At 40.8% G+C, this 62,800-nt stretch overlaps 2 protein-coding genes across 2 annotated transcripts in view; one reads left to right on the top strand and one right to left on the bottom strand.

Moving 5' to 3' along the window:
• The first annotated feature begins 2,795 nt into the window (after positions 1-2,795).
• Positions 2,796-29,725, top strand: SMYD2 (SET and MYND domain containing 2). The gene is made up of 11 exons (XM_010576392.1): positions 2,796-2,855; positions 10,317-10,427; positions 12,061-12,121; positions 14,577-14,701; positions 18,276-18,343; positions 20,235-20,337; positions 22,700-22,810; positions 24,562-24,682; positions 25,512-25,686; positions 27,123-27,231; positions 29,312-29,725. Exons 2-11 carry the CDS (start codon positions 10,332-10,334, stop codon positions 29,390-29,392), a joined length of 1,050 nt encoding a protein of 349 aa, XP_010574694.1. The 5' UTR covers positions 2,796-2,855; positions 10,317-10,331; the 3' UTR covers positions 29,393-29,725.
• Positions 29,726-37,464: 7,739 nt separating this feature from the next.
• Positions 37,465-62,800, bottom strand: part of PTPN14 (protein tyrosine phosphatase, non-receptor type 14) — a 72,869-nt gene continuing 47,533 nt past the window's right edge. The window contains exons 10-18 of the mRNA XM_010576391.1: positions 61,063-61,120; positions 57,588-57,666; positions 54,446-55,935; positions 51,681-51,824; positions 50,436-50,654; positions 46,339-46,467; positions 45,167-45,401; positions 42,803-42,966; positions 37,465-37,944 (exon numbers count right to left, since the gene is read on the bottom strand). Coding sequence (XP_010574693.1) covers positions 37,816-37,944; positions 42,803-42,966; positions 45,167-45,401; positions 46,339-46,467; positions 50,436-50,654; positions 51,681-51,824; positions 54,446-55,935; positions 57,588-57,666; positions 61,063-61,120 — 2,647 coding nt within the window. The 3' untranslated portion in view covers positions 37,465-37,815. The remainder of the gene's footprint in view (positions 37,945-42,802; positions 42,967-45,166; positions 45,402-46,338; positions 46,468-50,435; positions 50,655-51,680; positions 51,825-54,445; positions 55,936-57,587; positions 57,667-61,062; positions 61,121-62,800) is intronic.

The raw sequence follows: 62,800 nt of genomic DNA, 5'->3' as shown, positions 1-62,800 counted from the left end.
TGTGGCGGAAAGCGAAAGGGGGGGGGGGGGGAAACAAGTTTTGCTCTTCACGTGCTCTGGCAGTTACGTAGGCACGTGCGTAACCTTGCTCTGTTGGGAAGTTTCATCAGTCCGTCTAGTTACGTGGTAACGTAATACTCACCGATTTTAATGAGTAAGTTTTGACAAGGGAGGAAGGGTCTGCAGTTGCCTCACTCGTGCTTTGCATTTCCGTGGTGCGAATGGAATAGATATGAATAGAATATATATGTATCTGTAATGAAATGTGCAGAGATACATCTGTATATTTCTGCTTCTCTGTCCGAAACCTTAGCTTTCTGGCAAACTACTTTTACTAGGGCACAGCGCAGGCAGCGCGAGAGGTTCGTTTTTTGTGTGGCTGTGAGCGTTTAAACTCGAGTGCCGCCTGCGCTGATGGCAGGTCTGCTGCTGCTGCGCCTTGCGTGGCTCCCGGCTCTGGCAGGCTGGGAGGTGCTCGAGTTTTCTGGGGGCTCAGCAGCTGCTCTTCTTGCCTGTGTGGAGGGGTGGTTTGACCTGCTGTGGGGATTCCGGTGGTTGCCGTAAACCTCTCAATGTCAGCTGCTGTAGCAAAAAAAAAAAAAAAAAAAAAAGCTGTTTAGGGTTATCGTTAGAAAATTAGGCATGGATGTGACACTGTGGCATGTCACACCACGTTTTTAAAAGGTATAGTACTTTCCTGATTTCTGGCAGATTACTGAAGAATTGCAGTGCTTACCTGTTTAGGAGCAAATGTTAGCATTTGCCTCCGTAAAGGAAAACAACTGTTGTACTCTTGCTATTTTTATCAATACGTAAGTATTGCTTGCATATGTAGGCTGAGAGGCGGAGTGAAGAATATAGTTATTACACTCTAGTAGGTCTTTTCATCTCTTGTCCTGTCATCTTAACTCACTTATGCTTTTCATTTTCTTTTCTTTTCTCTTGACCTTGTCCTTTTCCTTTCCTCATTACATTATCTGACTCACTTTATTCACCCCTCTCTTTGCATATGAGCACCTAATATAGTTCCTAATGAAGTCAGTGAAGTGAGTCTCATTAATTTGAAGAACTGTAGAACTGAGGTAATCTTCGTCTCCTTCTTCACACCAGTGGCTTTTCCTAGCCCCTAAGTTTTGGGGTTTTGTTTGGTGGTTTGTTTTTTTTTTCTTCTCTTGTGCCTCACCACAAATTCCCTTGTGCCAAAGAAACTGGCTGGTTTTGTTTATCACATCCAGAAGATTTCTCTCTGTAAAAGGACCAAGGAATACTTTCCATGCTTCATTGGTATGAAGTAATATTGTAGAGATTATAATTATCTCATGGAATAGCTTTTAAAGATCATCTCCAGGAGCAGCCTATATAAATGCTGCTTGTTCTCCTTGCAAGCTTCTCCCATGGAGCTCTGGAGCAGCACAGTGATCAAGGAATGTACTGAATGCAGTACCATAGCAGTTACAGTGGGGTAGTCTGAAACCTATTTCACACCAGGGTGATGAGGTTCCACTGAGAGGAAAGATATCTCAGTGATGTAGCTTAATCTGCCAGTGCTCAGAAATGTGTTTTATGTCTGTGGCCCGTTGCATTAGTGCTGAACTAGCACATTCTAGATTCTGAGCTGTGCTTGTTGAACTTCCAAAGAGTGTTAGGAGGAAGGTTGTGGGCTCAGCACTAGTCTTAGGAAGAGAAACTTTGCTAAGTGGTCATAAAACTGTTACAGTAAAATGGGCAAAATGAGACTAGAACATTGTATTTGCGTCTGATAGTATTCGTTACTTTAAATACACAGCTGTGCTTGAGGTACATGATGTCAGCAAGCAGTCATGATGTTAGCCTGACTCATGTTGCACCTTCTACTTTGCAAAAACTGTCAGAGGATGTCAAGACTTGCTACACTTCATGGACTCCAAATGCCAGTGACCTCTGAAGCGTTGCACGCTATCATATTGTACGAGGACACTCAGCCTTGTTTTACTCCAGTGAACTTACCTCAGTTTCAGGCAATTTTGTTGCTGCTTATACTGGGGAGGGTGTGTAGACATTTTAAAGTATTCAATACAGCTGAGAAGTCCCTATTGCTGTCACACCAAAATGTCACATGTGGGGTAACACATGCTCTGTTTTTGATGGGATCTGTTGCAACACATGCACCTTGAAGCAGAAAAGGACCTTCCTTTCCGCAGTTCCCCGTGTTGGGATATAAACAAATATAAAAAACAGGAGAGCGTGAGCCTTAGGTCACCTTAAAATACACAGATATTGGAGCAGAAGTTAGCGGGACAGTAAGAGGCTATGTGGTAACAGCAGTGTATTTAGTAATGCAGCATGTTTTCTTGGTGTTGGGAGGTGGCTACTCGCAGAACAATGGTCAAGCTTTCTGTAACCAGACAGAGAAGCAATGGAACTGGCAGAGCAGAAGCAACGGGCTAATACTGGTGAGCAAGTATACAGAGCAACTGGGAAGTTTGGAAATATCAGTATGTGTCATATATGTAGTGGCAAAAAATGGTGCTGTATGTCAAACAACATAGAATAACGTGTCCAAACGCAGCAATTTATCAGGACAGCAGAGTGCTTTTGCATAATAGCAGTTGTTAGGAAAAACTTGCTTTTGAAACTCTAAACAAATAAAAATAGTGTCTGCTATCAGAAGATGGGGTTCAAGTGGTAGTTGTAGTGTTCTGAAGAAAATACAGTTTTCATTGTGAAATGTAAAATACTGTGCAGTGATACAGGATACATTCATATTTCATTTAGATTTATAGAATAGAATAACTTCTGTTTTCTTTTTAAGGAAAGAAGGATTGTCCAAGTGTGGAAGATGTAAACAGGCCTTTTACTGCAATGTGGAATGTCAGGTATGGTAATGCAGTTTCTGAGGATGAGGGGGGAAGGAGGGCAGGGGTTGCTGAACTCCGTTTTTTTGTTTGTGTGGCATTGATAGTCTCTAATTGTAGCTATGGTTAATAGTAGTCCAGTCAGTTTCAGCATCCCGCAGATGCTGACCATGGAGTTGTGCATTGGACAATTACAGGATTTGGACATGGTCTGCATGAGTCTTTCAAGATCAGTAGCTCCAGGGCTTGGTACCACTGAGGCTTTGATTAGAGCTGCCTGTCAGCCCACTAATTATGTCTGTATTACTTCTTTCTTTAAGCACAAACCAGATAATTTAACATTAGCTTGCTAGACTGGTAAGAGAGCCTGTATCTAATGGAAAAATTAAATCCCTAAATAGCTATCTTAAGGGTTTTTTGTTGGGGTTTTTTTGTAGAATCTTTGCAAATATTTTGGGTCACCACAGCTGACAGTAGTCATAACCATTTGAAACCTACCATGCTTTCTCCCTAACTCACTCATTCTGGCAACTCTTATTCTTTTTGTATACTTTGGTTTTCAAAAGCCCCTGAAAATAGAATATAAGTGTACACTAAAGTAGAGCAGTATAAAGACATCTGAAACATTTGCATGCAGTTTTAATTCCACTTTTACTTCAAACTAGAATAAGCACCTTTCAAAAAAACCCCTTTTTTTGCCAGAACTAGTATCTAGGCTTTGTGGGCTGTCAACTTGGTATGGAAGAATAATCCAGTTTACATGTGAAAAACTCAACTGGATTGCTAGCTAAACGATGTAAGCTATGTAAGGTCTGTTGTGCTGGGCACAGAGTATGGAAGAGTGCTCATGAAGGATTTGAGTCACCAAAGGTTTGGCCTACGACTATGTGTTAGCTATAAATAATCCAGACCTTCTCCTACATAGTAGTGCACTGTTGAATGCATGGGTTGCATGCAAAGTATTCTCCATTGTCATTATCTGGATGGAGATGTTGCTGTTTGTGCTGTTCGGTTCCCAAGCACTTTGGAGATGACTACTGCTTTTATTTCAAGGATGTATCTTATTCTCCTATTGTGCAAGTTGCAAAGCAAGCCTTAGTTTTCCTTCTGTTGCCTCCCCTGATTCCTGCTTTCCCACAGTGTCTTAGTGAATTGTGGATTAATCAAATGGCCTTTTGGTTTTGAAGCACCAGGAGGACTCAAAATGCTTAAAAGAAATAAGTTATTTACAAACTTTGCAATAGTTCACAGAATATTGAAAGACTGACAGCCAGCAGTTGCTGGGAAGAAAGAGAGCGCTTACTGTATGAGCATCCTTAAGGCTCTTGAGAGAAATCTGGGTGAGTTTTAAAGACAGTGTGGAGAAACCCCATGATTCATTCATGAGAAATGCTTATTTGTAAGAAACGTTTCCATATGACATTATTTCTTAGGAAACTTTTAACTAGATGAGGGAAGGAAATACTTCAACAAAGCAATTTATTGGCTGTTTAGTGCTTTTTATCTGAGATTGTGAGTTTTTTTCTTACCATACAAAATTCACAATGGTTTATGAAGCAGGTAAGCAAGATTTACTGAAGTAGGAGAGCTTAGTGATTTGTGCCAGGAAAAAATAGCAGTAGGTATCATGGTGGAAGTAGTAGAAATTTCTGCTGATCCACAGTCCTTTGCTTTTACCTCCAAGTCCCTTTTTCAGTCCATCCATCAGTGTCCTGTCTTCTAGCCTTGAAAAAGTTTATACTTTTATATTTAAGAACGAGGAGGGTTTTTTTCTCTCTTTCCCCTGGGTAAAGTTTTGTAGATGTATTGCTTTCTTAATTTGATTTTTTTCCTTAAATTTTTTTTTTTTTGTGGTGGTGGTGGTGGTGGTCAGAATACTCTTTCTCTAGTGGGCCATATTCCAAGAATAAAATACCAAACTACTCTGAGTGTCTTTAAGACTGTGGAGATGATGCTTAGCAAATACCTGTCTGTCTGATAAGTTAATGAATTAAAATCTTTTCCACCTGTTGGTGTGTAGGATGATGCTTTAGATATAAAGGCATTTTTTAGATGTTGTGATGTCTAGACAATAGTATAAGCACTGGTACTAGCACACGCTTTTACTGGTGATACGCGTATGGTTTTTGACTCCCTAGTTGATACAACATGACCTTCCATGTTTTGGGCCCTTCTGAGTCAGTCTGATGAAATTTATGAATGTTGCTGAGATTGAATTCTTTGACATTCTTTCAAAGTTACCTTCAAGCATAATATTCTCTAGAAACTAGTCTCCACTGACTGTACGTGCTGCACAGACAATCTGCACTGCATCTTCATCCCTGTCTTGTTCAAAGGCACTTTTCAGCAGCTCAGCAATTCTTTGTCAAAGCCAAAAAGGACATCTGTGCCTTGATACTGAACTTGTAACACTGGGATGTACAGTAAATCTGTCCCTTTTGCCTCCATGGATGTGAGGCTTCTTCATGCAATGCTGATAAAAGGGCAGGGCTGTACTTGACAATTGTGATGGCATTGTTCATTTGATTTTTATTTTTTTAAGTTAATTTTCTTTGTAAATCCATGTTTTCTTTGCTCAGTTCAGCTAAAAATGACATGTACCCAACAAGGACATGGTATGATTTCATATGTTGGTTAATACCTTGTTACTTAATATAATTCAGTTTGACAGCTGTTTATCACATGAAGTATACTGTGAAAACCAAATTTTCTGAGCTTGCTCTTTTCTTACTTAAAGACCTGCTATACCACAGTTCACAGGAATTCTTTCTAGGGATAGAGAGAGATGGATCAGAAGGAGACAAGAGAAAGGTGCTAATGTGTGTAGCAGGAAACACATTTTTTTGATGTCTTTTTTAGAATATGGATTTTAAAACTGCAGACATCTTCTTCTCTCTAGTGCCTTTCTGTTGAGATTTTTTTTTCTCTTTCAGAATAACGTTGTTACTGAACATAAAGTTAGTGACACTGCATGTATTTCCTGCTCTGTTGAGCCATATAGTATCCTTGTTTTGAGGTTCTTAAAATACTTTCCAAGCATTAATGAATGAAGCCTGGCAGCAGCCTTTGTGACATTTCTGTTTTTGCAAAGGGGTTATAGGTACACAAAGCTACATTGACTTGCTGAAGATCCCCCAAGTGGTAAAAGAATGCATCTCCTGCCATGTGGCCAGTGTTTGATACATTGACCAAGTCCTGCTTTGCAGTATAATTCCTTTGCCCTGGTTGCTGGAAGGGTAATGTCACATTGTAGTGAGGGGCTGAACCCAGGGGAAGACAAGTCTTGCAGTGATATAGTGGTTGATTTGCTTAGGGCTCTCTATACACACACATATGCATGCATGCTGGCCCTGGCATAGTTCCCTTAGTGCTAATTTGTCTTTTGCCTGTTTTGGTCTATTATTTTGCTTTTACAATAGATAACCTTAAGTTTGACCTATATTAAGCTGGATGTTTGCACAGGCGTAGATTCAGTCTCAGATGCGGGGCATGTGAGAGTGGAAGTTGTCTTCACTGCCTGTCCTTGCTGCCTTGAATGTTTTGTGAGTTGGTAGGATCTAGCCTGGGTTTGCTGCGTCTTTCTTTTCCCATCCCCTAAGCTAGTTCTCCTTTTAAAAGGGTTTGTGATTTCCAGCTGATTCATACTGTTCTGCTCTCCACTGTTGCCTCCTCGAAGCACAGGCCTGTTATTGCATAGTGGCTTTCAGACCCCATCTGCAGCTGTTCGGGTCTTGACTTCTTAAATTATAATAATTTTAGTCAAACAGCAGGAGACCTGCGCTCATTTTTTCTTCTCAGAAATTAGCTGCTGAAACACTCCAAAGAGAAATGTTTTAAGAGGGTTATGTGGTTGCAATTGTGGAACTGGTGAACTTGAACCAGCTACTGGAGCTCCTCTTTCTGTTACTACACAAAGCTATTATTTATCCCAGACAGAGTGGAGATCAGCTAGCCAAAGTGCAGAAAGATGTTTTTGTCCTGACTTTCCATATTTGAAATACATTTTGAACAAAATATTTACGTGTTTTTCTTAACATGTCATGTTAAAGAGTGCAGTAGTTGGTATTTCTGGAGTAAGGGAAACCTGTATTTTTAACCAGCTAGTAAGCCTCAAGATGTAGTTGTAGACCTGGAATTAGCATCAAGCAGATGTGTTTTAAATGGGACCTTGTAGAAATTGCCACTCCTTTTTGGTGAGCTGTAGAAAAAATATGAAATTCTTGCTGTAATGATGCCGCACAAGAGGAATCTGACACTGCATGATCCTGCTTAAGATTGCCTTGGGGAGGTGTCTGTCCCCCTATCCAAAAACTTTCTCCATGTAGTTTTCTTTGACAAATGTCTCCTGTGAGCCTTTCGACCATTAACCCACGGAAGTCAAATACCATTTGTGGCCCAGCATTTGGTAAACGATGGTAGGGAAAGATGACTGTGAAGACATGTGAAACTCTTACCTTCACTGCTTGGTGAGGGACTGTATCAGAGAACTTTACCGGATAACATCAGACATTGGAAGTTGCCTCACTGAAATTCAATTAAAGAGTTGGATGCCATTTGAGCATACTTGGGCCTTAAGCTTTTGAAGGAGTGGGCTTTATCCCTACACTGGCTTGCCCAGCATTTCTGTCTGGTCTTTGTGTGTGTTTGTTTTTGATCAAGTGAAAAACAGAAATTTTACATCCTATTGAAAAAGTCCTTGTGAGGAAGGAGCTGCGAGGACATTTGTTTGAACTTGAGTCTTATTTTTTTTGAGTGTCAAGTTCTGTTGTTTGGTTTGGTTTTGTTTTGTTTTTCTGAGCTATATGACAGTGTTCTGGGAAGTGATCCAGTAGTCTTGGATGGTGGAATCATTTTGAAGAACTTGGTGGAGAAGATTGTTTCCATGCTTTGATGTGAAAAGCATAAGCTTTAAAGAACTTCCCTTCCAAAAATGTTGTCACTCACTCCTAAATGAAGGGAAAAATACTGCGGATGTAATGAAAATAGGAAGAAAATATCATTAATGTAGCATTAGGGATTCAACTAGAACAATGCTACCTGTTATAATTCAAGCTACCTAGAGAAAAACGTGGAAAAGAATGCAAAATACAGTCCTGCTGTGATTGCAGGGAAAGCTACTGTCACAGTGTTTCCATCCCAGGCATTACTCAGTCATCAGTACTTTCTTTTCTTGTGGTGTTTCAGGCTTTTATCTCATTTCACACAATTCAGCCATATCTTGTCCCTTTAACCTCCCTACTAGTTCATATAACTCAGTATGATTCTGCCTGGGGAAAGATTTTAATTAACAATGTGTAAAGAATAAAGGGAACAAACGGATTTTTAAAAACAATGCTTTGAGACAGGCACGTGATTTTGCATTTTGCTTTTTTCTTTTATTGGGTAGTCTCTCCTGTTTATTTAACTGGTGCGTATGGATGCAGGTCCTACAAAACTTCAGGTTCTGTGCCTTCGCATCTTGCACACCCATCAATCACGCTGAAGTTGGTGGGTGTGCAAGAAGGGGTGAGAGATGAGGTCTCCCTCTGTCTCTCTTCTTAGCCTTTAGCCTGTGGATTCCTAAGCGAAGGCTATCAGGGAATTTTCCAGAAAAAGGTCTTGGGGCATACATAGGAAACAGGCCTCTCTGGGGATGCATTTTGTAGTGTGACAGCTGTAGGAGAGTTGAGAGTGTAATTTCACATGACATGATTAGAGTGTAATATACTATTTTGGTTCTCCTGGTCTGTGTTGCCACATCCTCTTAGAACATTTACACTGGAGCTTATTTCAAGCAGCCTGTATATAGGTTTTTTTGGAAGTACCATACTGAGATATCAAGGACAATGAAGTTGACATTGTGAGTGGTTGAATACCCTTGCAGTGTTGCACTGCTTCAAATCATACATGAGGCTGGGGTGGGTGTTCACCTTTCTTTTCCTAATAAAAGAAATTCCTAAAGCTGTGCATGTGCAGGGCAATTAAAATGGCCATTTTCAATGGAAGAATTTTTGGTGTACTAACTGAAATTAGTGATGTCAGCTTTTGTTTTGATCTGCAAAGCCTGTAAATAAGTGGACCACCCAAGGCAGGAGACACTGAGGGTCCTGATTCAGGTGGCTGTTTAAGGTGCCTTGGGTTGTCCTATCTGGCCTCCAGCTGTAGGTCCTACAAAGAATGCATCTCCCAGTAGACCTGTATCATATCTATTGGTCCTACGTGGATGTTTTAGATAGCCTAGGGTGTCTCAAATGGCTCTTGCCATCAGTGGTTAGGCAGCTGAGGGAAACCATGTTTATTCTGTTCCTGCCACTCAGTCACTCTGATGGGCTATATATTTTTTTGTTTTAATAATTTTTAGATTTTTTTTTTTTTTTGAGTAGGCTAACACAAGGTCTGTGATACTGGGTGAATCACACTAGGGGGAATTAAGAACTTTCTGAAGGCTGCAAAAAGTTTTTCGAGTTTTCACTTTCAATCAATTTATAAATTAGTGGGATTTGTTGTGATTTCTTTCCTCTGCTACCATTTTCCACCAGTTTAAATCTGGTCTGAAAACAAAACTTGATGCTCCCTATATAGGCAGAACACTATAGGTCTGTTCTAACACAGTGCTATAAATATGTGTCTGGGATGAGATATAGAAATAAATAACTGCATATTGCTTGAATATAGAAATAAGAATATTTCCATGTTTGAATAAATAAATACAATGAAATTTGATGCAGTCTGAGGACAGCCCGTGCCAGGTTCTGTGTGCCAGTGCAGAGTGTTAATCTGCGAATCTGTGCTCATCTTTGAAAGATTCTGTTGCTTTGGAGGAAATCTGTAGACTGCCAAAAGCCAGTGGCTTGTGCCATCGCTCCAAGTGTTATTGCATGTTGAGCTAGGAATATGCTATACATTCTTAACTAAAATGTGTTTGTCTTTATTAGTGTGTTTTCATTACCTAGCTGTACTCTTACTCTACAAGGCTCAAGGAAAAAATCTGATTATTCTATTCAGTGGGTCTGGTTTTGACCTTACATATACCGATTCTTACAGTGATTGTGAATCCATTGACTTCAGACACATTACTCCTGATTACACCAGGGTTGTCTCATAATGAAGGGCCAAGATATTAAATGGAAATGAACCCAATAAAGCCATCAAGCTCAGACCTACTCTGTCCTCACGTGCTTGATCTGAACAATAAGAACTGGTGATTTATAAATCATGTTGTCTGTTTGCTTCTTCGTCATTTAATTCTTTTTTTCCATTGAATAAATGAAGATGTTCTGACCTTAACTAATCCCTTGTGAATTTGTTTGAAAAAAGCAGGATAGCTGTACCCCTTAAATGTGACTCAAGCTTTTGTTCAGATTTAGTGAGTGTCATCTTACTTTTTTAAAGGAAACACGTTTCACTTGACCTCTAGGATCTGGCAGGACTTGCTGCATCCTCTTTTTCATCACTTTATCTTCATGGCTTTTTTTTTTTTTAAATATTTTTCTACATTTTCAGAAGGAAGACTGGCCAATGCACAAGCTAGAGTGTTCTGCCATGTGTGCTTTTGGGCAGAACTGGAATCCCTCGGAGACTGTGAGACTAACGGCGAGGATCCTTGCCAAACAGGTGAGCAGGAGGCTAGACTTGGGAGGTATGTTGCTACTCTGGGTGCCAGGGAAGGCAGGAAAACGAAAATTGACCGACAGTAACTGTCCCTGCAAAGCACATACATACTAGCTTCCTGTGTACAGATGGGTGTAATACAGAGCATGAGCAGCTGAATGAACTGACCATCAGACCACTGCAGCAGCATCAGGGCCACTATAGTCCAGCTGGAGACTTTTGGGAGAAGATGGCAAAAGGCTAGTGAGGTTTTAAGCTGTATAGCTGTAACTTATGGCCAAGGTACTGTTGAACAGAGTCCGGGAAAGTTTAACTGATAGTTTCAAAATGTGTGTGGTGTTTCAGGCACCATTCTCTTAGATTGAAGCTCTTGGTTACCTGTGTGAGCTCGTACCAAGGCCACATTGGTGAAGAGAAAGAAGAACAAGACTTGGTGTATGTGGTTAAATTCTGAGGAATGCTTCTAGTGTTTTCTGTCGGCAGGCACTGACGTCTTTAAGAAGCAGTTGCCTGTTGTACTATTTTTCAGCTATAACTGTGTAGCATTGTGTAGTATATAACTCCTAGGACATTTGTGAGTCAAGAACACTTCTGAGTTATTCAGGTATAGATGTTTACAATTACTGGACTTAACTGGTGAAAAACAGATTGAGAGAGAAATCTCAGGCTCTTGGTCTGCGGAGAAAAAGAATGTTATTAGTAAGGAAATAAGATCACAATGTCGACCTCCATTTTGGTGTTCCCTAACTATGTGGATACTGAGGAGAACACAAGTGCTTACAGGGAGGGGACGGAATTCATGAATTTCAAGGTTATTATGCTGTGTATCTTTGTAGAGCTCTAAACTCTCTCCACAAAAACAAATCCTCTTTGAAGCATATTTGTGTGATTGAGGTCTGCTTATGTGACAAGGGCAACCTGGATACTGTATGTAGTGAGGATTTTGGTAGCCTGCTGGGAAGGTAGCTGCATACTAGCTGTGTGTGTAGATGTGTGTGTGTGAGTGTATGTGTGTGTGACTTAATTAAAGTGTGGTTTAGTGGTCTACAAACAAAATCAAATGTTTAATGACAAAAAGTCATTGGAATAAATTTGTGCTTTTATCGCTTACAGGGAGGGGGGAGAACCCTACATGTCATATAAAAGCTAAATATGCAAACCATAGTCCCTGAACCTCAGCTGCTGGGCCACCTGCAAAGCCATATTTAATGGCCAAGATTACAAAGAAGTGGCCTTAGGCCAACAATGGAGCATTGCTTTTGAACTCTGTCAACAGTCAGTTTATTCACTTTCCTCAAAGCGAAGCCTGTCTCCTGCCTGCTTGCTATTGTTAGCAGCTTTCTGGGTGTCTAGAACAAAGCAAATAACATGTTTAAAATACTGTTCAGTTTATGTATATAAATTTGATAGGAGTTAATCTTTGGCCGCCTAATTTGGTGTGGAGAGAATATTTCTATGGCTTTACTAATGGCAATTGATTTAACTCATTGCTGTTTGTCAACTTCCTTAAATTGCATACAACGTGTATTTGGGTTTGTTTTACAGGTAGGAGTTCCCAGCTTATGAATGATTAGACAAAACTGCCAACTTAAAACATTAAAGTATTTTCTTGTTGATTTTTTCCCCTTGTTGCTAGAGAACTCACCCTGAAAGAACACAGTCGGAGAAGCTGCTTGCTGTAAAAGAGTTTGAATCACGTAAGTAAAAAAGGCTTGCAGGTAAACAGAGGCAGTTATCTATATTCATGATTTGCTTCCCCCGGCCCCCCCTTCATCAAAACCTTTCAGAGCATCCCACTCCTTTTGGAGGAAGGGAGTAAACAAAGAGAATTGTTCCTTGTTTTTTGTGAGTGCAATGCTCTTTATTTCTTTCTTTTTTTTCTTGGTCACTTCTGGGGGCTGTGAAACAAGGGTAAAAACCTAGACAGAATTAATTATGTAGCATACATCCATCTCATGGCTTTTCTGATACTCTAGTGTCTTTTGAGAATTGTAATGTTGTAAAATGAAAATAGCTGGTATTTGTTACCAGGAGGCATAAAATCAGAGACAGCACAGTTGCTTGATGGTGACAGTGACTAAGGGGCTAATTGCAGAACCCTCTGGACTGTGCTTCAGTATCTGTCACTGCCAGTCAAGTCTGACATGTTATATATGATTGTGTTGAAATTCCATGTCCTAAATGCTCCAAAATGATCCAAGGAAGGAGATGAGGCAATGGCTTGCTTTTAACTGGAAGGCTACTGTTTATGTCCGGTGAGGCAGAGTTAGAAATTGAGCAACTAGGGGACTAGTAACCATCCTGGCATAGTTTTCACTCATCTGTTGTTTCTCTTTCTTGGTGCTGGGGGTAATGTACAAGGAGACAATAGGTTTGTATATTCACATTTCTCACTCTGATGGCTTCCGAAACCCCTTATAAAATGCTGAATAAATGCAGTCATTGCTAGGACTTGAGGTAGCAGAGTAACCAAGTACAGCAAGATTACAGTCTTATTTGCTTCCTGAACAAAAGCTCATGTCACAGCTGTTGGGACAGCTGGGGGAATAAGGGGGAAAAATGCCAATATTTGCCTTTGGCTAAGGCAAGGATAATTTTTACAGGTAGATTAGTAGGATTGAGGCTGAGGAGGATGGGTAAGTGCTGAAGTAATTTGTGTATATTCTTCAGCATTGCAGCTTGTCTTCAATAATTTATTAAATTGGGAGCTAAGAGGCTGAAATGTTGGTTTTGTTTTTTTTTTCTGTTGCAATGTCCCCCTTGTCCTCTAGGAGCCCTTGTTTTGTTTCTGGTTTTGTTAGTAAGAACCCCTGTTCCTTCTGCCTTGTTGACTCTCCTCATCTCTTAGCACACCTTTGCCATGTTCAGCAGTTGCTTTGCAACACCCTGCACAGGAGAGGAAAAGGCACCTGGCTGTCAGTTGGAAGCTCAAAATTTCTTATTTGTCCTAATTCTCATCAAATTGTCCCATTTCATTTTCCTCAGTATTTTTTTGTGACTCTCCTGTCATTCACATCTGCTCTTACAAATAATTTCCCTCTTCTTCCACTGTTGTGTAGCCTTTTCTTTTCCTGCAAGTCTTTCTCTCCGCTACTATTTTGAGTTGGAGAGAGGAAACTGATGAGTTGCTGGCTCTCTTAGAGCAGGAGCAGGCTGGTGACCCTGCCACTGTAAGAGAGAGGATGAGCTAAAAACTCTCCAACACTCTGTTCTTGATGAGAGAGGAGGGACCAGGAGTATATCATCAATCATCAATTGCTCTGTGTGGACCAGGCAGGAAAAGGTTCAGTGGCCACAGTTTTGGCTAGAACCTGTCATAGTCCTGAGGGTAAATCTGAACAAACTCATAAGGGAATACATGCAGCATGTGTGCCAGGACTTTTCCACTAATGTTCCTGCTGTCTCCTATTATCCTCAGGTATCTGCAGGTTAAACACACCTCTGTTGATTGTCACCGCCCAGGTAGATCGGCACTCCTGGGCACCTTCTTGCTGCAAAGGGAACCCCTGGTGGCTAGCCTCAGCATTGTTGTCAAGCTTTGTTAGGTCCCTATCACACGTTGCCAGAAATAGTTAGGCTCTCTGTGCTGGGAAAGACCATGTCTTTTAAAAGCAGGGATAAGCAGCATTCCTTAGCAGGAGTCTGGGCTGGCTTGTACTGATAAAGATTAGGTCTGTATGAGGAAGTTTCACTATGTAAAGCATGTTTTAAGAAGTGTGATGCTGAGTGTGACTTCATACCGCAGTAAATGGGACCAGGTAGCTCATAAGGTCGTGTTAGACAGCTGAGGATAGCTACCCACAGTTGATAGGCTTCTAGAGGGTCAGGGCTGACTGGTCTGTTTGCTAGCGTTAACAAATGCACTTTAAACACTCACCCTTCTCCCAGGAAAAGGAAATTTGTGTCCAGTTACCTGCTAATGTAAAGACGTTAGAAAATGCTTTTTAATCCTGCATGTTCTTGTAGCGCACGTATGGCTTTGGCAGAAGCAGCATTATGTTTATGGAAGAACAGACACTTCTTGCAGTACTTCCAAGTAGCTGTTCCTTGAGGGGTTTCTGTTTAACTCTGGGCCTGTTCTAACCTAAGTCTAGCTGCAGTTCACAGGGTAGTGTTCCTGTTACTGAAATGGAATGTATTCTTTGTCCACAGACCTTGACAAACTAGACAATGAAAAGAGAGAGCTGATTCAGAACGACATTGCTGCTCTTCATCACTTTTACTCAAAGCACTTGGAGTACCCTGACAATGCTGCCCTTGTAGTTCTCTTTGCACAAGTAAGTTGGCTAGAACGCAGCCTGCTTAGGTGGATGGTGCTGTAGGATTTTAGCCTTTGTGAAAGGGGAAAAATGTTAATGGCAATGGAAATAGTAGCTCTTTGCTTATCTTAGGGACAGCTGAGGGTGCTTGATGAAGAAGATTCACTTCCTTCAGCAGAAGTGGCTGGACATGCCCCATTTCAGTAGCGAGGGGAGAGACTCTTGTCTGCACACTTTCTATGAGGTGTTTCTCAAGCACTGAAGAAAAGGGGAAACAGCCTGTATTAGATCCTGTCAGAATTAGGCTTCTTGTGGACCAAGCATAGTGCAGCTGTTGTTGGACTTACACAGAAGGCTGCTGGTCTGAGACCCTGCAGAGGCAAAATCCTTCATTCAGGCTTCAAACTTGTGGAAATCCTTGCTGGTCAGGTCATCATTGTGTTTGACCTTCACAGGGAGTAAACTTCAGAGAAGTAGAAAGACCAGTCTGAAACTTTTATCTGGTGTGGCTTTTAAATGCAGTCAGGTAGTTTGGTGATCTGAAGAGATGAAGGAAAGGCGGGATGTCTTGTCAGATAACTTCTGAAATGTGTCCCCTCTTTTTTCTCACCTGCTTTTCAAATGCATCTAAACTGAATGTATTGTAGTAGATGGAATAACACACTAGTGGAATACTGAAAGATCCATTTTCTTCTTTTTCCTCCTGTACTTCAAAATAAGCTAGTTTTAAACTTAAACATCTGAATAAAAAGTTGACTTTTTTTGAGAGGGAGGCAAATGTTGACTGCTGTGATGAAAGCTGAGATGGCAATACCCTGGTTAGTAGAGCTGGGCATCTACCAACAAGGAGGCACAGTTGCTATTTCCTTAATTCAGAGATACTGTTATTCTGTAGCAGAATGATTCTTTTGCGTGTTTAACGTCTGCTTGTCATCCATTGTGTTGTTTCTAATTATACATTTCCCTTCAGTGAAAAGTTTTTTCTGTTTTGAAGACTTTACAATTTATATTTGTCAGAGGGATACTTTGAAGACATCAGTATATCCAGTTTCTTCTGCCATTTCTGAATGTTTTTGTTAGAATGTAGCCAGAATCCCCAAAGATTACATTATTTTGGCTATAATGACTTTTACTTCATGTCCTGTCCTGGACCAGCTCCATTGATCATGGTACTTTAATTGACTTCTGTGAACTGCTCAGTCCCAGATCTGATACTCCATCTGATCTTCTCTGTAGCTGTCTGATGTCACCCTTAGGTGTCACCTTAAGCTCATCCAGATCATCAGGCAACTATCTGCCACTGTGGACATCGCAATTTTTTGAACTAAAATCTCCAAAGGTCATCTGGATGCTCCTCAGAAGTGTTTTACTGGACACAGCCTTTTGAGGTTTTAGCCCCAGCATAAATCTTTCTAGAAGAAGGGGAGGCATGTCTTTACTTGATACATACAAACATGTTTCCTAATAATTAGTTAACTTGCCCTAAAACCATTAGTATGGATATGCTGCTGCTCCTTTGTTTTGCTTCAAAACTTTCTCTGGCCTCATGCTGTCTACTTTGCTCCTCCATTTGGCATTCTTACTCCCTGTGGCTCAGGGCAGTCGTTTGGGACTTGGATACCTCTGATTCCTTGCTCACTGCTTTTTGTGGGCTTTGTCTGACGTTGTTTCTCATTCAGCACGGCTAAGGTGTAGTTGGTCCTTTTGAGTGGAGCAAAGATTTTTGTTCAAACCATCCCTGCCTTTCACCGCTCTCTTCCCCAGCTGTTGGTATCATTCTACTCTCTTTTGTCCCTGTGGAACATAGCTCTTGAGACTGGTGCTCTTCCTCTTCAGTCTCACCTTGTCATATTCTTCAAACAGTTTCTCTCTTGTCTTAAGTTCCAGTGTCTCATCCTTTCCTTGAAGACCTTGCATAATTTTGTGCCTCCCTTTGCATGTTCTCTTTTCCACCATTGGGAACAACCTCAAGCTCTAGTTTTTTTGCTGTTTTCTCTTTACGCCCTCCACATTGCCTTTTTTAGTCATGAATTCATCTGGTGAAACCAGTGGTATCTCATCCCTTCTAATTCTTCCTCTTCTGTCATTTCTGGTATGATGCATTCAAGAAGTGGGTTGTCTCTGGCTTAGTGGAGGGGAGTTGATGATAACTTACTACATATTTCCCTGTGATTCAGAGCCATCGAGCTGTTCTTCATGTCAGCATTTCTAGCCTTATGTTTTTACTTGCTGTTGATATAATCTTTCCCTTCTACTGTTTTTGTATTCAGCAATTACATTTTGGTTTTGGTTCAGGTATGCTCATACATTGGCTAGTGCAGTAGCATGCTCATCTTGAGAGACAGGGAGCCTTTGGATGCTACCTTGCTAAAAATAGCAGGATAAAGATCAAGCAAATATACTGATGAGCGAATCAGAGAAACAGGACGCTTCTCCTTAATCGTGAACTCATCCTCAACAGTTCATACCTGAGGAGTGGCTTTGGGAAGTATTTGTGTATTTCTAAAATCCAGTCCAAGCTGCATTCCAGCTTGGGGGCATATCATTGTTGGTAGCATTTGTCATCAACCCTTACCCTTCCAGAACAAATACTTGCACTGTACTTGATTGACTGTTACTGTGCCCATTGTAGCTTCAGCTGGACTTGGCCACATGGTAGTAGTTGTTTTAGTGCTTTACTGGCACTTCTGTGAACATTTTGATGATTGCAGGGAGGTGTTAGTGAATGTGGAGAAGGTTCTCTTCGTGTTGGCATGTATGTGACTCTTAGTGAAACTGGAATAAAGTATTTGGTTGAGGTGCATTTTGGTCACTTAAACCACACAAACCACAGGAAACACAGCTGAACCTCCTGTAAAATTCCCTTGAGTTTAGTGAGAATAAAAGTGGGTGAAGGTTTTAAAACCTGCTTGAATCTCTATTCTATAAGAAAGATTTGTGAACAAGCTCTCTTGATCCTGTGTCTGTTTAAATTAGGAATACATTTCTTCTCATACTCTGTCCTTTTTCTGTCCCTTCCTATTCTGTGTCTTTATTAGGTTCAAATCTTACTCACTGCCTTTGTTGTTCTTTATATGTGCTTTAGCTTAGCTGACACACAGTCCTTGATGACAGATGTCATGGTGGCAGGTCTCAATAACATACACTCCATCAAAGCTCTGTACTGCCCCAGCCCGGCTTTTGCTGTTCGCTGCTGTTCATCCCCATGTTGCTCCTGTCTCTTTGCCCTATCAGTGTCAGGCTTCGTTTCATGTTTGCAATGGTCTTGCTTTGTCTGACACTTTTTAGCACTCTTTTCAAGCCCCATTTCTCTTGGTTGGCCTTCCAAGGAGCAATCTGCTAGATATTGTGTCCTGAGCAGGTGCAAGTGTTGGACTGTCAGTTCTTTAGTGTCCTGCACATTCCTTTGGATAGGGACTTTGCCCTCACTTCACTGTTTGAGATGTCATGTAGCTCCCTGTGAGTACTGGTGAGGTGGAAAGAAAATTGTAAGCAAATTACTGCAATTGACTTTGAAGTATGAGAATGTGATGTGAGTGTGGAGTACTTAGCTGACCAGAAGCTGATCAAGTCTCTTTCTCTTTTTCCTTAGGTGAACTGTAATGGCTTCACAATTGAAGATGAAGAACTCTCTCATTTGGGATCAGCCATATTTCCTGAGTAGGTTGATTTTAATACTTTTAAGAATAAAATTAACTTATTTAAAAACAAATAAAGGTTCTTGCACATGTGTGGAAGTAGATCTCAAAACCTAGTTTGTCTTGTTTTAAATATCTTTAGCTAATAAAATGTGGCCAATGATTTGCAGCAGTTTTTCTTAAAAATCTGGTAATTTTGGTAAAATTGCACTTGTAATTTATTTTGAAGCTTAGATTGTGAGCTGTGTGCAGGTTGATAGGAAACAATTACTTACTTTGCTAGCAGGTTCTGGACAGGGACATCATGTAATGATCAAAGAGAAATAAAAAGGATTGCAGGTGACTTCCTCTATTCACAACTTTGTGTTCTGGCTGGGTGTAATCCTTCACCTGGTGTTCTCTGAACAACATCCCTTCTACCTTTGTTCCTTGGCAAACAGTAAATCCCTTTCATAACTTCTTTCAGCCTCCTCAGATGTTTTAAAAACTGCAATGCTTTGTGTTGCTGTGATAGTGGAAAAAAATACGTACAAGTTTCCTAGCTTTACAAATATACTGCAGATGTTAAGCGTTAACTGCAGTTTGTGGACAGGGGAGCACAGCTCTTTAAGACTGAGAACATTTCTTCCATTGAAGTCTGTCCTTCCCACTTAATGTTGTAGCAAAGGAGGATATTTTTCTGCCCCTGTTCTTTGCAAACCCTGTACTGAAAGTATTATCACTGTCTGCTTAGGTTGACTTCCCTGTGAGGCATAGATTACTAGTAACTTATCTATGTCAAAGTAATCTGAAACTTAAGATGCCCAATTAAAGCAGGATGTGATTTTGCTAAGTGCTGCATACACAGTGTAGTAGATAGTCCTTACTTCACAGACTCTCCTTCTTCAGGCAGGTCTGTCTGAAGTCCATATCCCTGATATACAGATTGGAAATTAAGGCCTTGAAATGCCCAGGATCAGAGTCATGGTGGAGAGATGAGAGTATTAAACCACTATGTTCTGGAAACATGTCCAACACCATCCTTTCTTTGTGAATGCTCAGCATACAAGAGCCACATCTTTCCTACTTAACAGTTATGCCTGTGAGCTAGAAAGACTGAAGAGACAATTATTATTTTGCTAGATTGGAAGAAAAAGAATTAAAATTACACATTTTATCTCAAATAAACAGCAAATTGCACTTTCTCCAAGCTTGGTAGTAAGGGGGAGTACTTTTCTCTAGCAGTCCCAAGTTTTGTCTAAGTTGTGTGCATGCATAACAAGACAGAGGTCTCTTCCCTCCTGCTTCAAATGTCGAGGCTGTTCACATTTGCACAGAAGCCAGATAAAATTTTAATGCCCATCTTAAGTTGTGATGCAGCAAATGACTTTTGTTTTCCTGTATTTGCTTGTTTCCTTTAGGTTAAATGTGTTTCTATTTCTTTCTCCTCTGAGGAAAATAGTCTGTCTATCATAGGTACCTAAATAGGATGTTAGTTGATAGTTAAGCTATATGAACACCCCTGTCAGCTGTCCTGTAGCACTATAAGAATGGGAAAATAATAACTTGCCTAGTCCTGCAATAACAGGATTTGTTGAGTCACCATCCCTGATGGTATTTAAAAAACGTGTAGATGTGGTGTTTAGTGATGGACTTGGCAGTGCTAGGTTAGCGTTGGACTTGATGATCTTAAAGGTCTTCTCCAACCTAAATGATTCTATGATTAACACAGCCATTCTCCATATCATTAGAATAAACAATAGTACAACACATATTCCCAAGGTTACCTTCATGTTAAGCCTCAGAATAAAAACAGCTTACAAAGAGAGACTGACTCAGTCTTTCAGACTTGTTTTGTGAAGTGGTGCTTAACTTTTTGCCTGTTGCTTTTGGTGGTGGTGGGGAAAGCCTTTTTTACTTTTCTACTTTTACAGTGTTGCATTGATGAACCATAGCTGTTGCCCAAATGTGATTGTAACTTACAAGGGGACCTTGGCTGAAGTCAGAGCTGTTAAAGAGATTGAGCCTGGAGAAGAGGTAAATGCACTGTGTTTGAATGTACTCTGTGCATGCATCCTGAAAGTAGGATCCATTCTGCTTTTCCGGATTCGCTTCAATTAGATGACAATTGAATAATAGGGAGGAGGGATCTCTTATTTCTCAGAGAAGTGCAAGATGTTGCTTTGGAAAAGTTGGGGTGGCTCTGGAGGACTGAAGTGATTCTTGGAAGCAGTATCCTATTTCATGCTAAAACAAGGGAAGGGCACCTGCAGCAGTCACTGTGTATCTGCCAGCCTCTGTCTCAGTTTACCCATCTGTAAAATGAAGCTGAGTTTACTGATGTTTGGCTGGTGCTTTGAAATTCCAAGATCAAAGCAAATTATTACTGCTATAATAGTTCCCAGTATAATAGTAATGTATTGAAATTGAAGCCAGAATAAACAAGGTAAACGGGTACAGATAAGTCCTCTGACTTCTGTTTGGACAGAGCATCCAGAAAACATGGGACTCAGTCATATCACCTCAGTGGCGCTTGCTGGGAAGTCACAGAAGAGCAAGAGTGAGGTTTTTAGGTGAAGTGACGCTGAACAGTGATGGATAAAATTCTGTGAAATTGAGTAAGGCTCTGGGTTTATCTTGAAACTTTCTCAATAAAATAATGAACTTGGCAGGGAGCCTTCAGCAGCAGAGCTGCTTTTTGCTTTAAAAAAATAAGAAAAAAGATGTTAAAGTTGAGGAAGATGTCCAAATATCTGCAGGGGATGAAGGTACGGACATTCTCTCTGGGCATGGAGTTTGCATAGAGTTCTAGTGGCTCATTTGTTAATGTTGATTTAGCAGGGAAGGTTAATGCTGATCAAAATAAGTCCAGATTTGATTTTGATAACTCCTACCACTTTCTGAAGGATGTGATACCAGTTTTGGAGAAGGGGAGAGAGGTTATTTTTGTTGATTATAGCTGTTCACCATTGTGAACAAAGTGAGTTTAGTTGCTGGAGCCAAGGGTGAATGAGTCAGGTAAGCAACTTCTTTTTATGCCATTTACTAACGATGATTTGTCTGTGATGTTAGCGGTCACTGCAAATGCATTGTGGTAATGGACAAGGACTCATCCTGGGTTTGGAATTTTACTGCGGGATCCTGGACGTTTTCAGCATTTTTGGGGAGGGTTTACTGTGAGAGGTAGAGATGTGGAGTATTTACCTTGCTTGGCATCTTCTCTTTTGATTGAGTTGTGTCTTAGAAGCTGCATCGGTTCTCCATGACCTTATGGCTTTTGTGCATTTGCCTTTCTGATGCTTAAGAATTTTATAAAGGTGAGCCCATGGTTTTGCTTGGGCTCTGTGTGGTTTTACGGCCTGTGTCTCCATCTTCAGGTTCAATGTAGCCATTGCATCGCAACATTTTTAAAGGTTTTGCTGTAAATGCGGTTCCTGCATTTTGCATGCTTTGAAAATACGGAAGGGAGGAGAGGAGTGTGAGGGAAAGTGTGAGATCACACAGAGTAAGAAGAACATGTATTGTATGAAGTTATATGTACCTTTTACTTTAAAGAAGAAAGAAACCCTAGTCATAAAGACTGAGCAAAACATTTCAAATAACTATAAATGAGGAAATGGAACTAAAGCTGTTCCTTGGTCTGCAAAATTGTCAGCTGCGCTGTGTATATGACATGTTTCTTAGGGGAGATGTCAGTTTAAAAACACAGCATTAAAGCTAGTTGCAGGGGTTCTTTTCTGAAGACCATTGAAGTAGAGGAAAACTTAAGAATAGTGTATGTGAAGGGCCTTTAAAATGTTCAAAAGCAGGTTTTCTTTGCTTTAACTGAAGTAAATCTGATATTCATTCTCCTAGAACTGGAGCACTGGGCCTCTTTTCTTCTCAGAGATCTAAAGGTCTTGTTCTAAGTTTCTAAAGCTACTAGTGACTGCTGTTGCCCCAATTTTTGTAGGTTTTCAGAAAGAAAAATCTGAGATTCCAGCCTCCAAAAAACCAGGCCACTGTAATTTATCCTAGGCTGGATACCTGAAATCATTATTTTACTTCTGAAAAGTAGGCATCTCTTTGTACTCTGACAGGAGCCTGAGATTTATGCTGTGATAGTTTCCTTATCCACACCTGAATCTTGCTGTCCTGGGTTTAAGCCAGGCTAATATTTGAGGGAAATTCCATAATGAATAGGAAAGGAAACACTCCTCTGTCAGATTGCTTTCACAAATGGCAACTCCTGATGCTGCCGAGAGGCTTGGAATGTGAGGGAACAGGCAGGTGATGTGGCTTCAGGGATCCACAAGCTGCATGAATATGTAGTCGTCGTACTACATATACCAGAACTAGTAGTGATAAATATGTCTAGTTACACTGTTTTTCACTGACTGCTGTGTTTTTAACCATGTAGGTTTTTACCAGCTATATTGACCTGTTGTATCCCACAGAAGACAGAAATGACCGGTTAAGAGACTCATATTTCTTCAATTGTGATTGCAGGGAGTGCATTACAAAAGAAAAGGTAATAAAATTGGTGTGAAATATGCTCCTGACTGTCAAGGCACTTATGTCCTTAAATGTAATTAAACCAGATAGAATATTACATTTTGGAAAGTAAGATAATTTGTTTTTCTGTCTAAGAGACTTTCCAATACTCATTCTTTCCCCTGTAATCATGACACATCAGGAAATTTCCTGGTAGAGGCCTATTTAAAGTTGAGCTACAAAACAAAGATGAAAACTTTGTTAAAAGTAGGTAATTATACTGTGTCTTTGCTACCTGGCCAAAAGAATTTAGGTCAGAACTTTTTTTTGTAACTGCATCTTTTCTACTAACTCCCAGTGAGTGAATCTTGCTTGGGGCATTTCTGGGGTCCTATTCTGGGATCAGAATCCTGCTGCAGTTCCCGGTTGGGACATCTTGGTCAATTCTAGGTGGCGCTGTATGACATTGCTGGATGGTTTGGAGACCCAGCAGAATCTGCAAAATGGGCTTTCCTGCAATGGCATCATATAAGTGTTCTCAAGGACAGGGTGGTCCTGGGTCACAGCCTCTTGCGATGTGCAGGCCAGATTTGTGTTCATGAGACATTGCCTGGTGCCCTTCAAAGGACAAAGGCAGACATCCACACAGTGTTCCTTAAAACAAGGTGTTAGGTATTTTGAAGAAAAGCACTTAAGGATCGGGGGGCGGGAAAGAGGTACCCAAACCCAACAGATACTGAAACAACTGTGCCTGTGCAACCATTTGGACCTCCTTCACTGGAGGTCCTAGGAGAATTGAGCTTTGTGTGGCTCATTCATCATTCCAGCCAAGATCAGTCTGGCTGGCATAATCTGATCCTTAAGTTCCAGATCATTTTCCCTCCCATTTTTACAAAGGTATCCTTTTAAGAGCTGCTTCCCAAACTGACCAGACAACCATCTTGTCCCTCTAAATGGTGTCATCTTTTGTAACTTTTTTTTCCAAATAGTACCCAATATTCTTGATTGAGGCCATTCTGTTGATACCGTAGTTGTGTTTTTCCCCACAGTTACCTTGATAAGTTTGCCACTGAGTTTAATGAAGCCAGGATTTCATGTGTGATTTCCAACAACATGCTAGCTGTCACTCAGCCTCCTTCAGCTCTGGAAAGAGTCCCCTATAGCCCTCTCAGCTGGCAGATGAAATAATAAAGGAAAAAGAAATCTAACAACAATGGGAGGCTTAAACAGCAAAAGATTGTCTCCAGATTGCAGCTGACTTCATGAAGTAGTAAGTTAGATAGAAAGATAAGAGTAAGTGGAGCTGTCCAGCAGAAATAACAAAATATGTGGAAATGTGGTTTTGTCTGTAGATATGAAGGATCCTTTTCTGTATTTAATATCATATTGTTTTCCACTGAGCTATCACTTGGTGTTAGGCCTAAGGTATTTGGGCTTTTCTAGCCTTAAAACTAAATATTTTAATCCCTAATCTCTCGGAAGCAGTGAAATTTCCTATGTAAAACTGCTTTCATCACAAAATTGAAAACCTTTTGGATCTTTCAAAAGAAAGGGACTTCATGGAAGTAGAGAATGGCAGATGAACTGGAAGACGCAGAGGATTCTAGGATTCCCAGCCAAGGCTTTAAAGAAAAATTGCAGGTGCACATTCTACCTTTGTTTTTACATTCTTTGAAGAGCTTAAGTTCCCATCTGTGTCTTTTTATTAGAGTAATTTTGTGTAGCAGGTGCACCTTTATTTGCAGGCCTTGCAACCTGCATTTATAACGTCCATTGTGTTCCCTTCAGGATAAAGAGAAACTGGAAATTCGCAAGCTGAGTGATCCTCCATCAGCAGAGACAGTACGGGACATGATCAAATACGCCAGGAACGTGATTGAGGAATTCAGGCGAGCCAAACACTACAAATATATCCTTTGTCTCACCCTGACTCTACCGGCTTGGTGTGTGACCTAAAAATCTTACCTGCTGGATTGCTTCAGAAGTACCTGCAGGAGAAATACTATGACCATTAGAAGTTAAACTTATCTCTGTGCTCTTTTTGTCTGAAGAGTTGTCCCTGGAGACAAGGGGCAGTTTAACATTGCAGGTGGTGTGGGATTGTGAGATCCTGTGTTTGTTCCTTCCTGTGCGGCTCTCAGTTTCTAAGAGCGAAGCATATGGCTGTCTCCACACAAGCCAGAGACTACAGTGAGCATAGGTGTGTGCTTGAGTTAGTGTACTGTAATATTGCCCCGTTTTGAGAGACTGCATGTGAGGCTGCAGCCATTGCTGATGGTCACAAGCCTACCTGTTGTAACAGTAGTGCGGTGCAGACAAAAATGCAAGATTGATTGGGTCAGAAGCAGACCAGGCTATCTCATGCCTGATTCAGTACCCGTTGCGCGGGGAATTTCACTCCCCCTTCTTCTGACACATTGCTGGTACGGTGGTGATTCAGGAAAGCTGCTTTTTTTTTTCTGTTTTGTTGCTTTTTTAGATCTGAAGATTTAGAGATTTAGTTTTGTAGGATATCGGAGTAGGAGGGGGAATAATCTCATGAGCAGAATACCTCTGAGTATAGAATACCTATCAGAGTAGCTGTGGGGTTGTAGCATAGATGCTTTGACGCCATTTGAGAGAAAGGAGGACTTCTGAGAACCATTCTGAACAAGTTAAAGTCAATTCTTCTTCAACATTACCAGGTAGTTGTCTCAGGAGAGGCCATCTATTTATTCGGTTCCTTGACTTCTTCATACCTCCTAGTGAATTACTGGAGATCTGTGAACTCAGCCTGGACAAGATGGGTGCAGTGTTTGAAGACAGTAATGTTTATATGTTACATATGATGTACCAGGCCATGGGTGTCTGTCTCTATGTGCAGGACTGGGAAGGTGCGCTACGTTATGGGCAAAAAATTATCAGACCATACAGGTAAATATGACACACTTTTTTTTTTCTTTTTTTTTTTTCCTTTTTTTAAGTGCTCTAATTCAGTAATTGGAATAATTACAACAAGTTTGGGCAGAGATCACTTCTCTCAGTACATATTGTATAAACAGGCTACCCATGACATCACTACTCAAAAAGGAATGTTTAAATGCTGGGACAGATTTTGTTACTGTTAAAATGTGGTCTGCAATATATAGCAGAAGGTGACTCTGAAATCCTTGCTTTGACTTCTCAAAATAAGTTTGTTCCATCTTGGGTACTGTGCTAGTTCCGCTTAGCTAGATAAATACTGGTCTTTTTAATAGCCTAATACTTTACTAAAGCAGAGCTTCAAATTGCATCTGCAGTCAATATTTTGTATAAGGTAATGGAGGCAAAGCCTGCTGTTTCTGTCAACCTCCTGCCCTCTCCCAGTCCTTTCTCTCTGCAGTACCACAGTGGTCACGGATGCAGGAGAGCAGGGCCTTGTCCCAGGGTTGGGGCTGAGCAGCAGAGGGAGCTGGAGCCGAGCTCAGCTCCTGCGCTCGGAGCCTGTGGGTGCCCTGATGTCCCTGATCTCCACTGCCCTAGAGCTGGAGGCGTGGGAGAATGGGCAGGCTGAAACCCCGCGTGGGGCAAGGTAGCACACAGCCTCTGCAGGAAGAAATCAATACTCTCCCCGATAAATTTTTCTGTGTTTTTACAGTAGTGATCTTGTTTGTTAGAGCCAGCCAGTTACGTGCTGTATCTGATCCTGCCATGAATCTCCCAAGCAGATTCTCATCTTGAGACATGACTTTCTTGCCAGCTGGGGGGAGCGCAAGTAAAGCCCTCCCTTTGGAGCAGATGCCAACGTAAAGTCACAGATCACTTGGCAGAGAGCAGCGATACAAAGAAGGAGCCAACATTCTCCCCCTGGAGGCTCAGTACTATTTATCTTCCCTGGGACTTGCCCAGCTCCTCTGGCTCCGAGCCTGGCATTCCAGGTCAGCTCTGCTGAACCAGACTCTGCTAGCTCAGTGTGAGCAAGTACAGAATGGCATGTGTGCTGTACGTGCTGCTGAGGGCCCCTCGCTTTCCATTAAAGACCAACTGTTGTGGAATAGGCAGAGTTAGTTCTGCGGGTGTAGGGTGGCTCCAAAAACTCATAACAATGCAGTCTCTTTCTGTAGCTGGCTAGATTAAAACTAGTGGCAGAAAGTCATTGCCATCTGACAGCTGTTCAGAGGCATATGGTAGTTTCAGTTCAATTCCCAATTGACAGGCGTCCCCATCCCAGACACAATTGGCACTGACTCTTGGCAGTCATGGCAGAGGGGATGAGTGGTGAATGGGCAGGGGCAATGAGAGGCAGCTTCTTGCCCCCTTAGAGGGGGACAGGGGCTGGGAAAATGCTATGAAACTGCCAGGTGTGATGAAGCTGAATTTCTCTCTTGCAGTAAACATTATCCCTCCTACTCGCTGAATGTTGCCTCCATGTGGCTGAAATTAGGGAGACTGTATATGGCGCTGGAGAACAGAACGGCTGGAGTTAAAGCCCTGAAGAGGGTATTTATTTCCTGGTTTCTTCATTAATAATACCAGTTCAGACATGGGATCATTGAAACACGACGTGCTTCTCTGTCAGTAAGCCTGGCTTGGTAGGAAATGCACCATGTGTTAATATATTTTGTTACTGGATTTTTGGCTCAGGATTTTTCCAAAGATGCAGTATAGGTTTGTTCTCACATACAAAGGGTCTTACCTTTCCATGGTGGACTTCTGCAGCAGCTGGAATGAGCATTATGCTTAAACATTTGCTGTACATTCTTCACTGAGCTAGAGCTGTACTAGCCTAAATGAAGCAGAACTCTAGCTTCTCCTCACTTGCTAGGTAAGGACAGAAAAAATGCTTGGCTCTTATAAAAGGCACATAGTGTTTCATTGAAGTCTGTGATTTCTATATCCAAGTTAAACTAGGCATGCTTTTGGTGGTTATTTGTTCTGGAACCAGTTGATTTTTAAATAGCTGAAGGGAATTCAATGCATCTGGTAATGCTGAAACTGGCAAATACAGCGTTTGGTTTTACATTTTTCTTCACCCCTTTTTATTAGTCTGTTCCTTTAGTTTTTTTATTCTTCTATTTTTTTATTAGTCTGTACCATGTTTCTTGACTTTCTTTCCCTATTGTTGTTGGACAAAAGTTTATTTTAGTTTCTAAAGCATCAGTGACTACTGTAGCATATAATGACTTGGTGTGGAATGTCGTGGGGTTTTTTTGATTTTTTTTTTTTTCTTCCTTTTTAGATGCTGGCACGTTTTTAGCCAGCAATAATAAAAGAGCCATCCAGCCATGGTGAAAGATACTGCAAGAATATATGCTTTAAAATTTAACTGTTACCTGGTTTAAAATTAGCATAGGTTTTCTTTCGCTGTCGTGTTTGAGCTTTGACTAAAACTGGGATCTGTGCCAGTAGGAACATGGGATGGGGGGTTGGAAACTGTAGGTAGATTTGTTGGCATAGTTAGCTTCCTAACACAAACATTTTCTAATGACTCACTTCCAAAAGCTGCCTACAGGAACTGCCCAAAGTTATCCCAGCCCCTGATGTTTAGGATTTAGTGGAAAAACAAAACCATTGTTCTCTGTCAGTTTGCAAGCAGGTTGTCCAGAAGGCCCTCCTTTCTTCTTTTGGGCAGGAGGGGGAACAGAAGTCATTTCTCACTGCTGCTGAGGTGGAACCAAAGGCTCTTGTTGTACTGACTTAACAAATGTAAGAGCATAATTCCATAAAAGTTTCCCAAGGAGAAAATGGCTAAATGCTCTGATGGCTAGGATGCTGCAATTCCTTGCTGTATCTTAGCACTGTGGTCTTTAAGTATTCTTGGACTTAATCCAAACTTGCTTCTTTCAGTCCTATCTACTGCTGCCTTTTATTACATCTGTTTGAGGCCATTGCTGTCCTTTTCTCAAATGGAAATCTTGCCTCTACACCCACTTTGCAATGCAGTGGGGATAGTGGCAGGAAAGTGCAAGTCAGTGGGTTTGGCTGCCTCAAACATTCACTCTTGGGACCAGAGCAGGCTGCAGGTGAAACGGCAGGGAGTCAGGCACAGCAGCATCTGTCTGAATCTGACAAGATCTCGCTTTTGCTTCAGTGGTTGCCTAAGCAATTGCTTCCTTTGTAAAGCATTGGTAGCCCCTGGAACTGGTGGAGGGTTTACAGAATCAAGCCTGAAATGCCTTAATGTAACTTCTGCGATAGGCCTGCTCATCAGTCTGACAGCTGAAGGATAAATTGGTAAGAACAGAGCTCTGCCTGATACTGGTTAAGAAGTCCTTTGCCAGAATATTACCCACCCCACTTGCAATTTTCTGTCCTGGAGCTGGTTGCATTCAAAGTAGTTTTGTCAGGAATATAATTTTGAAAGGTGCTTTGGGATCCTTTAAGATGAAAGATGTATTCTCTGAATGTAAAACCTTTATTACTTAGTTTTGAATTTCATTTTATTTCCTACTGGGTTTACGACTACAAGGGGACAAAAAGTAGCTAGAGATGTCAGACTGTTTCAAACCTCTAAAGAGAGTATTTATAGCCTGGTGTTACATATGAATCAATTGTGTGAATATTTTTTTTCTTTTCATAGGCAATTGCTATCATGGAAGTAGCACACGGGAAAGATCATCCATACATTTCAGAGATCAAAAAGGAATTAGAGGACCACTGAGCCTTTGAATCTATGCAATCCTTCAAACCTTTATTTAAAAAGCCTTGCTATGGAAACCTTCAGGAGTGCTTTGAAAAGTGGTAGAGTACGAACACAGTTCTGTCCTATAATTGGAATGACAAACACACTTAGGCCTTGCAAAGTGTTCCTAGTTTCCACACATCTATACTTGCCTTTTTCTTTTTTCTCTCTCTCTTTTTTTTAAGGAAGCATCGGTGTTTCTTAAAGGTTATGGCTTTTGACAGCTCATGTGCAAAAATCGTCATTTTTTTCTTTATGGAGTTTCCTGTGTATTTGTGTAAAGTAAATAAAGTGGTCTTGACCCCCTCTTGATTCCACTTGTACACTTACATGGGTGCAATAGTTTGGTGACATCTACTTTTACCCAAGTTGTTTCATTTAATCTGACAAATTAATTAGCAAAAGCTGTACTTTTCTGTTGTGATTTAATATCCAATTCCTCTCTTCACAAATAATTTTTGTTTGCAGTGGCTTAGCTGACAGAAAGGGGAAATAGGGGTGATGAATTTTGTGTATTGTGCAGGAAAGCCAGCACGGGTCCCTCAGCCAGTTAATCTGCTGGCCCATCACTGCTCCTGGCACATGGGGACTCATGATGGTAAGGACCTAGACCTCAGCATGTCTTGTACAGAGAACACTGCCACCTACCTCAGAGCTCAAAGGCTTGCACAAGACACAAACAGTGCAACTTCTGGCTTTTTTAATCCCTTTTATAAGTTAAAAGGGAATTTATTGCAAAGGGGAGCTCATATTTCCTTATAGCCATACCTTTGCCTCCAGTGGATTAAAACTATTCTATTAATAAGTTAGTAATTACTTTTAATAGAGGAACAAGAACATTTTCTGAGCAAAAAAATCCAGGACTTGGGTTTCTTGGAGGGTTTTTTTCTCCATTTAGATCAATGGTAGGAGGTTACTTGAAGGATGGGGAAGGAAAAGGAGGGAGAGCGTGGCTGTGCGCTTCCAGCACCAAAGTTGAAATATATTGCACAGTAAAACTGCATGACCATTCCTTACTGCTTTCACAGCTTATAAAGTATGATGAGAGAGAACACATCACCATTAAGAACTTCATCATATTTTCTTTCTTGTAAGCACTGCTCTGAAAACTGCTAGAGCACAAGGATTTGTCAGCTCATTTTGCTGAAAGCTTTCATTGCTCTCTAGCCAGCAGTTGTTGCTGGAGTACATAAAACTGCACCAGACCTTATGATTCCAGAAAGCCAAGCCTAGGAAGAGGGCACCAGCTGACTATTTTTATCCTAACTTTAGCTTGTCAAGTAAAGTAAACCCTTGGCCAGGGAAATATAGCACCTTTATTTCAGAAAGTCTGTCCAGAGCCCAGACTATACTTGAGCACTAAAGAATCAGATTAGCCTAGCATGAGCACCAGTAGGAGCCTTGCCTCTGTGAAACTTGGATAACTGTTTATAGAATGTTCCTCAAAGCTCACTGTGGCTCTGGCTGTGCCTATCAGTTTAACATGGGAAACTAAAACAAGCGCAGTAGGTGCAAATACAAAACCTTAACTTGGTACAGGAAAGAACACAAGCATAGTTTTCCTTGAAAAAAAATGGTTTATTGTGTAGTGTGAATATGAAGGACAGCCTTACCAAAAAAACCTTAGTGACTGAAGACATTCTCATATTTGCAAAAGCATATAAGAAACTATTTACACAAAGGCAGTGAAAGGGGTAAAAAATTATTGCTGTCAATTAATGCTGAATAGAACTTTTTATAAAGAGAAAGAAAAGAAACAGTGCAAAAATACTGTCAAAAGTAATCAGTTCTATACACAAGATAAAACTGACAAGCATAAGCTTATGTACTGATATGAATAATACATTAGAATATAAAATAGCATGCATAGATTTTTTTTAAAGGCTTTCAATAGCATAGAATAGTTCTGCCATTCAGCCCTAACAGGAGGGAGTGGGGGGCAGGAAGGGCATATAACTGATGTCTCATTTCTCTACAAAATGTGTACATACAATGAGGTTGTGAAATTCAGATCACTGTTCTGTGCTAAACTGTCATGTACAGAATTACAGAGCAAATAAAACAGGAAGCATCAAAATACTGAAGTAAAACAGGACAGTAAAATCCAGTGACATAAAACTTACTTAAACATGTTATTCCATTTAACACCTGTCCCACACAATTACATATGGGAATATTACAGTCATCTGCATGTGTAAACTTTTTTCCTTTGTAAAATAGCCAAAGAAAGGTACTTTACTAATGAGGAAAACATATTTTCCATATGGAGCAATCTCAATAGGATAAACATCTTATTAACAGTGTTTCTGGCACTGAAGAATTGTTTTCTTTTAAAGACCAACTAGCAGCAAGAAAATACTTTTATTTAACATACACAAAAAGGAAGTTCTTATAGATGTAATGTATAATTAAGTTGTGGAACTCACCAACACTGGACATTGCAAAGGCCAGAGGAATAAATGGGTTCTAAAGAAAAGATAATGCGATTCATGGAAGATGGATCAATCAGTAGTTATTAAGCACAGTGAGCAGGATAGAACTTTTGCCTCAGGAAGGCCCTAAAGGACTGGGTGCCAGGTGCGCTAGAGGGGCTGAGCACCCTCTTCCAGATGCATTCATACTTCTTCCATAAGTGTCAACTACCAGTCCCTGTCCAAGACAGGGTGTGACCTCCAACCTGCCATGGAACTAGTTTGCGGGAAGCCTTCCTCTTCTGTTCCTGCCTGCCTAATCAGGGAACACTGCCCCTGAAATATCTGGAGCTGCATGTCCAAATCACTGAGTCCTTACCCAGGTGATTTAGAAGAGTAAACATATTAAGCACTGTATTCATTTCAGGGATCAGCTGAAGTATTAGTCTTTCCCTTGCTGTTAAATAGCACTGGGATTCTTCAGTGAAAGCTGCTATTTTACCGCTGACTTCCAGTTCACCCTCCAAAGGCAAAGTCCTGCTGTTGTAGCGTGTAGGAAGCTCTCGGTGAGGGTGCACATGAAGCACAGGCAACAAAACTTCAAAGAAACACCAACCAAAAAACGGCTGAGAGGAAGCAACAGAAGTGTAGTCTAAGATACTCTAAAAACACTCACAAAATTTATTTACTTTAAATATTTATATGAACACTGCTATTTTTGACCTGTGCACTAAAGGTTTTGTTTCACAATCTAACAATAGTTTATCTATGCTTAAGACCCCCATCTTCTGTTGTTTGCGCAACAACCCAAGCAGCCAGCTGCTCCCTGCCTCACATCACAGCCCCGGCATGCCAAGGCTGCATGCAGCTGCATGTATAACGTCATCCTCCTCTTTAAAGACTCAGATGGCATCTGTAGTTCCCATAGCACCAGATTATACAAGAAAACCTCTCTAGAAGGCTAAGAACAAGCTGGAGAAAATTGCCTTTGGGATTTTGGACTTGCAGCCTTTCTCTTGTTGGCATTAAAACCCATCTCCAAACTCCATATGACTTGGACTATACATCAGCAGATTTATATCCTTTTTTGTTGAGAGGTGGCCAAATGATGTTTTCATGCAGTGCTTCCCTTTCAAGGTTAGTTCTGGTATTTGCTCCTTCAATATGATGCATCCTTTAGTTCATGCAGTGGGTGCCACCCTAGCTCTCTGGCTGTAAAGCATTCTTTTCCACAAAGACAAGCAACAAAATTTAACTCTGACCTCTCTCAGTGATGCACGAGAGCTGCTACAGGAGGAGGTATCAGCCATACTGATGCTTCCACTTTCTGAGCACACAGCTGACAAACTGTTAGCGAGACTGACAACAGCTAATTCAGTTGTCATCTCCTCCCAGGAGACCGGTGGGGAGTCAGCTGTTGAGAATGCAGCACAGTCAGTAGCTGCTGAATTTTCCCCATAGGTCTGTGTGCTATAGCCAAGTATGAGATTGCCCATCAGCATCTATTTTAGAGTTGCTTGTGGGCTACACAGACACAGCAGGTATTGGATCAAAAAATAAAGTATTTGCTTAAAATGACCATCTCTATTGAAGCACTGAGACTTACTGATTCTTTTCCAACCTCTGCTTTGCCGCTTGCATTTCTGCCTGTTTAAAAGAAAGTAATTTTAAAGAAAAAGCTCTTGAAATCATGTAAATATTTAATAATATTTGTAGCTGAGGCAACTGATTTAAGTGGAACAGAAGTGTCCTTCAATATACTTTTTATAAAGGACTGCATTAGCAGTAGGTTGAATAAGTACCCACAGATGTGTCTCCTGCCAGCTGAAACTAGTTAGGGAAAAGGTATCTCCGGTCAGGCTGAGCATTTAGGGTCCCTATATACCTATATAGGAGAAAGTTTGTGGGAACAAGCTTCATCTTTCGTCGGGTAATCAGAGACAAGAGGTGCCAAAGCAGGCCTGTGGAGGAGCTGAAACAAGTAGGACCTGAGCAGCTGATGTCCACCATCTTCCAAGTGCAGCCCGTGGAGGACAGAAACAGGATGCCCACAGCACTGAACAGTGTCAGAACTCGGCTGTCATCTCTCCCATCGCTGATGGGACAATGTTAGGCATGAAATGCTCAGACCGTAACTTTAACCAAAAATTTGATGCCAGCAACCTCAATACTATTATTGAGGTAAGAGTTTAAAGAAAAAAAAAAAAAAAGCGTTACATACAGATGAAGAGTACACAAAAAAGAAAACCTACACAATGGATTCCCAAGTCAGGCTTACTCATCCACTCCAAATTGTCTCTTAGAAAGAGTCAGGGAGCATAGGCTAAATGTGCCAGACTGCAACGCGGGTGCCTTGGCAGAAGACTGCTTGTGTCAAACTTTTTAAGGTGCAGCTCCATTCACTGACCATTGATGCATCTTTGTGGTATTTTCCATCCAGACTTTACTCCAAAAGCATGAAACTTGTCTCGTAGAACTTATGCACTGTCATGCTTTGATGTTAAAAAACCCCCATGCAACACAACATACAGCAACTCCAAACTGTCCTCCTTTTCTACTTACAGACTCTGCTGTTAAAGTCTGCAGGACAGAAACTAAACAGTACTGTTGCTTTAAGTCTCATGCGTTCGTTTCTGCTATGACTAATAAAATTGGATGCAAAATGCATTTTCCTGTCACTCCCTAAAGGTTAGGAAATACTGCCCAAGCAATTTTGGTCTGATAAACCTACAACAGGTTCCAAGTCAGAAGGTTCAGTTTTTCCCCTACAAAACTGTATCACATTTCAATCATAAAACATCGGCATGCTGAGGTTTGGTTGCAAGCTGGGGTGGAAAGGAACCTCTGAAGACATGCACCAGCCCACTTCACTTATGATATTTGCAGATCTAGTCAAGATAAAATCTAGCAGGAAAAAATACATTGAAGTCAGATGAAAGGAAAAAGTTTAAAATTACCATTCTTTGACAATGAAAGGGGAAAAAGTGAGTCACATTGGCCTCTACCTACCATACCAGCCACGTTAGGAGTTAATTGGAAATGCCTGTTTACTACATGGCCACTTATTTGGCTCATTAATAGGCACTGACTTCATTTGGAAAGGATTTTTGGTGCCATTTTGTAATTAATATTTTTCTAAGACACCTATGATGCATCTTTGCATAAAGAACATTTGCTTAATTTTCTTCCTTCCAAAACCAGCTCTTTATGTTCTCTTATGCAATAACTTTCCTGTGCTCACTGTAGAAACAGAAGTATACATTTCAGCCAAGAAAAGCTGAATAATAAGACATAGGAAGAGATTCTTTTCCCTCCTGAGTTTCTACTTCTCACATCCAAGTGGAGCAATGGGACTTGACAGCTCTGAGTTCAAACTTAATTCATCATTAGGAAATTATTCAAAAAGTTATAATGAGATAACTAATTTAATACAATTTGCTTCAAGGTTTATTCCTTGGCTTGTTTCCCAGATATAAAGCATCTCTGTGCAATTATCATGCAGATGCTGCTGAAAAGACTTTAAATGGTTGCTGCTAATTTAACAAGAGATATGTTGGCATTGGCAGAAGAAATTAGAGGAAAACTGAAGTTGACTGAAAACTCAACTGATCCCTAAAAGGAACATAGTCAAGATATTACAGCTAAATAACTCACCATTTGTTGGTAGCTAGAAATCTCCACCAGAATCCTCATCACCTTGTTAGGCCTGTATTGCAGATTACCAAATCAACACAGCACAGTTTAAAATACATTTAAGAAACATTCCGGTACGGAGCCTTAGCTTAAGCTCCCACTGATTTTAGGGAAAGGTAGGTGTGTAGGTCCCTTTAGTGCTGAAGTTGAGAGTGCTTGTAGGCTTTGGCCTTTGTACATTGACCAGGGGTTCGGAAGTGGGGATGCAACGGAAAAGGAATGGTGGGACTAAAAGATTAAATTTACCTGGGAAAAGGATACCAAGAAAGATAATTTCACCACGACAGAGTAACTGTGTTGAATCACATGCTCCAAGAGGCTGCGAAATCTCCACCCTTGGAGATTTCTGAAACTGGATGTGACCGTGGGGTGAGCAGGGCTGGGACCAGAGACCTCCAAGGCTCCTCTCCAGCCTGATCCATTCTCTAGCGATCCGACAGGACTGCCGAGTGGAAGCAGGGTGGGACTGCCCGCAGGAGGGTGGCAGTGTGTGGAAACAGGAAAGAGGAGTCAGCATGAGGAGGGGAGCAACCGCAGTGCAGGAACTTTCCATCTCTTACACCAGAAATAACAGTGCAGGAGTCACACCACAACTTGCTAAAGCCTTTTTTTTTAAAATTTTTTTAAAAGTGCAGTTACTATCACTTCTAAATAACTGTAAGTAAATGCTGCAGTGCGTGCACGGTAAGGTAATTCATAACGCGATTTACTCCAGTGAAATAAACAGTTTGGAGAACGGGATATGCACAAAGTTGTGCAAAACAGCTAGCCAACGCTGAGGGACAGAGGATGAGGAAGAGAGAGGAGGACAGGTCTAACTGCTGAGATACTTAGAGGACACGTAGATTTTTTTCTTAGCTCTGTCATAGATTTCATTGCTGGCCTAGGGTGAGCCAGTTAAGAATCTGTGCCCTAATTCCCTAGTTATGCAGTGGAGGAGGTTTGTTTCCCTTTTCTGTTCTGATTGTAAACTTCAGGCAAGGACTGTTTCTCCTTTATGTATTTATACGACATCCTCCCGATCCTAACTGGAATCCCTGAACACTACCAGGATAAAATAGTAATAATAAATAGGAAGCAAAATCCAAAGTGACCAGACAGAGAAGAGGGATGATCTGTGCAACTTAATACAAAAAAACACCCTAACAAAGTGAGGTTTGCCGATACCAAAAGGAAGACTGCTCCATATGTTCATAAACCATAAGGCAGTGACGGGGGAAGAATCAAGGCAGACTCTGAGCTACAGCTCTCAAGGGTCACTATTTGAAGATCTCAGAAATGGAGGAAAGACCATATTGATCATTCTGACAAAGTTCAAAGGACTAGAAATAAAATGATTACAGTGCTGAAGACAATAGTTCACATGTGAAACTAAGGCAACCGGAGATGCCTAACTTAAATGAGATTCCTTTTCTACAGGAGGTGAGCCTCAAGGCAATAAAACTTACAGTGTAATCCATGAGAAGGTGCTTGATTTGATTTTTTTTTCAGCTGCATTTAGTTGAAATTCCTCTGCTGTTCAACCCACCACAGTTCCCGGAAAGACCCACTCACTGACTTCGGCCTGCTCTGGGTCACTGCACTTCACCCTGCGCTGCTGCTTCAACCCTTATGAATCCCTTCAAGGATGGCAGACAGTAGCAAAGGCCTCATTTAAAAGATCCAAAATTGCTTTTTTCAAGGACTAACCTAAAGCTGTAATTCTTGTGGAATTTGAACCGTTTAGCACCCAAAACTCTCCGCCCTCACAACGTCCTGTGTTTGAGCCCTCTGTAACGTGCCCTGCTGCAGGTGCAGAGGCTCAGGTCTCCCTGCTCCAGGACTGTGTTCCCTCAGCTTCCACTCGTACAGAGCTGTAGCTGACATCTAGCAGGTCTTGTTTTTACCATGGAAACCACATGTCTGGGTCCAAAATGTTCTTATGTGAGAAAAAAGTCCACTGCCAACTTCAGAAGCTGTGTAGCAAAATAAAAGCCAGTAAACTACCTTTACAAAGGATTGCTTTCCTTATGGACATGTTACAATGCAGACCAGTCATGTCAAATGTGGTTCAATTTGAGGGTCACTATAAGTTTTACAAGTTATTAAAGTAATTCACAAGTTATTTCAAGAAAAAATAAATTATATCTTGTATAAAATAATCCGTGGGAGACTCTAGTAAAGAACAATCATTCCTTACTTTCCAGACAACTTTAAAAAGTGCAACATATGCACACAGTGTTGTCAAGGCAGTTCCCCTTGTTCATCTGTAAGGTGGAGGCCAGATCCACAAAGCTGAGTCTGGGATGTTTGAAAAGGTTAAATAAGTCTGGAGTTTTGCAGGAACTGGATGAGCACTTGGTAGACAAACTTGTACTGGGCTATGGTCTGGATCATAAACATTCTCTGCTCCCGCAGGTGTCTCAGCATCACAGGAACATCCACTTTCTGTAAAGGAAAGGAAAAAAAAGGCATAAGGATGTCGGTTCCTTAAATCAAACAATCATTGTCTCAAATATCAGTTATCTGACACAGGGAACTATTGTAGTTATATAATGTAATGAATTATAACCAACTCTAGTGAAATACTACAATTTTTTTTCCACCAACTTTCATTTCAAGGAGTACTACAGTAGTATATACAGGTTACTGTGCATCCAATGCTTTCCCCACTAAAGCTTACAGGAATTTCTGGATGGATGTAAATGGGAAGATGACCAAAACTTGTCTTTCAGTTGTGTACCACTGATTACCTCTCAGCAGATCATCAGCTGAACATGTAATAAAAGGCTTCTTCTCTTTGGAGTTTTTTCTGCTTCAACATACATATTTTTCATCTTAGTAAAATAAACCCAATATATCGTATTATTTCAGGTTAAAGGCTAGATTATAGCAGGAAGGTCTAGTACAAAACTTAAACAGCCAAGATTATATAGCTCAGTCAGACTGTACCACTGAGTGCATCAACAGGCCCTGTGGCCACTTGCATACTGCGCTCTGATCCGTGGTCAAACTTATTCATAGAGGGAGGATCTGAGAGATTTTTCAAATGGCAAGCAGACATCAGGATCATAAGAACAAAGGTTCCTTGGACAAAATTAAAAGTGCAGGCAAATATACTGATCCTTCCACTGAAAGAGAAGGGAACTCCTGTCACCAAAAGATCCAGAAACTCTGACACCTGACCACCCACAGCCAAGTCTACACTAGTAAACAATGCTCCAGAAGAAATACATCTGTAAAGTGAAACGAGGACCCAGTATCCACAGTACATGTTTTGCAGGCTTCAAGCCAGCATTGGTCTGTTGCCGTCTACTGAATGTCCACTAGCAGCTGGGACACATTAGGTGTTCTCCAAGCAGGCATCTTCCAGCTTAGTTTCAAACAAAAGAAATTCACTCCTGTGCCCTGAAAATGCTCTGCAACAGGAACTAAAGCACAGTAAGTGGGGACGGATCAGGAGATCCACTGTGAAAGTACATCCCTCACCCCATCGAGCACACTGGGGCACAGGTACCCTATAATGGTCCGAATTAAAAACCAAATGAGTTGCGTGAAACACAGGCCCATGAGGTAAAGCGTTAGAAATCACTGCAAATTTCATTAGGTGTTACCATCGTATCTCCAGCATTTAGGGAGCAAAAAACCTATGATGTTATTGTGTTTTATCTGTTACAACAGGTACATAAGGAGCTATTCAGAAGTCATTGAGCCATAAAGCTCAGCCTGCCAGGCTGAAATTCAAAGAGCGTGTAATATGACCCAAGATGAGGGATACAAATTTTCTACGGCAGCAGTAAATGCAAGCACTAAGATACATACTTTTTTTGAGGAAGCCCTTAAGCAGTTCAAGATATAAAACTGAAAAACAGTTACTCTATCAGGCAACACAAACTGCATTTTGCAATGCTAGTTTGCCACTCCAAAAACACAAAAAGGAACTTAGCAAGTCTTTTGTCTGAGATAAGAAATGTTACAAGCGCAATGCCTGGGCAAACGGACAGAGAAACAAATTAAGATTGCTGCTAGCCCTTGGAAGCGCAACTGAGCACAGAGTGTGCTTCCATGCACACTGGAAGTTTTCTGGAAAGTTTAAAATAAAAATCATGCTGCATATCCATTTCTGTCCATATATATCAAACTTTGAATCTCCATTGCATGTAAACAAGCCCTAACTCATAGGCTATCACTTTCTGAAAACAAGGCTAAATATTCTGCCACATACCCCAACAAGCTGTTATAAAAGGACATCTCTAGAGAGTCAACAAGCGTAAAGATTTGTGATAAGTAATGTCATATTATTTTCAAACAGGTGCAAAGGAAAATGTAAGCTCTTTCCAGTGAACTCGGCTAACTCAGAGAAAGCCTCTCCATAGACTCGGATGCTTACAAAAGCCACGCGGTCCTTGCTGAGCAGAGTCATGCGCAACCTGATCTCACCTGAGCGACTGCAACAAAAACACAGGCCAGCTTCGACCTGCACGCTACGTTCCTCTCTCAGCAGTTCAGTGCTTGACAGCGCGTTGATTTTTACTGGGCACACAGTGATCTGTGCACCTCCTCAAAATGGATTAGGCTTTGACTTATCTCAGAAATGAAAGAAAAACTCATCCTGCCTATTCAACCTTGTTATCTGCAGTCTACTTAGCATTTTACTCCAGGTAAGCAGAATCTTCAAACTCACCTTCATCACAACGTACGTGTCAAAAAAAGACACGTAATCCTTTGCTAAGGTGGCATTTTCAAAAAGAACAAACAAAAATGTTACTCATTTCTGACTCCCAAACTAAAAGATCTCCCCTATGAAAATGCACTGCAGCTGCAATCATGAGTTAACGTCCCAGTGCCAAGTCTGAACTAGAAGTTGGTAGAGCAGGATCTCAATTACTTTCTTGTTCTACATGTCTACAGCAGTAAGGATGTAATGATGTGACATATTACTTACTATACAGCAAGTTACTGAAACTATATCCCTGCAATAAGATAGACAGCTTTAGACTCAACCAGCAATCGCCTAGAAGCCACAGTGACTGAAGCTGTACAGAATTTGATTAAACATGGCTTTTTACCTAAACCTGAAACCTCAGACTCAAGAGTTCTGGTTTTAGTTCCAGCACTGCTGCACACTTTCCAAGATGGTCTGTGTGAGGATTTTCAACCTCCCTCCCCTTTTTTCCTTCACTGCTAGAATGTTAACATTAATACATCTACTTACTAGGACACTTCTGAGGAAATAACCAATTCATAAGACTAAAGCATTTTAAGTAGCAAGTCATTTTATTTCAGAAAAAACCCCCGAATTAATCCTACTTCAAAATAAACCAGCAGAACTGCTGCATGAAAAGGAACCCTCTCTGTGCTGAATGCAGTATCTGTCACAAACTGAAAACATACTGTCAAGATTTTAAATCTTTTTTTTTAATTAGGTTTTAACAAACCAAAAAATATTAACTTAGTACAATCTAGAGCAATGAAGCCCTTAAGGAAAATTGTCTTTAATATTAATGATGATTTTCACCATTAATCAAGACAAAAGAATGCTTTAATTAAGGGACATCAGAGAAATCACTTATTCTTGAGCACTACCATCAGCTCCTAGTGAAGCTGATGAGAATTCTTCTGAATGTCAAGGCTCACCCCCATGCTCAGATGTTAGGTACTGCCTTTATCTTCACTTGTTACTCAGCTACTCTTTGCCAAACAGGTGACTTCTCTAAACCGCAGACAAACTGAGGTGGCCAGAACATGTTGCACAACTGTTAGTGTTTGTTCCTGGCACTCTATTAGCATACAGGTTACTATAAAGCAGACACAGCTACACTGATGCTCGCAAGCCATTCAGGTACGGCGCTTGTAACTACCCAGATTTCCTTCTGGCATGCAGAAATTTCATGGCTGCTGTGTGAACACCAGCAGCAGTCACTTCCAGATGCCATTGCATAAGGAAAGAAGTCAAGCAGGCTCAAGAGTCAGAGCTGTTGCCCCACACAGGAGCGGTTCCTGAACAGCAGTCAGCACAGGAAGGCTGTGGGATTCCCAAAGCACATACTGTGGGTCCTTTCTGTCTGGGCCAGCTCCTTCTTCCTCTTCCTCCCCCACCCCCAAATAAAAAGGAAAGGAAAAAAGTGTAAACTGTGACACAGATCTACAGGACAGCTTCACCTGTAGTGAGGCCCAACCAGAGTTGAAGGAGGTTCATCTCAGGTGAACTGAGCCCAGGATTTCTAGGTGATCTTGTAACCACAGAATGATGAGCTGCTGGAGGGGGATAACACAGTAGCGAACAAAAAAATTACTTCTTGCATCAACTTTTTTAAAAATAGTGATGAAGAGGAAAGTGCACTGGTACCTGCCTGCTTTAGAATTCACATTTTTTAATAAACCAGAAAGCTGCACTTTGCATTGTGCCTTGCACAGAAAGGCTCCAATCTATAACTCCTCTATGGTAACATAGAAAGTAGGTGAGCATTTCAGGTGCGTACATCCAGTCTTCCCAGAATTTCAAGCAACTCATCCAGTGGATGATTAATGGGAGGGGCACATGATATATGTCTACTTGTCACTCTTGCTGCATTCTTATCTCTACAAAAGGTTTTGGTCTTTGAGCAGTTTCTTTGGCAACAGAAATCCCCAGTTTCAATAGCTGTCCTGTTGAAACTGTGTGTCCCATTGTTATTCAAGATGTGATGTTCTTCCCGGACAGTTCCCCAGTGACACAGGACACAGATGAAAAGCAAGTTGCTACACATGGTTACTCTGCTGGTGCTCTTATTCTTAACTCCGGACTGTATTACTAGTCTTGTAATATTGGCTGCAGATCCTAAAGCCCTATTCCCCAACATACACACACCTTTTTCTTAAGATAAAATTTTGTTCCAGATGAGATTAGAGACAATACAAGAGAGAGGAGGGAGTCCAATGAGTGAATTCAGAGAGCAGAAAACTTTAGTTCAAAGAGCAAGGAAGGTGACATTATTTTCTAGCCTCTCTCAGATAGTCCTTGTGAACACGCTGTCTTGAGACTGTTAATTAAACACAGGTATGAATTAGACTAAATTCTTAACAGAGAGAAAACCCTAATTTGGAATGTATTAAAATAATACCAATAAAAATGCATAATATCAACTCAACAGAAAACTACAAGTAACCTGCCATGGGAAATCTCTGCCTGTTGCACTTAAGGCCCTTGTCTCACAAAGGTAACAGAAAGAAAGCACTTAAATGCCTTTTAATTTTAACCTCAGAAATGTAGCTAGTTAGTCAAGGAACGAGCTCAGGGTTTGTCTTGAGAAAGAAGGCGACTTACTTCATTATGCTCCAAGCACCCAATCATCAGTTCTGTTAGGATAACCACTCCAGTCCTCCCTACCCCTGCGCTGCAGTGAACCACGATAGGAGGGTTGCAGTTGTTGCTGCTGTCCAACACACTGTTGGTGTGGCGACGCACTGACTGTATCTCCTCCAAGTAAGCTGCAAGATAAAATGCAGGCAAGGTTGCAAACATCTCTATGTCTAAATGTAAAAACTGGGAAAAAAAGAATATGGAAAAGTCATTCTTTGTAAAAGTGTCAATAATTTACATTTTTTACAACATACTAATTATTTTGGCCAGGGTGCAGCGAACAGCACTGAATCCAGCAAGTGCCAGCTGAGTGTCAATTATTACTTGGGAGTCTGCTCCTTTAAATTAAATAGTTATTTTAAAAAATTAAATTCTGGTTTCCCCTCTGAAAATCTCCAGGTACCCTAAGCAGATAATTCTAGACATTACTTAGAGCAACTCCTGCTATTAACAGGCTGGGATCAAAACAACAGCTAAGTTCCATTGAAACTACTGCCTGTCAAAGCCAATATTGGATGGGAAGCAAGCATCCATCTGCCCTGTTTCACCCTCCCTCCCTTCTAGAGTGAGACAGATTCTCACCCACCTCTCTGCTCAGGGTTTGTTTCTCAATAGCTATGAGCCCTTCTGGGAGCTCACTGTCTTTGTTTTCCCTGAAGCCACTTCTAGAAAGTGCATGACTGAAGAACAGTTGTCTTGAGTGGCTGTTCAGTGGGTTCCTAGTTTTGTTCAATGCATTCCACTGTCCAACCGCACAGAGAACCTTACATACTGGAAGCTCACCTGGTTAGATAAACACACCATAAACTACAAGTCCGACTCTGGCCTCTAAACATTGTTCCAGCATAGTCTAGGTGCGTGATGAAGATGATGGACCTCATCCAGAAACATATATGCAGATGCATAACTCTTAGACACTTAGCTTCCCACCAGTCGGAGTGGGAAGTGAGATCTGAGTCAAACTCTCCTGCCCTGACTCTTGGTGTCATGGCACTGCAGCCTGAGCAGTCCTTTCGAGACAGGCAGGCTGTGGCTGGAGGCCTACCAACATCAGAAAAGCTGCATTTTAATGCACACAGTGAAATGGGACTGTACGTGGTGGCAAACAATGGGAGGACAGAGGAAATGGGGACAATCAGGTTCCAATTACTGCCATGCCCAACCACAGCTACAGGCGTTGGTAGGAGAAACAAAGCATGAGACAAACGAGGAATTGGGCAATAGCTTCGCCTGAAAGACAGATCCCATGGCACTCCTTTGCCAAAGCTGAAATGTCATTTTTATTTTCTGTCCTGATGACAGAACTGGGAAAAGGAGGACATGTTATTTACATCAAGCTTATACCATGCAAAGGAGAGCAGACCACTAAAGGACTGTAGCTGTGTCAAGACTCAAGTGGAACTAATGGACTTTGCTGAGAGAGGACAACTTGGCTGCAACAGAGCTATGCTGCTGCAGCTGCAAAGCTTTCAGGAACTAAGAGGGCAGGCATCTCCAATGCATCAGTACACCATGTACAGACTCCTTCAGTGGTAACTTAAAGATCTCTGCACCACACTCTACTGTAGTGCCAGAGATGTGGCTTTATTTAAATAATGGTTGAATTCCTATTACTTAATATGGTAGTGTTTATTACTTGGTAAGAAGTAGGAAGTGTTATTAACTCATTACAGATGAATATAACGGCTGTATTTTCAGAAATGGCAGGAACCAGGACCCTATTTAATTGGGAAGGCCCTTAGCATTGCCTGGGTACATGTGGTTAGAAGAGTGGCAGTGAGTTCAAACTTACTGCCTATGTGACGGAACCCTCTGCTCTTTTGCAACAAGTCCAATGCCTCTGGACTACTAAATGCTGGGTGTCAGCAATAAGGGCCTCCTATGAAACTCGAGGAGTTGTGCCATATTTCATGAACATCTGAACCTCCCTCACCCAAACCTCTCTAATCACATTTGTGTGCAGCCTAGTATCTCCTACACTCATTAGGTAGCTGGGAAGTGGCAATAACTTATACTGACAGATCAGCCAGCAGAGGTATCCTATTATTTGAAGTTTCCTAAGCCTTTAGCACTGCTGCTGCCTCTGATATTTCCTCCTGTTATGTCAGGTCTTTCAGGACCAAAATCCTCAATCACCTTAGCTCCTACCTCTTGAATTCCACTTTTTTCTCCAAATTGCAGCAAAGTACAGCCTAGTTGAGGCCTTTGTATGCCACAGCAATAACCATTTAATATCAATCCCAGCTGTAACTAGGTGCAGTGAACTGAAACCAGTGCGAGCAACCTTTGCCTTGATGTATTTTATCATGCAAGTTAAAGAAATCTTACATAAAAAGCCTTGGACTTCTTCTGGACACCCATGGTCTGGCCAGTCAGTATACTGCAAATGCCACACTGTCCTCTCCTGTCCAGAGAGAAGATGCTTGACCTTCAGACCAGTAGTTGCATAGCAGCCAGAGTCTGTGCGGAACTTAGTTGTCACCTTGAACTTCCCGTAAGTGGCTGAGCTGTGCTTAGAGCCCAGTTTAGGCCAATAACGATGACTTTTACTTCTTCCTCCCTCCTTAAAAGCAAACAAATGAACAAACAAAAAACCAGCCATTAGTTCCTGCAATTATAATTCTTTACAAAGGGCATAAAGTCTGCAGATAAGCCAAGTATTCTTATTTCAAATTACTGGAAGCGTAAGGAGCATCCCATAGAGTAAGGAAGATTAAAACTTAAAACTCTTAGCCATATAATATTTCTAAGTGTAAAAATGCTTGAAGAACTAACTCTTGTCTTGTGGTGAAAGCCAGCTACTGCCTACAACACCTCAGTAAATATTCTCCTCCTGGGGAAGCCTTTCATTTGAATGGAAGGAGAAGTTGCTGAAGAGAATCTAAGTACCTCTTGTTGGTCAGCCTTGGGAACTGGACAGTGACTTGATGTGCTGTATTTGCTAAAAGCAACCAGCCATAAAGCTGAATGCAGTGTTAGTTAGCAACGTGTGCCAGTTTTTATAACATAGCACATAGTTCTTGGATTACAATAGAAATAACTATTTCACTTGGCATAAGAATAAAAAGGTTGGTTTTGTTTGGGATTTTTTGTTACACGGACACTTCTGCGGAAACAACAGCTTCTGGTCTCTTTTCAGCTGATAAGGGTGACAGTATGCAGAACTGGCCCTGGACGGGCTGGAAGTCTGTGTCATTTTAACCAGGAGCAGTTCAACGCTCTCACATTCCAATGGAAACATCTTTCTTTGGTTTGGCCAAACTGAAGTGAAGCAGGGGGAAGGGGGAGAGGGAAGCGGGGGTTCTGCTTGTTTCGCTTTAGTACTTGCCAGAGTATCAGAAAGTTACATCGTATAGTATTACAGCAGTACAGCCATATGTTCAAACAGAGTAAGAGGAAAAAGGGTTGTTGATAGAAAAAACAGGTTACTGGAGTGGAAAGTGATGATAAGAGGAGATGTGCTCACATCAGAAAGAACTGTATTCTGTGATTTAACGTACCTCTTCAGCTGTGACCATGGCTATAACATTCACCCCCTGTTCCCACACCATCTGCCAGAAGTCATGGCATGTGTGTGGCAGAGGCCCTTGGGTAGCAATGTAGTGCCACTCCTCTCCACCTACAGTAACCTGGGAGTAAGAAGGAAAAAAAAAAAAATACAGTCAGTGCCCAAATTCTCAGCAGTGTCTGTGCCAGAACTGCCCTTTAAACAAAAGAGATCATAATGAAACCTTTACTTCTTTGTTCTTCCACTTTTGTTCGAAATTGTGCACAAGAATCATCCGTTTGATAAGAGCAAATCTGACAAAACACAATCTTTGGTGCTTCCAAGTCCTTTCTTGATGCCCATAAACATAAAGCTTTGACCGAAATGTCATCTATTTTTCTTGCCATTGCATCTGGATCATACAGATGAAAAAAATTTTTTTTTTTTTTTTTTAGACCTTGTTTCTGATTTTGCTTAAGTACAAATAAGCAGCTGACTGACTTCCCTGGGTTCGGTGACAGACCCATGATGAAAGAAAAACAGCACCAGAGGAGGTGTCTACATGCATTAAGAAGGCATTGCACTGCTGCAAATCAACACACAGTAGGGTAGAAAGCCCGAATGCAAGAATGCAAATGACATTTTGCATGACGAAAGCTAAAGGCCTCTGCTGTTTAGGACCTCTGTCAACTGTTTTCCACTCAGGCAAAAACTAAGTTCTTAAACAGACTCTTACTACACTGATCACTGTTGAAGATGTGGTCAAGCTGTCCCCAGAGGATGCAGTTATGCCCACACACTGTACATAACGCGGAGCTCAGATAGGCCTGTTGCCAGCTAGTGATGAGATCAAGACAGGCTTCATTTCAAGTTACTCTTCCTCACTCATGTTGTGTTTTTCAGTTCAGAAGCTGCAAACTACTATAAAGTAAATCCAGCACGTTAAATGGCTTTCAAATGCCATATGAAATTTCAAATTATCTAAAGCTGTAGTCATGTAAATCTATTTCCCAATATATAACTGGATTACCAACCCTATCTTAGAGAAATATTTGTGTATTTGCATGACGACACATAATGAAATTATTTTTAAAGCACTAACACACAGATTTACACACTATAAATTATGTAGTGCCCTGAACAGACCCAGCATTACCTTGATGCTAACCAGTGTAAAACACTGCCTCATTTACCTGACTGAGGCAGATCTTCACACTTAGGCAGTTATAAAAACAAGAACAAAAACCCAACCAAAACCAAACCAAACAAAAAAACCAAAAAAACCACCCCACTTGTGTATAAAAAAAAATATTTTATGGCAGATTATTTGCTATACATCAGGAAAGGTTTATAAAAAAAAATTATTTTTTTTTTCAACATTTTAGGTAAAAAGCCAAACCACTTTTAGAGCTACTAGATAACAATTGAAAATATGCTTACCAGAGAAAAGGAAAACCAGATGAACTAACTATTTTGGAAAGTTAAAATATTTTTCCTTCTCAGGCTAAGACCTCCTAATTCTATGTATTAGCCCAGAGCCACTTCTCACAACAAAGTTACAAATCCCAGAGAAGATGATTTACAACAGAAATACTGACACATTCGTAAATATCAAGGTGCTGGCAGACAACGCTACAAGGAGCAATCAGTAACTCTGACAGGTTTAACCACATACTACGTTTGAGGTATGGGTCTTTGAATACATTTTCAGCAATAGAATCAATTTATTTGTTACTCAAACAGCTGTTCACCAAGCTGAGATGCTTGGGTTTTTACACCTGTAACTAGCATAGCATTTGTACGATAACAAATTTTTCACTGCATTGAAAACTGCTTTCAACCCTGTATGTCAGCTCATTTTCTTGTTTCATACTATGCAGCATTCTCCTCTTTGAATGATGATTAAAATCTGCAAGACCAATGCAGGCAGACTCCTCAAGTCCTTGTACGAGGTGGGGATGAATGTAAACTGCACAGCGCTAACCGGCATCTTGCACTTGGACTGGTCTTCTACTTGCATGCTTGTCTGCAGTCATGACTGCCGGTATAGTATTACTGAGTTTTTTAAATTAATACTGACCTGACCCAAACAGTCAGATGAAGCAGTCTTAAGAACTTTTTTGCTTAATCTATAAATTTAATTACAATTTTTGTCTCTGGTGTAGAAGACAATCTTTGTATCTTAACAGTGAAGGTCAATGGTAAATAAGCAGAGAAATACTGTAAAACTGTGGGGCTCGCAGACTGAGCACTGGGAGCTGGAATCCTCCAGGCATGGATCTTATCAGGATGATATAGGAGTTTTCTTTGCCTACTGACTTCTGTTCCAAATATCCAGCCTCCTGGCACATGATATGAAAGGACCATAAATAGTCTGGAGGGAATGCAATGCCTGGAATGTTTATGGCATTCTAATGCCCTAACTGGAGGATATTAAAAATTGAATATTGGGCTGCAAACACACACACACACTGTGCTACTGAGGTAAATTTCACAGATGCGATTTCACCTTCTAAGCAAAAGCACATCTGTTTGGCTTCCGTATGCACCACTATGAGTGTGAGAGTCAAATACTGGCAAGGGCCACTATCATGCGCTAAAACATTTGTGCGTGTTCCTGTGTGCTCTATGAAGGTGAGATGTGTACGTTTCCAACACTGACACACAAAATAAAATGTGGACTCAAACTAGCCAGGGAAAATTCTTTTCTGGCTAATACTGCTTCGTGGGCATAATTTATGTTAGGAATCTCCTTTTTTTGGCCTCCTACAAAGTAGATGAAAAATTTTGGGCTCAGAAATCCATCATCATAGCAACGTCTGATTATGCAAAAGCTCAGTATCTGCTACCTACCAGGCTATGTAGAGGGGTGATAAACTGCCAGGATCCTGGTTCAGAAATTGTTTTGAATCAACAGGATTTAACACTGTAAATCACAACCAAAGAGGCCAGCAAGTCTTCTGAAACTTTTAAAAGGCTTTTACTCCAGGAAAATATTAATTTAATAGGATGTTTTATTTATTTTTGAATTATTTCTTTTTAATTTGGATTTTGACAATGAGAAAAAGCAGACAACCCTCTCTGACAACAAGAGAATCTGTCATCTGAGGGAGAGGAGTGCTGTTACTTCTCTCAGGGTAGAGTAAAAGCCAACAAAGGACTTTGCAAATAGTACCAGAAGCTTAAAGAAAAACAAGCATCTGCAGCCACTGCAGGATAGTTCACTGTTAAAACTGGCTACGTTTCAAAGTAACAGTCAGATCATATCATATTTCTACATTGAATTAACAACAAATCTAAAGTTTCTTGATAAAAGTTATTTTGATACATATAAGTTCAATGCAGTACCCAATCAGAGACACAGGGATCTCATTAGTAAGGTGTTCTTTTTATCAACACATACTTTAAAAAAAATTATTTCAAAATCACTCAACTCTCATCATAGAATGAAGAAATACGTTATTTATATATATAATTGCAGTATCTATGCAAACACGCATTACTCCTAACTACACACTTTTTCTTTGGATGTGGAACTGCATATGTGGATCTACACCCCCAATTTTTAAAAATCGTATCCTATATGCTAGTAAATGGAACAAAACTTGTGCAGTATTTCTTTCAGGCTGCACCAATCAGTTGCAGGGACTCATTCTGCATGGGTTGTTGTAGTCCCCCAGTGGCCTGCAAGGCTATTGGGACTGTTAAATCAGAACATGTACTGACTGCTCATTCTTTCAGGTACAGGGTCATGACAACCGTATTACATTGCAGGTATTGGGGCTGATCTAACGCATTTTCATGAGGTTTAAGAACCATGGCATCTCTTTCTACATTAACCAATACAGACATTCCACAACCAGCTGGCAGAGGTGGGCATAAAAAAGTAAGGATGCCCCTTTAAAATGACTTCCCATTCTCTAGCAATTAAATCAACTCATGCATGTTAGTTGATAGAGATGCCCATGCTGACACAAAGGTACAATGATGCATTCTAAGTTACCTTTTCAGAAGCTTCAGAGTTACAGAAAATGCTGCTGTGCATCCAGAAACGCAAACAAAGTTTTAACATACCTTCATTTACAAAGCAAAGTCCAAGAAAGCTTTTACCTTTATGTGTGAAGCATTGATGTAGCCTGTATTATTTTCTTTGGTCGGCACCAGCTCTACTCGATTCTCCTCATACGGAACTACCTCCCTGATGCGGTTGCGCTCAGTGTTTTCAGGCAAGGCAGCAGTGGTGAAGATCCCATCTGCCTTTTTCTTTGGAATCTGCTCGTATTCTGTAAACACCATCCCCTCTTCCAACTTCCTCTTCAAGATTTTGCACTAAGATTTAACAGAAAGGAACACCAATCCATTAATTCTTCCTGGAAGAATGTTTACCACTAGACCCATCCATCTGTTCTTTGAATTTCAACATATAGACATAGCATTCTCTCACTCGCATCTTTTTTCAATTGCAGTTATCTGAGGAAACAGGACACACTTATTTCTACTGAATGAAACCACAAGCAAATTTTACATTTTTACATTCCACCTCCACATTTTTTAAGACTGATACCATAAAAAGCAAAACCATGCTAAATACACTCCTGGTTCAGTATGAATTTGTATGTGATTTCGCTGCAACAGACACCTGTCAAAATATTTTACATTTATCTTTTTAGGAAGAAGATCATACTGCGAGAAGCGTGATGTGGTCCACATTTCAAAATACTCCCTAATTTGCCAGTATGAAATGTCTGTGGTTGAACACAACCCCACATACGTACAGGCGGAGGTTAAGTTCTGTCGTCTGCGTACCAGACAACATAAGGCTGCAAATTTCCATCCAGAAAGCCAGAAAGATTCTTTGCAAATATGTCTCAAATCTTAATGGGCAGCAACTGGTTTTAATTTCCGAAATTCCATATACATGCACACACCCGCATGCACAAATATCAGGAGGCAAAACTTTTTTTTAAATTTAATCCCATTAGAGACATTAACTGAAGTCCTTAGATGTATCAGAACATGAAAGACTGTATCTATGGATGATCACTGTAGACTGCCTGATCAAGTGAAAAACGTGCAAAATGTTAAAATTACAGCTTGATCGTGTACGACATCGTATGGTCACATGAAATGGTGAACAGTCTCCATTTTCACTGACTTCAGTAAATGTTCAAGACATTTAACACTTTGCCAGCATCCAAAGACACACCAGTGTTAACCACAGACCTTTTCCATTAATGGCTCTGAAAATTTTTAAGAGAAATTTTTTCACATTGTAAATCAAATTTTCATATTTTAGAAACTTCATGCTGTTGGGAACAAAGGGAACGAGCAACATTTCCTGAGCCTCCATCTTACCCTCTCATCCATTGGCACCTTGGCGACTTCATCCTGGCTGTCCTCTGGCACTGGAACCCTAGCAACTGAGAGTCCGTTCAGTGCTGCCAACATCAAGGGCCTCTTCTGGGCCTCCAGGCCTGCCATCTTCTGCTTTTCTAGATTCTTTTGGCAAGAAAAGGCACGTTTTCATCTCTGTGTGATTATTTATAATGCCAGTAAAATGCTGGAATGTTTTTTTAATCTCCAAAATCTGCAACTCTCTGGCCAAGGAATGCAGATGATCACCATTAGCATCATAAATTCAAATACAACCTCTATTCTTCCTGTTATTCCTCAAAGGCCTGCTCCTACATGAGCACAGAATTTTAATTTCAAAGAAGTAATCCCAGCGTATAATACAGTACACATGCCATCAAAAGATGTACAAATACAATCTCAAGCATTTTTCTGCAAACGTTATTCTGAATGTAGGACACTCAAAGCATCACCCTGTTACGTGAAAGTAGCACTACTGTAGCCAAGGTACCTGAGGCATCTTTTAAAAAGCAATAATTTCAATCTATTGCAACAAACAGTAAAACACATGCCCATTGTTTCTCTTCTGTGATGGTAATACTTAAAATGAGAAGTCTTCTGATGCACTCAGCTATTATGGCGATTCAGTTAGCACCCATGATATATTTTGCACTAAAAACTGAGCTCACATATCCCAGAAACTGAATGTAACATCAGCCAGGGAGGGATATTGTTTATTGTATTCATGCATCATATTATGCTATGACATGGAGAATCAGAGTACGAATTTTAAAGGGAAGCCTGGTTCTCAGCATGCATTTGGAAGCTGTGGTCACCACACAGGCCAAGCTCAGCTCCTAGAAACACACTACTGAACCTGAATGCCCTCAGACATATGTAACGGCTTGATTTTTCAAAAGCCCGTAAGCTTTTTCCTCACCACTGTGTTTTTTTACTTAGTGCTCTGGAGAAACAAACAAAAAAGCCAAACAAAAATCCAAACCCACTCTGCTTTCTCTTCATACTTTCAGAAAGCAAGAAAATGCAAGTATTTTTTCTTTGTTGGGGATTTTATTATTATTACTACTTGCAAGGTCAAATAGAAAAGTCTGTGTTTAAAAGATCAAGGTCATCAAATTACCATTAATATAACATGTGATTCTTATGACAAAAGGAAGGTCTGCATGTGTTAAGACTGCTGATCTAGGCTGAAACCACCTTAAAAGCTTAATGCTAAGACCACCCCTTTACTTTCAAAACAACAATAAAAAAGCACCCTTTGACCAAAGGCTGATCTGAATGAGTATGCAGAGGAAGAGTACTCAAATAACATCTCTAAGCTCTCTTCTCACCTTCATTTCCACCCTAAAATCCTTTGGGTTCCTGCTTCCCAATATGTTTTCTTTCCTCAGAAGATCAAAAGAGCATATATATGCTTGTTGTTACACCAATGTCTACAGTATTCATTCATGAAAGATTATGTTTCATAGTCAAATATTTATTTTACGTTTAAAGTTTAAGATTCTGCAAGGATTAAATTCAGTCTCCATGATACAACTTAGTGATTCCTAACCATTACATCAGTGTAAGGATCCCCAATGAGCAAGAAGCACTATACCTACGTTTAGAAAATGTCTTTTAATATACCGTAGTATTTAAATCTAACTAGTTACTCATCTAGTAGTACATTACAAACTCTTTCCTGCTCTGGACCGTTTAGATGTTTCATTAATTTGTTTCAGGAATTGCTTTTTGTTTCAGACCTCAATTCTGAGAAGAAAAAAAAAAAAACCAAAAACCCCCCCAAAAAACGAACTATGGCACAGACAACTTTGCTTTCTGCGAGTACAGTTGCACTCCTGAGTGTTACATCAAGCACATACTTAAGTCACTAAATGGTAAGCACGCCTCATATTTCTGCCATTGCTTGCAGTGGCACTGCAGCCTTTAAATACTTTTTACTCTAAATTCATTGCAAGTTTAAAAGGACCCTATTTCTCATACTTGAGTACATTTTTTTTAAAAATAAACAATCCAGGTCCTCAACCACATAGCCTCTACCTGTGCTGCTTCTGTAATTAGATATCTGACTGCTCATTTAGTTATCGGCAAAACTGGCAATCCATATTCTACAGCTACTGGTGTTTTATGCAGATAAGTATGTTACATAAAGTGGCAGGAGAGACAATCAGGTCATTTGAAAAGCTCAGGAGCTTCCATTATGTTCTATATTATGCGATACTTAACTCGACACCCCTACAAAGGAGGAAGAAAACGCCAGTGCCGAAACGCCATCTCCCGCCCATCTCGGCAAGCGCGTTTCAGACTCCCCCTGCCCTCGGATCGGTGGGGGCTAGAGCGCCGTGCGGGCAGAAGGGGAGCGGGCATGGAGGGGGGCTTCGCCGCCTGCCTCCTCCTCCCCCGGCAGCGTACTCTGCCACCCGCCTCGGGCTGGCGCTGCGGCCGGGGCGGTGGCATCCATCGCCAGCGGATCAGACGCAGGCCTGGCCAGCAGCCGAGCGACCGCAGCGGGGGAAGCGGGCAAGCCCAGCAGCACTGCATGGGATCAGCCCCCTTGGTGGCCATACGGACCCACGAAACCAAACCGTACCTGGCACTTCATGTCGGACTTGCTAACCTCAAGCAAATCAACATCTTCCACTCACGCGTGCCCCACCGTTTACTGATCCACCAGTTTTCTGGTAGGGAGACTGGCCTGTATGATTACGAATTTCCAAGAAGCCACTGCAACAGAGGAAGGCACTTACCCTGATCATGATTTCTCTTTCTATAATGCTGTCCTCAATAGAAAACATTTCAGACACAGGCCTTTCCTTGACCGGTTCTTTCTTGACCCGCTCCTTCACACTCGTGAGGTCAGGCTCTGAGATAGAGGGCCCGAGCGAAGACCCATTTATTGCCATTTGATCAGTTCGAGAGACACTAATGGCTTTGGAGGGCCCCGGCCTCATGGCCTTGGCCCTGGCTACAGCCACAGAAATACTAACATGGTCCTGCCTCAGGGCTCCGTTGCTGACACTTTTCCGAGGCCCGGGATACTCTGGAGGAGGTTTATTTGGTATTCTAGCCAAGGCAGCTTGCAGCTGAGCGCTGTACTCCATGTTCTCGTGGAGAGCTGTTATCCGTGACATGGATTCTGGGGTTTCTTCTTCCTCTTCGCTTTCGCTGCTGTGTATCAGCATTGTGGCATCGGAGAAGGTCTTCTTGTGATGGTAATGAGGAACTTGCTGAACTTCGTGCCCCATCTGAACTGACTCTTCCGGCTGCACTTGCTCCCGCAAAGTGTTCCTGCGTGGCAGAGGGGCGTTTAAAGTTTTCAATGCCATGGCTTCTATACCACGGACCATATTGCTGATGACCTCCAAACTATGGCGCTTGTTCACAGCTGCGTGATGCTTCACTGCCATGAGGGGCTCGCTGACCTCCTGCAGCGACTGACGGACGACCGGCGAGCTGTCCTCCTGGAAGGTCTTCACTGACAGCTGGACTTTGCGAGTGACCAGGTCAGGACTGCTCCCACTGACATACTTGTGCCGGTGGCTTGCCAGGTCTGGCGTGCTAGTGGCAGGACGTGGGCGCGGGTACGGAGGTGGGGGTCTGAAGAGATAGTTCTTTAACATGTGAGCGGTGTTGTAACTCTGGCTGCTCTGCAGCTGCATGTTAGCCAGTTCTGGTGTACTCACAGTGTGGGATATGGCACTGGCTGCTGTCTTATTTTGCGCAGCATTGTTAGGGTTCATTTGGTCAGATGGAGTGACAGGCTTGTTATAGCCACTACCCTGGGGCCCGTATGCAATTGTGTAAGGATGTCTCTCTCGAATCTCAGGCTGACTGTAAACTAGGTCTTCCGGCTGGTTATAAGCATGTGTGTTTCCAATATTGAGATTCCTCAAAGACTGACTTTGGCTATCCATCTGGATCACCCCTCTCTTCATTTGCCTCATGACAGTTTCGTAGTCTGGAGTTGGCCGGTAAGATGGTACTATGATTGCGCTATGTCTGTGGCTGGGGATATAATCTGCTCGCATGATGTCACTTCCAGGGATGCTCAGATTTGAGGACATTGGAGATGCCTGGATGAAGTTCTGTGAGCGATTGAGGGAGTTCATGCTGTGGGCACTGCACACACTCCCGTTGGGTCCATTACCATTCAAGTAGCTAAAGTCCACTGGACACCTATCCAAACTGGTCTGAGACCTACAGTAGAAAGTTTCTTCATTTCCATGGAAAATACTATCTGTGTAGAGCAGAGATAAAGACATTGATAATTTTAACATACAAGGACTTGTTCAACGTTAACAAAACTTCAGCTGCAGTCTGCACCAACGAATACAGAGACAGCTTAGTGTACAACTGCAGGGAACATTTGGTCTTGTGAGCATCCTTGAGTCACTGAAAAAGAACTAAACCCAAAGCTAGTCATGTAAACACTCCAACAGTTAGCAAAATATGGTCGTTCAGATCCTTGTGGGAGACATGAAAGGGGAGAGAGAGGAAATGTTTTTGCCTGGGGTGGCAATGAAGAATAAAGGGGCATCTCCTCCCTCAGCATCCTGGAAGGATTCATTGCTGCTGCCACCTTAAAAATCCAGTGCTGCTAGCTATGGTAATCCTAAAAGTTCTCTTGTCTTTTCTGTTGATGCACCGTTGTCTGTGATTCGAAGTAGCAGAGGACTGTGAAACTGGAAGTCCTACTTCAGACCAATCAACAGTTTTGAGGATCTGAAGTATAACAGAGCAGGGTGATCAGGACTTGGTAGAGGGGGATCAGGAGGGAGGAAAAAAAACCCGGAAAACCACTCTACAGATGCACTAAAGAGTATTAAATACTTCAGCAAAGGATATTTGAGAGGGAATCAAGATGGTAAAGATGATGTCCTGGATTACAACTGTACTGCAACTGTCTGTGGTTGAAAATCTCATAAGAAAAGAGTAGCAGCTCGCAAAACTCTGAAATCAGCTAGTTCTTCAACAATATAGAGAAGTCTGTGGTAAAACTAAGGGAACTTTACAATTCTTCTAAAATTGAGAACATCCCCCTTCAGATCCTCAGCTTCGAAGTAAAATAGTAGTAGCCACTAAGTCAAATCTTCTATTGTATGCAAGGAACTATACCGAACGGCTCCTTTCAAAACTTATCAAATTCTGCCTTAAAATTAGTCAGACCACCACAACACTATCAGGTATGATTAAGAGCTCCTCTGTCAGTGAGAGCTCTTCAACTGTACCTCTCATGAACTGCAAAGAACGTAGCCTAACAGACCTGGCTATGTGTATTCCAAAAGGTGGTGTGGTTAAGGGTGTGAGACTCAAGGTGTTTAGGGGCTGGGCTCCATTCCCAGACTTGATCAAAGTAACCTGGTACAACCTCTTAGAGAATTTATTTGTCAAATGCAGGGGTAAAAACAGTTAACCCTCCTTACATCTGTAAGGCTAACAAAGCAGGCAGATGTTGGTGAAAAAAATCAGCAGGAAAAGATTATCTAAATACACAGTTTTGTGACCAGGATGCTATGATTTCTCCTACAGTAAAAGATATTTGCTGTCTCCTTTTCCCTCACTCCATTTCTCTCCCTGGCCCCAGCTGGCACTGCCTTTGAGTACAGCCATCACACTTCCTTTAGAAATTTTTTCAGCTCACTGAACTGGAATACCAAGTTTAATGTCCATATAATCATGCACAGACATTTTAGAGAAATTTGAAAACTGAAATTGGACTTTAAACAGAAGACTTACTGCAACATTAACTATAAAACTGCTAGCTCTCCTCCAGCAGTAGCTCGCATTTGACCATGACAGCATTAGAAATCTAGGCATAAGGGTTAGGAGCTTCTTTGCATACACATAAAATTGAAGTCCATTAAAGGAAAAAATATATGCTGTAAGTACCTTGTGAATTATGTGTTTCAGTGTAGTGTTCTCCACACTGGACATGCATAGGAGGCAGTATAAATGGATGTTGTCTTGGCTGAAATAAAAGCACAAGGAAAAAAAAAAAAAGCATTAGGCACTTCATTTGCTACAATTTTTGCAGCTGAAACAGGAAAAACGGTTCTATGCCCTTTCCACTGAATACTGCTCTTTCTTACCCAGCCAAAGACACATGGCTTGGCATTTCTTTATAGAACAGAGAATAACACTTTGTAAATTGTTTGCTAAATTTTGTTACAGAGCCCAAAGCTGACCAGTTAAGACTCCTTCAAGCTCAACCACTTCAGAAAACAATATCCAGACTCCCAGCTCACTTAGAACTTTTCAAAAGTTTATTAAAAGCCCTTGCCCTTGAAGAATTAAAGCAAAACAAAACAAACACCTAATCAGGAGAGAAGCAGAAGATGAAACAAATTCAAGGACCTAAAACACTGTTATACAAGCAACAGGAGCACATATGGACTTAAAATAACCCTGCAAATTATACGAATATCGGATTCCCTAGATAAATTGGAGCCTTCCTCCAACAATCTGCACTGCAACAAGCTTTTTAACACAAGTATCACAGGGACAATTCAGCATTAAATCAGCAGGATCCTTTGCGGTGAAATAAATCACAGCTGATGCCATATTCACCAGCTTTGTCCATTGGTAAACCAATGAGTTTTGCAATCACATTTTACCACCTGCACTGTAATGTCCTGTCTGGTGTCACTGAGCAAAGCTTATAAAAATATACTTTGATATATGAAGTAAGCAGAAAGAGAAGGAAGACAAGAGTCTTGTCTCGTGAATACGTCTTCCTTTACAGCAGAAAAAGGGCTTTTCATGTAGGCTGATTCAAGTAGTTCAAGCTATTAAGGAATACTGTGGAAGCCCAAGGCAAAAAAGAAATACCAAATAATTTACCTTTGCATGCACATGCACAAATTGAGCACCACGCAAGTTAGCTACTGAAGAGGGGGTAGGGAAGGGGTTAAATTTACATTTTCTGTGTAAATGGGGAGAAGGAATGAGAATCAAAGAAACTGAGCGCACATATGAATTCTTGCATACAAAATTTCTGTGTTAAGCCAGAGCTGGAAGATGACAGGAAATATTTCTGCTACAACAATTACTTCCAAGGGTATAAAACCTGACTCTCACTGAACAATCTGGGCGAAGGAGCCTGCCACTGACAACCCCAGTAGAGGAGCTTGGTCTGGAACAAACCAAAATTTTGGAAAGCCTAACAAATGGAGGCAGAGGAAAAGTGCAAGGCAAAAGAAGTGACTTCTACTGGGAATGTATAGAACTGGAACACACAGTTTTCTTTGTGATACATGTTGTGGAAAGTATCTGCAAAAATCAATTAGGAATTTTTTTTTTTTTTTTTTGAAGGCCTATCTGCCTCTTCTGACAGAACAGGAGAAGCTTGAGGTCTGCAGAACATCAATATCCAAGTTAAGGATCACTTAGAATTTTTTTTTCTTTTAAATCAGCTAATTAAACATATCATCATATTAAGATCTCCCACACTGAGAAGGTTTTGCTGGAAAACCAGCATCATTGGGTGGCCTGACAGGAAAAAGAAACAGAATAAAATGGCTTTAAAGTAATAGTTAATAATACAGGTTCACCATAATGCCAAAACCAATATAAAGGGTCTTAATCTGAAAGTAATGAACATCATCCTCAGCGAAGTGGCAGAGCCTCACCCCAAAGATTCCACTTCACTTCCCATTTATGCCTACTGATTTATTACCATACAAGACAAATGAATAGGTAGGTGTATAAAGGTATGTACAGTGCAGACAACAGTCAGGAGGGCTTTTTTTTTTTTCCCCTCCCCAAAGAGAACTGTTCCAACAAGTTAACAAAACAATTATGAAAAAAACAGTTGAAAGTTCAACATGAACGGTTAGCAGCCTAGTTCACTTTTTAATTGATGAGCACACATTCCTCCTCTTGATCCTCCCAAGACTTTGGGTTTTTTTGTTGTTGTTGTTTGTTTGTTTTTTTTAAACTTGCTGCATGCTTATGTTCAAAACATAAAGAGGCAGCAGGATTTGGTTTTCCTTTGAAAAAGTAGATTTCCTTTTTTCATATCTAATATAGAAGGCAACTCTCTTTTTCCCCTTGCGATATATCTAAGGCCATAGCATAAGAATGCAAAGCACATTTCATTTCTTCACCTTCAGTTTTTCATAGTCATCTCCAGGGACCAAACTAGCAGATACTAAAAATACTATAAATATGCCTCAGAGAACATAATACACAGCCTGCATATTGTATCGTGACACCTTAGAAACATGCTAAGAATGAAAGGACAAAGAAATCCAGAGCCAGCTACAACAGCTTTCCTGCCAATGGCTGGGAAACACAGAGTGCAACTTTTAGATCTAATGGACCATATATATGAACACAGGAAAATAGCCTGTGCTGAAATCTCCAAAGATAAAGCTATCCTAATATCAGTACCTGCTTAACCTTAATTGTGGAACATTTTCACAAGCTGTAACCACACCACAGGGAAATGTCAAGAAAACACTGCTGCCCACATTAGCTTTCTGCCATGCAGCAATAGGCTAATGGAGTTATCACTCTAGGAAGGTCTACAAAGCAGGTATGACCTATATCACACATGAAAACTGGCAACCTGCATACAGATAATATTGCTCTCTGTCTAAGGAATCAGCAGTGCTGTTGCTACTCTTATTTAACAGATTCTGAATTACTGTAAGAAATATTGACATACTACATGTTAAAATTGGATCCAAAAAAGCATCCTTAGAACTGACCGGGAAAAAAAGACTCCCACAGACTTTTTTTTTTTTTTTTTTTTTAAAGATTTCAGGAAAAAGTTACCCAGTTTTGTCAGATTTATAGTATTTATGGAGGTTAGTTAAAGGGAAACAAATACAGTTTAAGAAAAACTCTGAGTCACAATCCTGTACTGATTATAATATTTTTACTTAAAATCACAGTACTTTCCCCACAGAAAACAGGCTCTTAACCCAAGAAGCTGGTAAATTGTAAGTAGACTTCATACAAAACCATGAGGAACGAAGAAACGTGAAATGAGAAGCTGTAAAATTATGTAACAACTAGGTTTTGATGTATACAGCACAAGACACTTCAGATTCTTTCTAGGGGATTATTTTCTCTACATATTGAAATAACCTCAATCCAGTAGAAAGGATGCTCAGTTTCTGCAGGGCAAATAAAAATAAAATGCCTTGAAGACTGTAATTTTTAATACTCAGTGGTGATATTATCCAGTTAAATTAATCAACCTGGGCAGCCACACCCTTGAAACTCATTCCAATCCTATTGCCTACAAGAAATGAGTTAATGTGCTTATTTGAAATTTAGAAAGTATTCCATCTTATACAATGCCCCATACTATTAGAAATGGCATAGACATTCTTAAAGACGCCACTGTGGCACATACCAAGGATGACCTACTCCAAGTGGGCCGTCGTCGGATAGGGGGAGGAGAACTTGATTGTCTGTGGAAGAAAAAGTAAAGAGAAATACTAGAAACTACAATATGTCAATTCTGATTCAAGAATGAATGGGAAAAACAAGAGATAAAGGATCTGTAAGTATTGCTCATTAATGAGATTTTAAAAATATGAATAAGTGAAAATAATTCAGGTTCTTCTCTAAATACAGGAAGTATTCCAGTTCAAAAATATATATGCCTTCTGTTCATGATCCTATTTGGCTTACTTGGAAACACAAGAAAGACAAACCCTGGTTTAAAAATGAATGAAACAAGTCTCTTAAGCAGTAAAAACTGAACATGGCGCACAGGCACAGTCTCAGGTTATTTAAGGTGAACATTAAAACAATGACAATTTTATGAAATTCATAGCAATCACTCCAAAGCAATGCACACAGAACGGGAGGGAAAAAAAAAAAAAAGCACGACTGATCAAATTATACTAGCAGAGCCACATACAATGTTAGAGTAGCCAGGTGCAGTGGAAGGAACAAGGAGTACAGGAGGAAAAAAAATGAGGAAGGGAAAGAAACAAGTTGAAGGAGGCAGAAATATAGTGCTTACGTGAAGAGAGAAAGGTGGAATTTGTCCTCTTACAGTTTCTGATCTGGTGAATGATGTTATGTGCAATTAGAGGAAACGCACGCAGGAAAACAAACAACTATCATTTTAACACAGAGGACAGGAAAATTATTCGGCTAGAAAACACACATTGGCATATGCTGTCATCAATACCTGTGGCTCTAACACAGAAGCAGATACTACATGAGACTGTAGTTAAGGAGAGCAGTTCTAATGGCAAAAACATTTTTAAACTCCAGTTATTTCACTCAGTGACCTCATGACATTCTCTATCTTTATTAGTCCAAATATTTGTAAGTTGTATATCAAGCTGCTACATACACCCAGTTCATGGTACCCACATACTTATGGCTCAGTGTTTAGAAATCAACATAATCAAAAGCTATTGCTTCTGCAGTCTGAATATGAATGGTAACAGAACAGTCCTCTCTGTTGACCCCAAAATACAGCTTCAAAGGGGAAATATTCCAAGATGGCAGACTATGGTATTTTGTTTTCTTTCTTGACTGTCACAGGGGAGACAATCAGGAGCTTCCTTTGAACTCAATTCCTCTGAAACCGTTAAAATTAAATTTAGTATTGGACTACTGAAATGCATTATATGCTGCGAAGAAATGTCTTTTCTGGTCTTCCACTCACATCCCAAGAACTGTAAGCACCATCTGAAATCTAATCAACATCTCTTTTCTGTAAGTGAAAAGATCATTCTATGCAGTTCACCTCATTGGTCTCTCCAATACTCTAACTCACTGTATGTTAATATAATGTGTGCATATATAATATTAGAAAGCTACACCTTCCAATCTTCCCTTCATTGTTTTGGCTTTATTTTCCAACAGCTGGCATTACCCAGCCAAACAGATGGGATGTCCAGCTCTAACTAGAGCCATTGGTAGAGATGAGACTTCTTCATATCTTTCCAGCTAACCAACCTGGTAAGTTTTGCAAGGAATTCATGTTCTCATTGCTATACAAACCCAGCACATCATGAAAATTCTCAAAACCCTAAACTTCTGAAAGCTAAATTTATCTCAAACTAAAATTGCTGTGTGCTGGTATAAATAAAACATCCTCAGCTAACAGACTTTTGACTTATAACTAA

This window comes from Haliaeetus leucocephalus, unplaced genomic scaffold, assembly GCF_000737465.1.
Source record: "Haliaeetus leucocephalus isolate CR32 unplaced genomic scaffold, Haliaeetus_leucocephalus-4.0 Scaffold526, whole genome shotgun sequence".
Classification (NCBI taxonomy): domain Eukaryota; kingdom Metazoa; phylum Chordata; class Aves; order Accipitriformes; family Accipitridae; genus Haliaeetus; species Haliaeetus leucocephalus.
The sequence above is the reverse complement of the archived record's forward strand: the minus strand, read 5'-3'. Positions and strand labels throughout refer to the sequence as shown.

What these genes read in the sequence shown, in the direction of transcription:
- SMYD2 (XM_010576392.1), top strand. Translation starts at nt 10,332, where the DNA reads ATGCACAAGCTAGAGTGTTCTGCCATGTGTGCTTTTGGGCAGAACTGG. An exon ending in TGTAAAAGAGTTTGAATCAC is followed by an intron (nt 12,122 to 14,576) that starts GTAAGTAAAAAA and finishes CTTTGTCCACAG; the next exon opens with ACCTTGACAAACTAGACAAT. An exon ending in AGTGCATTACAAAAGAAAAG is followed by an intron (nt 22,811 to 24,561) that starts GTAATAAAATTG and finishes TGTTCCCTTCAG; the next exon opens with GATAAAGAGAAACTGGAAAT.